This window comes from Papaver somniferum, unplaced genomic scaffold (genome assembly GCF_003573695.1).
Source record: "Papaver somniferum cultivar HN1 unplaced genomic scaffold, ASM357369v1 unplaced-scaffold_18, whole genome shotgun sequence".
Classification (NCBI taxonomy): domain Eukaryota; kingdom Viridiplantae; phylum Streptophyta; class Magnoliopsida; order Ranunculales; family Papaveraceae; genus Papaver; species Papaver somniferum.
This window is the reverse complement of record NW_020627707.1, coordinates 7,882,029-7,954,117: the sequence shown is the minus strand read 5'-3', so window position 1 is coordinate 7,954,117 and position 72,089 is coordinate 7,882,029. Positions and strand designations below refer to the sequence as shown.

At 36.2% G+C, this 72,089-nt stretch overlaps 6 protein-coding genes across 8 annotated transcripts; 3 read left to right on the top strand and 3 right to left on the bottom strand.

Moving 5' to 3' along the window:
• Positions 1–24,553: 24,553 nt before the first annotated feature.
• Positions 24,554–26,407, bottom strand: LOC113337839 (proteasome assembly chaperone 3-like). The gene is made up of 7 exons (XM_026583415.1): positions 26,286–26,407; positions 25,698–25,745; positions 25,568–25,614; positions 25,408–25,474; positions 25,281–25,324; positions 24,894–24,951; positions 24,554–24,797 (listed from the first exon to the last, which is right to left on the bottom strand). Exons 1-7 carry the CDS (start codon positions 26,352–26,354, stop codon positions 24,645–24,647), a joined length of 486 nt encoding a protein of 161 aa, XP_026439200.1. The 5' UTR covers positions 26,355–26,407; the 3' UTR covers positions 24,554–24,644.
• Positions 26,408–26,776: 369 nt separating this feature from the next.
• On the top strand, positions 26,777–27,411 carry LOC113338000 (mulatexin-like). Its single transcript, XM_026583526.1, has 2 exons — positions 26,777–26,896; positions 27,020–27,411. The coding sequence occupies exons 1-2, from the start codon at positions 26,800–26,802 to the stop codon at positions 27,409–27,411; spliced, it is 489 nt and encodes a 162-aa protein (XP_026439311.1). The 5' UTR covers positions 26,777–26,799.
• A 12,594-nt stretch (positions 27,412–40,005) lies between these two features.
• On the top strand, positions 40,006–44,962 carry LOC113337921 (TOM1-like protein 9). 2 transcript variants are annotated; one of them, XM_026583460.1, is made up of 11 exons: positions 40,356–40,480; positions 41,235–41,301; positions 41,718–41,796; positions 41,921–42,019; positions 42,106–42,219; positions 42,417–42,574; positions 42,742–42,823; positions 42,908–42,993; positions 43,089–43,295; positions 43,493–43,935; positions 44,049–44,962. In XM_026583460.1, the coding sequence occupies exons 4-11, from the start codon at positions 41,963–41,965 to the stop codon at positions 44,723–44,725; spliced, it is 1,824 nt and encodes a 607-aa protein (XP_026439245.1). In that variant the 5' UTR covers positions 40,356–40,480; positions 41,235–41,301; positions 41,718–41,796; positions 41,921–41,962; the 3' UTR covers positions 44,726–44,962. The 2 variants fall into 2 exon arrangements, with proteins under 2 accessions (XP_026439244.1, XP_026439245.1); XM_026583459.1 differs by lacking the exon at positions 41,235–41,301 and having other exon boundaries at positions 40,006–40,480.
• Positions 44,963–52,480: 7,518 nt separating this feature from the next.
• Positions 52,481–57,790, bottom strand: LOC113337757. 2 transcript variants are annotated; one of them, XM_026583353.1, is made up of 3 exons: positions 57,582–57,787; positions 57,381–57,496; positions 52,481–52,744 (listed from the first exon to the last, which is right to left on the bottom strand). In XM_026583353.1, exons 1-3 carry the CDS (start codon positions 57,749–57,751, stop codon positions 52,725–52,727), a joined length of 306 nt encoding a protein of 101 aa, XP_026439138.1. In that variant the 5' UTR covers positions 57,752–57,787; the 3' UTR covers positions 52,481–52,724. The 2 variants fall into 2 exon arrangements, with proteins under 2 accessions (XP_026439138.1, XP_026439137.1); XM_026583352.1 differs by lacking the exon at positions 52,481–52,744 and adding an exon at positions 53,710–53,930 and having other exon boundaries at positions 57,582–57,790.
• Positions 57,791–57,994: 204 nt separating this feature from the next.
• Positions 57,995–59,137, top strand: LOC113337999 (F-box protein At5g07610-like). Its single transcript, XM_026583525.1, has one exon. The coding sequence runs from the start codon at positions 57,995–57,997 to the stop codon at positions 59,135–59,137; it is 1,143 nt and encodes a 380-aa protein (XP_026439310.1).
• A 201-nt stretch (positions 59,138–59,338) lies between these two features.
• On the bottom strand, positions 59,339–68,865 carry LOC113337997 (histone H2A.Z-specific chaperone CHZ1-like). Its single transcript, XM_026583524.1, has 3 exons — positions 68,275–68,865; positions 59,543–59,556; positions 59,339–59,438 (listed from the first exon to the last, which is right to left on the bottom strand). The coding sequence occupies exons 1-3, from the start codon at positions 68,863–68,865 to the stop codon at positions 59,339–59,341; spliced, it is 705 nt and encodes a 234-aa protein (XP_026439309.1).
• Between the last annotated feature and the right edge of the window lie 3,224 nt (positions 68,866–72,089).

Sequence of the window (72,089 nt, the reverse complement as noted above, 5' to 3'; positions counted from 1 at the left end):
GTTTGCAATGGGTACAAGTCAAACCTTCATTGTCACTAGACTTCCCTTATTATTTGCTCCTTTCACCTCCTTTTATAGTGGTACCTCCAGATTTCACCTTAGTATTTCCCTCTGAATCAGATTTCTTAAGTCTGCCTTCAATAGCATTAGCTTTTATACTTGCTTCAGAGATAGTATCCACCGAAAACATCTTCAAATCCTTCCTTATATACTCATGGAACCCGGAAATATACTTCATATATATAGCATGATCTTCCAAGTCTAAATCCAAAACTATTAGAGCATTGCTCGGTCGAACTCGCATGCGTTGCTATCTCAAGCATGTTTGTCAATGTTAGTGATCAAAACTATAAGTCTTGATTTCTAGTCTATTATAGCTAAGTCTCGGACAAGGATAGAAAGTGTAGTTGAGCTCAAGGTCTTCATGGCGATTCATCATACAAGTAGAAGAACTACTCAAGGAACCGGTGGAACTTCTCGACAAAAAGGTATGTGAAGACTTGAACTTATCTGTCACTCAAAAGTCTATCTACTCTATCTCTTACTTCTTGAGACAAAAAGTCGTATGGTATATATATAGACTTAGATTATACGCATTTGGTATTTTGAGCCGAGCATACCTCGCCTATCTATATCTCGAAATATGTGTTGGTAAGCTTTTCGCTTCGACCATGTTTATCTTTACCTAGTGACGAAAGTCATGATATGTTTCAATCATCTTGAAAATTGCTTTGACGAGAAATGGTGTAACAACTGTATAACGTCCTCTAAGAATGTTTCAATGATTGAAATGAGAGTTTAGATTACATAACCAATGATGGACATAAGCACTGTTGTGGAAACACATTTATGTATAAGTCCTATTCCTTGACCAAAGTTTGCGAACTTTGTTGATCAAGAGAAACGGGAGAATGGATTGTTGCCAAGTCCGTGAACTCAGTCCGCGAACTTCCAAACTTCTCATCCCGAAAAATTCTGCTAGAGTTGACAAACTAGTTGCGTGAGAACCAGTACGCGAACCCAGTCCGCGAACCGGCGGAAGGTCTCTTGCCGAGATTTTCTGCTGGAGTTTGTAAACTCTATCCGGTTGCTTAAGTCCGCGAACCTAGTGTGCGAACTTAAGAAGGTTATATATCTGAAGATGATTTCTGAACTTAAACTTTAAAAAGATTAAGGAATGCAGTTTGCAAACCTTGGCTATAAAAGTTCATGAACCGATTCAAGTGAATCAAATCATCTTTGGTTCAATTGTGTCTTGTGTAGTTACATAAGATTTCCTTGCAATTGAACAACTCTCTATCTAGTTCATTTGAGTCATTTGAACTAGTTATGGTGAAGAAGAACATGGTTGATATGAAATGCTCATATAGCTAACCTTTTGGTTAACTATTGTTGAACCAACAATGTACACGTTTGGGTACGGTTAACAAACCTGGAAGCGTGCAGTTCATTTGTGTATAACAAGCTAAGTTTTCGATCTAATGGTTGAGAAATATTAGCTTGAATCTAAATCAGGTTTTCATCTAACGGTGAATATTGATTGCTTTGTTACCAAGGAAAAACCTTGATTTGAAAGACTATATAAAGGAGACATCTAGTATTGTGCAAAACTAATCCCCATACCTCACGTGTGATACTAGTTTGCGTACTAGAGTCGGTTCTCCTTACCGTTTGTTTTGTTCTTCTAAAACCAGGTTAACGACTTAAAGAATTCATTGGGATTGTGAAACCAGACCGATACTGCTTTTATCGTAGTTGCGTGATCTGATCTTGCATCTTCTATCGTACGAGTACAATCAGATTGATTGGCTTGAGATTTGATATCTCCGATAAGCAAGATATAAAAAGTAATCACAAACATATTCGTCTCATTGTTTGTGATTCCACGACATCTTGTTTCGCTACCATACGATTAAGATTGTTGTGAGGTGATTGATTAATCTAGGCTGTTCTTCGGGAATATAAGACCGGATTATCAATTGGTTCATGTTCACCTTGATTATTATCAAAAGACAGAACAAAAACTTTAGGGTTTTTCTGTGGGAGACAGATTGATCCTTTGATAGACTTGTCTGTGTGAGACAGATTTGTTGATTGTCAAAGCCTGCGATTTTGGGTCGTAGAAACTCTTAGTTGTGGGTGATATCAGCTAAGGGAATCAAGTGCGCAGTATCCTGCTGGGATCAGAGGCGTAGGGAGTACAATTGTACCTTGGATCAGTGGGAGACTGATTGGGGTTCAACTACATTCCAGTCTGAAGTTAGCTTGGAGTAGGCTAGTGTCTGTAACGGCTTAATACAGTGTGTATTCAATCTGGAATAGGTACCGGGGTTTTTCTGCATTTGCGGTTCCTCGTTAACAAAATTTCTGGTGTCTGTGTTATTTCTATTTCGCATTATATTTGTTTATATAATTGAAATAATACAGGTTGTGCATTTGAATCAATCAATTGGAAATCCGACCTTTGGTTGTTGATTGATCCTTGGATATTGGTCTTTGGTACCATCCAAGTTTATCTCTCTTTGATAAAGACTCGCAGATTTCTATTTGCTTGAGTAAATATCAAATCGAGAGATTGAGATATTAACTCTTTGATATACTTTTTATCTAGATTGAGTCTGATTGTCTAGTTGATTCTGTAGAAAGTATATTGGAGTTAGTCCATACATATTGCTAATCGAATTATTGGGTGTGGTTGTTATACCCCCACTTTTTTAATTGTTATCAGAGTAGGCAAACACGTTAAAGACGTTATAAGTCTGTGTTTGTAGTGATCTGATTATGGACGAGTCTATCTCTAATAACGTACCAGTTCAGAAATAACCAGATGATTCTAAAAGCTTGGATTCACCTGAGAGAACTATCACATCTAAGTCAATATCTAAACATTCTCTTGATGTAAAAATTGTTGATTGGAAAACTCTCCTAGAAGAAAAATTGGATGAACTTTCTGATGAAGGTGATTCAGATGTTGATAGAGATGTTGATGAGGAAGTCTCAGAGTATGTTAAGTTTTTGGATTCATGGAAGAAGAAGAAGATTACAACTGCTCATGTCTCACCTCTTCTGACTCCTCTCTGTCGAGAAAACAAGAAATTGAGAAGATGTTACGTAGGTGTTTATTTTTCGAATCGTTCTAACGAATCGTTCCTCAAGGATTCTGAGAAAACCCTACGTATAAAGTCACTTGAATGTGATAATCTTTATCAAAAGTACTTTTTGTTGGAAGAGAAACTTGCAGAATTTGAAGCAAGGTTTAACTCTCAACAAATTAGTTTTGATGACAGAGAAAGTGTTTGTCTCGCTCGAGAAAAACGCCTTGAGGCTGATTTAGCTGCTGCTCTTGATAAAATCAAGATGTTGGAAGATGACTTGAAAAAGTTCAATACTAGTTCAAGCAAATTAACCACTATGGTAGGAGCAAGTGAAAAACATCGTGATACACGAGGATTGGTCTATAAGGGAATAAATGCTCCAAGTATTAGTAAAGAGGTAAAATTTGTCAAGGCTAGTGATTCTTCTCAACAAAAGGTTTCCACTGATGGCAAAAGTGAAATACCTTCACCGACAATTAAGGTTCGAAAGAGCAAAGAATATCAACCTCCAAAGTCAGCACATACAGATCGAGGTAAGAACATTCCTTATGTTTTCCACTATTGAGGAAATAAAGGTCACCTGGAAAGGAGATATCGTTTTCGTATAAGGAATAAGAAACTTCATGATGTTCTTGTTTGGGCATCACAAGAAGTTGTGAAACCAAGATAATATGTTAACGCTAATCCCCTTAACATTACAGGTTGTAACTTTCCAACCTTTAGGCAAAGGAATAGTTGTTGTGATAAACCTAGATTTTCCAATAAACGTTATACGAAGCCTTTTCACAATCGTAATGGTTATCAAAAGGATAACTTCGTAAAGACGAAGATAAGATCCGATGCTCCCAATTGGAGAAATACTAACTTGCAAAAGAATAGTCAATCCAATTCTCTTCCTAGAAATCTTGAAAAGAGTAATGGGAAGAAGGTTCTGATTGTTCCTAAACGCACTCAGAAGTGGGTACCAAAGAAAGCTAATGATTCTTTGAGTGTGAAAAGGAATGATCTTCCAGAAAATTCCATGACTATGGAGAAGGAAGTATCCATGATGTTGGAACTTAACAAGTTTTTTGGAAAAATGGAATTGGATGTGAAAGGCTCTAAAAGTGATCCCTTTCATGATAATCTAAAGGTCAATTGTGGAGAATAAGACATTGTTCACCCCAACACAACTTGATTGTGTTGTAAGTGCATCCTCACCAAGAAATGCCATGCTATGTATACGGTGAGGGAAACACGAAAATTGGGGCGCACAGATTATATTCGGTAAGGCTTTATAATTCAATTGGACTTTTCTAAAAAGGTATGTCTATAAACTTGAGCAAGTTTTATGTCTGAGTACTTATAATGATCCATGTACCTTGCTTAACGTTTATTTCTACCTAACTTGATCTGTGTTTAAGGTTCTTAAATGTTTAGGTTTGAAAAAATTAGTTCAGTATGTTTGGACTTCATGGTACACATACCAAGTATGCATAACATCATTTAAAACCAAAATCTAGGGGTTTAAGTTCGCAAACCCCGTCTGCATACTGCTCCAGGATACGAAAATTCGTTTGCAAACCCGTATGCATACTTGACGTCGATATTCGGTAAACTTGTTTTGGCCGTAACTTCTCCATACGAACTCGGATTGACCTGATTCTTTTTGCGCTCTCTTCCTCTTTGGAATCTCTTCAAACTGGAGATGAGAAACCTTGAATTTGGATGAGTTAAGATTGGTATTTGTCCTGTCTCTTGTTTTTGAGTATTTTGCTCCGTTTCGTTGCACTTGTTCCACTGCTCTTGAACTTGGGAAATTGGATTCTTGGGGTAATACTCTCATAATCTAATTTGTAGATTTTACAATAATGTTGTTGGTGAATCACAAAGAAGGAAGTTCAAGAATGGAAAGTAGTATGTAGTGCTATGGAATTCTTGAATATTCACAATCATCCTTTGTGAACTATGGTGCATAGTCGTTATTGACGTTGTATGCTCTTCTTTGTTAAGAAAATCTTTTTATACGCCTTTGGTAGCTATTATTGGTGTAAATCCATGCGAAAAAGATTGATTCTATCATATAAGGACAAATCATCTTGTATGTGCATTACGAGTTTGTCTTGTTGCCTAGGAAACTTCTTATGAGAATTTATTCTTATTTCTGAGAAGGATTACTAGAGTTTGGAATAGCCATTATTGTGATTTCACATTGCTATGTCCAACGGTTTCATCTTCATGTTCTTAGATTTATTGGTTTAAATTCTAAAAATATTTGGAGGATGATGTTTTTGCAGTATTTGATCTTTATGATTTGTTATAATGCAACTTGTTATGGGATATTGGTGTTTACGTCCGTGAACTATGTTTTACCCATACCTTGTCAAAAGTAAAGTCGTTTGTGATCGATATTCATGTATTGGTTAAAGAATGAATGGACTTTTGACAAATACAAAAGTTAAGCCTATATTGTCAATCCTTGACAGAAGATAGGTTAAAATCTTTTGTTTGCAAGGATTATGTCTATTGAATGTCGTTATGCGAATAGTGATGGAAGATAGAATGAATCCTTGTGTATTCCACAATATTGATCTTTACTGATCCATATTTTATGTAATACTGTGAGCCTCCGTAATGTGTCTTATGTTGAGCACTAAACAACCAAGTTGATTATTTTTGATTGGATTTGTTGTTGCTCCGTAAGGTACTATATGTCGAGCATTATGAACTAAATTAATCATCGTGTTTGGTTATTTAGTTATTACTCCATAAGTTTTTCTTGTGTTGAATATATGAATGGTTAATCTAATCATTCCTTATGGTTAAACTTAGTCGTAGGTCCGTAAGTTTACTTATGTTGAGCATAATTAATTAATCACTTTTTGTGTTTAATTTGGTTGTGTATTCCGATTAAATTAATCATGGGTTTACTTGTGATTAATTTGATTGAGTTTTTGGATATAAAAATCATTCTTATGGTTTTAGTGTCCAATAAAAATCCTTCTTTTCTTTTGAAGTTAAGGTCGCTCGTTGTTGTTCTCTCGGGAATGACATCAAATGGTGGAGAGTTCTTTTGACCTTGTGCTTAATGGTCATATCTTGAGGGGTGTGCGGTTGTGGAATTTTAGAGGGGTTATCTTGTATCTATAAACTCCTTGATGAATGTTATTAGCTTCGGCTATATGATTGCATCTAAATAAGATGATGTGTGTTCTTTCTTTTTAGTCATGAAATGTCTCTTACGAAAATTTCATTATAATCCCGTTCTTGTACCTTTGCCAATTTTATTGACAAAAATGGGGAGAATTAATATGTAGTTCACACTACAAATACATATGGTCTTCGGGTCATTATGTAAGGGGGAATGGTTTCCATGTAAGATGGAGTATTGACTAAGCGGGAATGATACATATCACCATAATATTATTGTTGAAGTTGTGATACAATTGAACTTTGATGTTGTGTAATAATACTATGACATTGTATAACAATGATCGAGACCGATGCTTTCTCATTGTTATAGCTACGGATCTTCAACAACGGTGATGCTAAACTTACAACCTTTGGGATCATTGGAGTACTTGGAAGTGACGAAGATTTCGAGGAATGTTGAAGATTAGACATGTGGAATAGGAGCTACTTAAGTTTCTTTATCTTTTTTGTATTCCATATGTATTGATAGTTTTGTCACTAAAATTGACAAAGGGGGAGATTGTTAGAGCATTGCTCGGTCGAAATCGCATGCGTTGCTATCTCAAGCATGTTTGTCAATGTTGGTGATCAAAACTATAAGTCTTGATTTCTAGTCTATTATAGCTAAGTCTCGGACTAGGATAAAAAGTGTAGTTAAGCTCAAGCACTTCATGGGGATTCATCATACAAGTAGAAGAACTACTCAAGGAACCGGTGGAACTTCTCGACAAAAATGTATGTGAAGACTTGAACTTATCTGTCACTCAAAAGTCTATCTACTTTATCTCCTACTTCTTGAGACAAAAAGTCGTATGCTATATATATACTTAGATTATACACATTTGGTATTTCGAGCCGAGTATACCTCGCCTATATATATATCTCGAAATATGTGTTGGTAAGATTTTCGCTTCGACCAAGTTTATCTTTACCTAGTGACGAAAGTCATGATATGTTTCAATCATCTTGAAAATTGCTTTGACGAGAAATGGTGTAACAACTGTATAACGTCCTCTAAAAATGTTTCAATGATTGAAATGAGAGGTTAGATTACATAACCAATGATGGACATAAACATTGTTGTGGAAACACATTTATGTATAAGTCATATTCCTTGAACCAAAGTTTGCGAACTTTGTTGATCAAGAGAAACCGGAAGAATGGCTTGTTGCCAAGTCCGCGAACTCAGTCCGCGAGCTGCCGAACTTCTCATCCCGAGAAATTCTGCTGGAGTTGACAAACTAGTTGCGTGAGCACCAGTCCGCGAACCCAGTCCGCGAACCGGCGGAAGGTCTCTTGCCGAGATTTGCTGCTGGAGTTTGTAAACTTTATCCGGTTGCTTAAGTCCGCGAACCTAGTGTGCGAACTTAAGAAGGTTATATATCTGAAGATGATTTCTGAATTTAAACTTTAAAAAGACTAAGGAATGCAGTTTGCAAACCGTGGATATAAAAGTTCATGAACCGATCAAGTGAATCAAATCATCTTTGCTTCAATTGTGTATTGTGTAGTTACATAAGATTTCCTTGCAATTGAACAACTCTCTAACTAGTTCATTTGAGTCATTTGAACTATTTATGGTGAAGAAGAACATGTTTGAATGAAATGCTCATATGTCTATCCTTTTGGTTAACTATTGTTAAACCAACAATGTACACGTTTGGGTACGGTTAACAAACTTAGAGGCGTGCAGTTCATTTGTGCATAACAAACTAAGTTTTCGATCTAACGGTTAAGAAATATTAGCTTGAATCTAAATCAGGTTTTCATCTAACGACGAATATTCATTGCTTTGTTACCAAGGAAAAACCCTGATTTGAAAGACTATATAAAGGAGACATCTAGTATTGTGCAAAACTAATCCCCACACCTCACGTGTGATACTAGTTTGCGGTTTGCGGTTTCATCGTTAACAAAATTTCTGGTGTCTGTGTTATTTCTATTCCGCATTAAATTTGTTTATATAATTGAAATAATACAGGTTGTGCATTTGAATCAATCAATTGGAAATCCGACCTTTGGTTGTTGATTGATATTGATTGATCCTTGGATATTGGTCTTTAATACCATCCAAATTTATCTCTCTTCGATAAAGACTCGCAGATTTCTATTTGCTTGAGTAAAGATCAAATCGAGAGATTGAGATATAAACTCTTTGATATACTTTTTATCTAGATTGAGTCTGACTGTCTAGTTGATTCTCTAGAAAGTATATTGGAGTTAGTCCATACAGATTGCTAATCGAATTATTGGGTGTGTTTGTTGTACCCCCACTTTTTCAAAAACCATAGCTTGATTCTGAAATTCCGAAGTATATTCTTGCACGGTTTGGTTGTAAGTCTGCTTCAAGTTATACCACTTGAACCATCTCTCCTCAAGGTAGCCAACCGGATAAAACAGTTTCCTTACAACTGCCTTGAATCTTTTCCACGACAGTACTCCTTTTCCTAGGTTTTGTCTTTGATAAGCTTTCCACCAGGTTAGAGCATGCTTTTGTAACTTCAATGCCGCGAAAGCAATCTTTTCCTTTGAACCATGTTCAAAGAAAGAAAAATACGTCTCTAGACGTTCAATCCATTCATCCAATTTTTCTACATCGACACTCCCATCATAAAGTGGAATATCAACACGAAAATCAATTTTCAGACTCTTACAATGAGGTTTAGTTGATGTAGGACTTTTAAGAAAATCACTTTTCTTCTTCTCATCCTCATCTTCTTCCTCTTCTTCTTCTTCTTCTGAATCGTCTTCTTCCGATTCATCTTTTTCTGAAGCTAAAGGTGAAGGTGTAATCTTTTTCTTCATCTTCGGCTTGGGTTACATTCTCTCAGTTCCTTAAGGGTAACTTGAATTGACTTCATGTCTATCTGCAGCGTAGCCACCTTTTCTTCCATAGTTTGTGGTTCGCCTTCCTTAGGATCATCATCTGACTTTGTCATCCTTGATCCCCTTGTTTTCTTAAGGTCTTTTAGCTTCTCGAGCACCCCACCAAGCTATATGTAGAGAGATCTAGTGAAAACCATAAACCACAGGGATTTACCCTAAAAACTAACCTCGCTCTGATGCCAACTTGATACGTAAGATCTCTGTACCTTGGTAGCTATTACTATAAAGGCGGAATTCATAATAATAATAGACGAGAAACTTATAAAACAGAACACAAGTAGTAATTTCGAAGAAAATATCTTCTCTAGATTATGAACAAGAAAACGATTACAATTCTCTCTTTGTTACGCTCACAATCTTCTCTAACAGTGAATTAACCTTAAACTGTTTGCTAAGCTTGCACAAGTAATGTTCCAAGCTTTATCTAGGTTTTTCTGTGCCTAGTATTCAGTGTCCTTGGCTATTAGCCAAAGACCTCTATTTATAGCCTTCATCGTACTCAGTCGACCAAGGACTTCTATTAGGAATCTATTTCTTAAACTAAGAGTATTGCCTAAAACAAAACTCTTCCCTAACTAGGAATTCTTCCTAGAATAGGATTCTTCCCTCAACTTAGCTTGAGGTTAACTAAGTCCCCTAAAGGAGTACAGATACACCTGTATCAGTGTCCCAACATTATCTTAGCCAATAACGGTTTAAACTGAATAAAAATTGCAAAATCCACCATTTTTTTTGTTTTTGATTGCATGATTAGGTTAGATTTGATGAAACTAGGGATTTAGAAATTAGTTTATAATTTAATACCGTTGGATTTCCCAACCTTAAACCAATCCTACAAATTGGAATATATGAAATTCCAAACCGTAAAAAAATTGTAAGGTTGGGAAAACATGAACTCCCAACCGTATTTATGATTTATGGTTAGGAAACCCAACCGTATTTTAAATATTCAAAAAATTTCCGGGATGTGTGTACGGTTGGGGAAACATGCCGTGTATTTCATATTTTCACAAAAAAATTCAAAATTTTCCAACCGAAAGTTGCCTTGGATTTGTTTACGGTTGGGAAAATATGAACTCCCAGTCGTATATTGTACTTACGGTTAGGCTTCCCAACCGTAAGTTCAATTTTCAGAAAAAAAATAATCAAAACTTTTTGATCTTTGATCTTTCTTTTTTTATGTAATCTCTAATATTAAAATATCTCTTTTATTTAATTAATCAATCATTAGTTAGTTAATCAGTCATTAGCACTAATTAATTGATGGTATATATTCTAGACACTAGCAAAAGTAGTAGGATAAGTGGTTTTATTGATTGCTATTTGATGACACGATTTTGTCATCTTGTGAGCTCTCAAAACCAAATGTTTGAAGCCTGTATAATAGCTTCTTTTGTAATCAGTTGTGGTGGTGTCGGTGAATTTAATGAATTTTGTTTCGCTAGGTACCTCGTACTAGCACTAGTCTATGTATCGACTGTGGTGGTAATATATACGTTTTTGCATGCGGTAAGCTGCTGCTTTATCCGATTTAATGTTGCATAGTGAACCATGAAACTTATTGAATGATCTAGTTGATTATATAAAGGTCCAACTTTTGTATGTGTAAACCGATGTCCTAAAAGTACACCTTAGTTGGTCAAACTCCTCATGAATCATGATGTACTCTTGTCTCAATTGTTTCCAAATTTTCGACTTAGATGTTTTGTAAGCTTTATTCTTTGACGTAATTGTCCGAGGATAAGTAATAGTACACCTTAGTTGCAATTTTGGAACCAAATTTTCAATTTTCACTTCAGGTCTTCGAGAAATAGCAACAACTGCTAGCGTTATTAGTCTGAATATTCTCCATTGAGTCAAGAAGATCTTGAAATCATAAAACTACTTTCCTTAGATCTTGAAATCATAAAACTACTTTCCTTCTCGTCGTGACTAAAATAATTATTCAGTACTAGTACGCTCTTCGTCTACCGCATGCCTATCACCCGAAAGCAAATCTTCGTAGCTGCAGTCAAGCTCACATGCTTGGTATTGTGGTCAAGATGAACTTGAGGCAGTGTCATTTACTTTTTCTGAATTTCGCAATATGAAATCGATAATAATGCTATTCCCCTCACTTTTCACCACTTTATTCACCATTCAAATGACGTGGCAATACAATTATAGTCCAAAACATGGGAGAGAAGTGTATTTGGTCAATTCAAACATGTCTGCACTTTAATTTAAATTTTTTTCTCTCTCTCTCTGATTTGTCATGAAAATTGGGCGGGAATATTAAATTTGGGGATTTTGAAAACACAATTGAAATGTGTTTTGAACAAACTTTCGGTGAACCTCTTCACCAAAATATTCTTTTTTAACCTAAAAGGTTGGGAAATACGCACTGAACTTTTAAGAAGATGCACATTCAAGAAGTGGGAGAATCTTCGGATATCAAGGACACTGTTGGTGAAAGCAATCTAAAACCCGTAATTCTTCTTTTATTTGAAAAATAAATTAAATGTGGTTTTGAAGATTTTTATGCACAAGTTTTAGTATTGGGGTTGTGGATTTTTATACTCAAGTTTTAGTGTCATAAAACAATGTCATTTCCTACTAGCTAATATGAAACAAATCATGCATGAAAGTTGTTTGATAAAAGGTCTCAGTTACTAAAAGAACTTTTGTTTATGTTATATGGTATTGATATCTTTGTTGTTGCAGGAGGAAACTTTTGAAAAGTCAGATTGTATTGATATTAATAGAATCAAACCTAATATACAGTCTGCTCATGGTATGTTGTTTGAATCTATAGATGATGCATAGAGTTTTACAAGACATATGGGAAAGTGATTGGATTCCCTGTAGTGAAAAGCACATCTATGAAGAATGTTGCGGGGTATATAAGCTACAAGTTTACTTGTGCTCGAGCAGGTAAATGTAATTCCGTCTCTGAAAGTCCATTAAGGCCTCAAGCGACAATAAAATGTGGTTTTCCAGCCAAGCTAGTATTATGGTTATATCGCTTAGTTGGTTAGGTAATCATCCAACTCAATTTGGAGCATAATCATGAACTGAAACCGGAAAATGCTAGACATTTTCATTGTAATCGCTTCATTAATTCACGAGTAAAAAATAAAATTGATCTTCTTGATCAATCTGGTGTAAGGTTGTGTAAGAGTTATGATATTTTTGTAAATGAAGCCGACGGTCATGAGAATATAACGTGTTCTCAAAAATATTGTAGAAATCTAATTGATAAGTTACGAAGTTCACGGCTAGGATAAGGAGATGCAGTTTCCATTTTAAAGTATTTTACAAAGATGGGTTCACAAGAGGTTGAGGATTTTATTCAAGTGTTGATGTAGATGAGGCCGGTCATTTGAGAAGCATGTTTTTGGGAAGATGGTAGGTCAATAGAAGACTATAAAGAGTTTGGTGAGGTTATTTCTTTTGACACCACATACTTGATGAACCGGTATGATATGCCATTTGCTCCATTATCTGCGGTAAATCGCCACGGAGAATCAATATTGTTTGGATGCGCGTTAGTAGTACATGAAGGTACAGATTCTTTTGTATGGTTAATTACAAAGTAGCTTGATTGTATGTCCGGATGTGCTCCTCCTTCAATAATAACTGACCAAGCCAAGGCTATGCAAAATGCCATAGAAATAATCTTCTCCAACAGTAGATATAGATGGTGCTTATGGCATGTGATGAAAAATTGCCAGAGAAGTTTAAATGTCATAATAATTATTTGTGCATTACGTATACAATGAAAAAGATTGTCTATAATTCTCAATACCCATCAGAGTTTGAAACGAAATAGATGGGAATGTTACAGAAGTATGAATTGTGTGACAATGAATGACTTTAAAGTATTATACAAAGAAAGGAGTCGTTGGATACCTTGTTTTTTAAATGACTATTTTTGGGATATAATGTAATCTACACAAAGAAGGGAGGGTATGAACTCATTTTTTGATGGTTACCTTGGTCCAAAGACAACTTTGAAACAATTCATAGAGCAATTTGAACGTGCAAAGAGGGATAAGGAGGAAAAAGAGACTATAGTGATGAAGAATCGTGTTCCAAATTGATTCCTACTACTACATTTTTTGAAATGGAAAAACAGATGCAGAGGCGGTATACTTTGTCGAAGTTTAAAGACTTTCAAAATGAACTGACCTCGAAAATGTATTGTGAACTTATCAAACAAGAAGAGGATCCTCTCAGAATATTTAAGTATGTTACTCGCGCAAGTATATGGATCGAACAAACTAAAATGCTTTCTTCACAACAAATTATCGAACACTTCATGTGGACTTACATATTTCAAATTTTCACATAAAAATATAGAATTGATTCAATTGAATATTTACTTTCAAATTATCACTACAAATCAGAATTACAACAAACCCATCACTTTACAAAATCAAACTCATAAAAAAACACCAAACCATCTCATAGAAATCAAAGTAGAAAAATATATTAATAAACAGAGAACTGAATAACATTACCTTATGAGATTAACCCTTAAGTAAGTTAAAGAAACCAAACTCTTATTTCTCAAATCCCATGATGAAAAAATTAACAAACGAAACCTAACTTCTTCTATATTATATATATATGGACTACACAATACAAATTCAAATTGTAAATCAAATACAAGATATGAATCTTAGAATATCGGTAATCGGCAGAATCACTTACTAGATTTCAAGTATTCTTAAATAAATAAAGAAAAAAAATCGTCAAAGGTTTACTCTTTTCTACTATTTTCTCTCTTGGCTCAGATATAGAATTATAAGTGAGATCTAGATTTTCTTCCGAGACTTCGATGTTTATTTTTATCTCTCTAACAACTGTAATAAATAGGGAGAAAAATATAAATTTGAAATTGAAGTTACAAAAATATTTTGACACAGTACGCTTTCTTTCTCCCACGTTTTTTACATGTGTTGCGACACGTCAGGCAAGTGGTGAATAGAGTGGTAAAAGGAGAGGGGAATAGAATTATTGATAAGAATGGTGGAAAAAATGGTGTTGGCGTGGTTTCATTTTATTACTCAAGGTTGAAAAGTGACAATTTCACCCCACAAAAAAGCTCCCTTGGGAATGGGATAATGATACTACAACTTTTGCTTTTCCACCATGATAACAACGATAAAAAAGGAGATACTAAATATCTCCAAGAAAAAAACCGTCCTGGCAATTGCAAGACCAGCGACAATCAGTTTTCTTCGATGTTGAGATAGGAGTGTTTCCTCCAAACAATCCAACACCACCACCAAGGATTGTACCAAAAGGGCTTTTAAAGTCTATCAGTCCTAAGCAAGTTGACCTTGGAAGTGACCCTAAGGTCTTAATTAGGTCTTAATTATTATATACATCTCGATACTTCCTGGTTATTTGCATTTACAGAGTAAAACTTGATAGCTAGTGACATTTTTTTGTTGTTTGTTTTTCTATATAAATGGTTGCTAAGAATCATACAAGTCTAAGTCTAACTAACGGTTCTAGGCCCACTTATGATTCTATATCTTTTTTATAATTTATCTTTAACATATCTAAGAGTTACTAATTCATTTGGATTGATTAATTCTATAGTCCAATAGCTAACTCTTATGATTATCTAAAACACTAATTGAGAATTCTGGTCAAAAGCCCAAGTCCACTAAGTCAGTCCTTAAACTAAGGCTTGGTCATCTAGTCAACTAACAGTCACTAACGGTCAAAAAGGTCAACTAACAGTCAACGTCAATAGTCAAGGTCCTGGTCAAATGGTCAACTGAGACAAACCGATTCAACTCAGTTTAACAGGGTCAACTCGACTCAGTCAGATAATCCGAGTCAGGTAAATCATCTATACTGACTGGGCCAAAAGCCTAAGATAAACTTCTACTATAGATTTCATTTCAATAACAATTTATTCATTCAAAACAAACTTTGAATTTCAAATACAATTAAGAATTCTTATTACCTGCAATTGCAGCTTTAAGCTTTTCACAGCCATCACTTAACTATAATTCTACAACTATTATCTCAGTTACACATTCCGTGCTTGCAAACTCTCAACACACAAACAACACCACGACCTATGGTTTCTAAACCTCCACCAACCACAGATATCCCCTGCAACCTCCAAAGCACCACCACAACTTATAACTCAGTATAATCATCTACACATGCAAAAACCAATCCATTTAACATCATCTCTTCTTCACCTGCAGTTTCATCCTCAATACCAACAACACTTCTAACTTCACATTCAGTTCTCCTTACACAGATCACTTTATGGCTGTAATATCCACTCAACATTCACTCATTCCTAATCTATTCATCCAACTCTCCTGCATGTCTGAGCAGACCCAGCTATAATTCACTAGACAACCACCAACAAACTCAATTACAACCACCTGATGCAGTATCTCATGACTCAATATCACCTCAGCTTGCCTCACAGCTCATTTAACCCACCAACATCCACAACAACCATTAACCTCTTTATTACAATTGAAAATTCAACTTCTTATATTCAATTCATACACCATTTATAACTCCATCAACTCAGACATCTTAAATTGTTAACATCACCAATATCATATTCAATCCATAACTAAAATAAGAATTACTTCAATTGATAACACATACTCATGAAATTCTACTTACCGCATGAGAATTACCTTGGACGGAAATCACAATTCTGTATAACTTCTCATCCTCCATCTCAATCAGATCCAGTCACTTGAATCAATCACTTTTATGAACCCTAATACTAATTTGGGGAAGAACTTGAAACCCTAATTTCAGTTCACCACCATACATCGCCAAAACATCCAATTAACCCCAATTCATTCAACTACAATTCTATTAAGGACAAACCCATCAGTAATTCAATCCCCTTAACATCAATTTCACCTTCTAATCTTCCTTGAATTCTTTATGAAACCCTAGCTTCAATCAATGCATCTCCAAAACAAGTTCAGAACTTCAATTGAACCTAAACCCATGATTCTTCATCCCACCACAGTTCTAATTTCATCTCTTAAAACTTCAAAACCTAAATTAACTCTATAACCCTAATTCAGTTCATCTTTCCTTCATCTTCCAGCACTAAATCAACATCCTCCTAAACTCAAACAGCAACAATACTTCCACCATCACTTGATTCATGATCAGACTCATTATCTTGATCTCAGAACTATATTTCATCTCCCAAAAACTAACAGAAGAAGAAACAGAGGAGGAGCATAAGAAGAACGAAGAAGAAAGAGAAAGAAGAAAAGGGAAACTGAATTCTCGAACGATTCAGCAGGGGATAAGGCCGACCGAAATGTTAAAGGCACCCGAGAAACGGATAAGGTCGGTCAGGCGACTCTTTTGCCCTTCACACGAATCTGATAAATTCTTCTTCATCCGGTATTCAAATGACACGTTCGAGTAGTCCATTGCGCATAACTTTTCGTGATCTATCCAACGGTATTAGTTTTATATCTAGATCGTTGTTAGATTAATTTCTAATAATTAAAATTATATTAACTAATCGAGTCATTATCGTCTAATTCGTCATTTGACTGTTCTCATAACGTTGACGAGCTTGAGGATCTTTACCGTACCTTGACTTGTTAACGACTGTTAAGTCAAACCGTTGACTTAATAAAAAATAATTAATTTTAATTGTGAATTTGTTTCCATTTTCTGGATTTTTGCAGTCAAACTACAGTGTATGGTTGAAATTTGAATGGCTTTCTGTATGGGTGGGGATTTTCTTGGTTAAACTTTTTTAAAACCGACGACTATGATTATCTTTCTTTGGTATATAGCACAAGGCTTGGTCATGGCACTCATGACTCATTAACTGGGTTGCACCAATACGCCCATTGGGTCGCCGTATCGTGTGTCCGGCCGTATGGACACAGCCACATACGGCAATACTCCAAAAATACGGCAGGATCTATTTGTTGTAACGATCACCTACTTTCAAGGGAGGTAAAACTTGGTAAAAAGTGTATGTTAGCCCATATTACAGCTGTGTGGTTGTCATCGTCGGCACATATTAGCAATCGATGGTTCCAAAGATAATAAATATCTTTGACTGAGATGAAATCTGAAAAACCAGATCTATTTGTTGTGTTTCATAAAAAATCAATCTCTATTCTTCAGGTTTTTTTGTAACACTTTTTTGTAAGTACCACTACCACTGGTATACATGATCACTTCATGCTTTTTTTATAAGCTTTTTGCAAGTATAAGATCAAAACTGAAAATTTAATTGAACTTTTGTTATATATTTTGAATCGACATTAAAATTATGCCCTGTTTATATGTTTACATATCTTTAAAAATTAACGATATTTATGCCTACCGGTGTGGCGCCGTATCATGGTTTTTTAAATTTGCCGTATTGGACACACGGAAACACGGGTGTGACGGACACCCGTGGCGGTATTGGTGCAACCCAGCTCATTAAGTTGTGGGTGATCGATTAGTGCTTTTAAACATGTCAGCCTAGTAACTAGTAAGTAACAGGTCCTGTTGTTTGGTTTGTATGTAGTTTTATTTGTGAAAGCACTTCAAACCCCAACCCAAATAAAGTTGTAACTCCAAACAGAGTACTCTGTTTTAAAAACAGAGATTACACCGTAGAGATCATTTTTGGTCACTGTAAATATGATAGGTACATATAACATGATCCGAAATAAATTAATAAAGCAATACTCACACAATTGCAAATGTCCTTGTTAATTTTTCGGAAACCCGTTGACTTAATAAAACAAATTTGTTATTTTTAATAAACTCGAGCATCACTTTATCACTGCCATTAATGGCAGCAACAACACTGTCAAGCTCTTTTGAATTCCACGTATAATCCAGGTCTTCAAACAGCCTCAACAACCATTATTTCAATCAAATTTGAATCCTCTGAGAAAATTAACCACCATCAAGATAATGATCATCAGCAATCAATCACGATTGCACATCTTCCATGTTTTGTTGTCGTGAAATCAAAGAAGAAGATGATGGTGGCCCAAATCCAAAGTTTGGGATATAATTGTAAAACTACTTTTTTAAAAAATTAAAATTACTGAAATTTAATAACTGTTAGGTCAAAGTTTGACTTTGACGGTCATCGGTTAGTCTAGGTACCAACCGCTAATATTTCAAATGTTGGTAACAAAGCTAGGTGTTGGACATTTCTTGGGTACCAAACGTTAAATATTTCTTATAATTTTCATCATTAACACAATCCTAAGTTCCCACCCACAAAACGTCAATACCAAACCAACGATGACAACCATATCAATGACATACCCAATCAAATACACCTCTTAAAACGATAATATTAGACTGGGTCTTATGGAGCTTCTCAGCCCCTTCCCAGCTCCAAAAACCGTAGTATATTCCCCTTCTTTCCACTCACGTTCTCTATTGAGTGGGAATTCCTGTGCGAAGAAAGTTTAAACAGGAAATGGTTTCCCGTTGAAAAAGTGATAAACGTTAATCATTGCCCGTTCTTAACCATGAAAACGGATAATGGTTAACCGTTTCCTTAGAATGAGTAGTCATTAACTGTTTTGGAGTTTTATAGAACAACTATCCATTGTTCGTTCCTGGACCTTTTTGGTTTACATTCCGTTAACACCTTTTTTAATGTTTACACTTTAATAACCAAACATTGTTAACACTCTTTTTACACCGATTACATTTCCGAAGCTCTTTGATCACAGATTTTGTTTTGGAATGTTGGGGGTGAACACGTTTAGGGTACAAGGTGCTTTTCTAAACTTGGTAATTTGGTAAACAAGGTTCTGCTGAAACCTTGTACTGATAACTCGTATTTTGATCGTTATTTGTAAATTTGTAGGAGAATAACTAGTTTCATTTTACTCATGTAAGATGCATAAATAATTTCATTAATTTTAGAAACCGCACAACATAGTATACTGATTAATAACTGAAGTCTAAGCCTAGATCACTTTAGCAGCTACCGTGACTGCACTTAGCTGGTGCAGCAAGCCTTTAAACCGCAAGGCGTCCCTAACGTCCGAGTATAGTCTCGGGAGGGTAGGGTTTAACATAGGTTTACCCACAAAATATTTACTTCCGGTGCAGTGATACTAATCTTCATTATCATCTTGAGGAGGATTACGTGATGGTTGTACCGTGTTGAGTTCTGGGAATGCATTTTTCATGACTATGCAGCATTCATAAAACTTGAAATCATTGCCGATGTCCCTAGCGTACATAATGTTTGCATATTGCTCTTAAAATGTAAATCCAAAAATAAGTTAGTGAAAAACACGACTAAGAGTTAGATTTACCAAAAACGGAAAACATTTATAAGTTTTTCAACTGTCTATAAAGGAGATCTATTATGTTTCATATAAAGATTTTTTTTTTGGATGCTTACGTATTGTCTCACTCGTTTTTTTATTACACCAACCTTACTCTTTATACTTGCTTTTGCTCTTCGATAAATATTTATAAACCAGCAGGTGATCCTGATTAACGAGTATTGTCTCGTGAGGGTTTACAAAAAGGTGTGCTCACAAAAGCTATCACTAACAAGTATGTGGAATGAATTCATGTATCACTAGAATTTTTTTTAATCTTTGTTAAGAAATCAGGGAACTTGGTCTTAATAAATCGAAATACTTCCCGTTGGAGAAACTCCACCCCCTTTACCTCACGGTACTTCAACTCGGTCATCCTTTCCTGCAATATTGAAATATTATAAACAACGTTTGTTAATTCCTACATATTTATTTTCATTATAAAATAAACATTCACCATTGTTTCAGTTGTTATTGATTGAGGATCTCGGCAGCTAACAACAGCGTATGCTTCGAAGGCATAATATAATTGCATTTCTTCTTGAATTACATCATATCTTTCCTTGATGTTTTTTCGGGGTTTTTTGACGAGCACTTTCGAATTCTAATTTGTAATACTGCCATACCCTGGCCCAGAAGGTCAATATAAATTAACCATCTTCATCAATAATTCACTAGAACAAATGAGGTTCTACAAATTAAACAAACACAAAGCAGTAACTAATAGTTATTGAATTCAATTTATGTTATTCATGGACAAACTCAAAGAAAATCGTACCAATTGAACCAAAAAATCAAAATTAAGGTTTATGTTTATATTAGATTACCTTTGATTATTGAGTTGATAAAACTCCTTAAAACCACTTGCAACCACCAATTAAAACCCTCATGAACAAACCCAATTAAAGAATCGAGATGAGAGATTGGGATGGTGAAGATTATGGGATGAAGTACATTGGTTTTTCTCTCATAAACCATCAAAAGAGGATGTAAAACTAAAGGCTAGTCGAGTTTTCTGGAGGTTTATAGGAGAAATTCTAAAACGAACAATGATTAATCGGTTCAATTCGTGTTGACTGGTCAAGATAAAAAAAACGGATAACATATATTTGTTCTATAAGAAACAGTTAACGGGTGTTCGTTCTGGGAGAAATGGTCGATGACTAACCGTTTTTTGGTACAGAACAACTAAAGATTTCCCGTCCTTAACTAGAATTGGGAATTTCCGCTGGGCTTAAGCTCTTCCCAGCTGACGTGTAAAGACATTTGGAAAGTGGTTGGGAAGAGCTATAAGACTCAGTCTTACACAAAGTGGAAGTGCCTGAAGACACTGCACGGTTCCGAAATAGGTATTCAACTTCTAAGCTATCCAAGAACTTGATTCATGAGATTGACTTGAGTCTCAAACTCTCTCAGTCTAGAGATCTAAAAGATTTGTATAGGCAAAGTTGGGCTTGCCCCCGATAGAAAAGCCCAACAAGCTGACGACAGAACAAAGACAGACCGAATTAAATCTGAAAGGGAAAATTAAGGGGAGACCCCAAAAAAATAATATTCTCATTGTCAGGCTCACAATTAATTTTGGGTACCGTGACACCCATAATTATTTCCGTGACACCCATAGTTATATGAAATTATTAAAAATGTCTGCATGACGGATTATGCATCCCCATGACGTGTTATGCATCAGGGGTATAATTGGCAACGCAACTTGGATATAACATATCTTAAAATCCGTGCCTTGGAAATTTACAAATTTTATATCGTTGGAAATCTTTTAAAGAGAGCTACGCAACGAGTACAAACAACAATATCAAATTTTTGTTTTTCACGAAAAAAACGGAGGTGATCATCGTTTTAGGGAAAATTTTCGAAAACTGACTGCATATTCATTATGCAGCTTCCAAAAAAGATGCATAACACATTATGCAGATGCATAACGAATTATGCAACCATTTTTTCGACTGCATAACAAGTTATGCATTTGCATAACAAAGTTATGCATCTATAACAAATTATGTAGCCATTGTTTTGGTTGATTTTAGTTCGTACAGAAAAAATTGATGCATAATGCGTTATGCAACCATAATTAAATGATGCATATCAGGTTATGCATCCATTTTCTTGATGCAAAAAATATTATGCAACAATTTTCTCGATGCATAATGCATTATGCATTCATATTTTCGGATGCATAACAGGTTATGCATACACTTTCATGACTGCATAACATGTTACGTAGATATTATTGTAGGTGCATAACAAGTTATGCAACTTTGTTTTTTGTTGGTTTCAATACTAAGAAAAAAGTATATGCATAACGTAGATATTATTGCCTTAATCAAACCACTCATCTTTACTCTTTTAATAGTTTGTAAGCATTCATCCTTAAAAGTGCGTGGCAACCATTTACAGTCCCTGCAAATTTAACACCAAATTCAACAAACAAGTACTACACTGTAAAAAAAAATCAGAAAACAACACTTCACATATATAGTGTTGTTTCAAATCGATTACCTTGTGTATTTATACTCCTTATAAGATCTAACAACATCCATTCTAAGAACGCCAACGACGCTTTCATTAAATTTACGAACTCGACAAATAGACAGTAAAACAACAACAGTGAAATGATTACAAGCTCTTAAATCATTTTTCACTAATCCTAATATCTCCTGACCTAATGATGGATCTTGTTTCACAGCAAAATTGAAATGCAATAATACAGTTCCTTCAACTTGTCTAACAATTGAACTCACTTTACTTAATCCTCAAAGAAATCCAATAATTCCATCAATCACTTCTCGTTTGCTAAAATCATTCGAAGCTAAAATCAAAAGTTGGTAAATCAATGAAGGCAATTCATGTAAATCAACTTCTCTCATTCTAATAAAAACTTTATCTAGAAATTCTCTCGACCTAATCTTATAGAGAACTGTAAAATCTGAATCAATTTTCTCGACCTAATTCTCTGGACCCTAATTTTCTTCTTCGATTCTTCCATCAATTCATCACAAAATCTGAATCAAACTTGAGTGATAACCAATACCCACTCTTCTTAATTGACCATAACTCATTGGGAATTCACGGTAGAGTGGAGAGGAAGAAGAAAATGAATTGAAGATGAAGAAGAAGAAAAAAGAACGAAACAGAATTTTATAAAATATGAGTTTGAGAATAATTTTTTCCTAGAAAATGGGTGCGCGCCTTCAGATTTCTGGGCATGTGTTTCACAGTGGGAAAGATCCGAAGAATGGATCTGGATCTCCATGTAGTTTTCACAACCTGAAACCTGCCCCAGTTGTCGTAAGCTGCTCTTTGTGGCCGAAGAAAGTATAGGAAAATAAGCACTGTAACGAAGGAGAATAAGCACCGTACAGGCCATGAGCATTGCATATTTGCATCTTGGACTATCAGGATAGACTGAGATCTATTTCAGTTGTGTTTTAGCTCCGAAGTTACGAAAAGTAAGAAGTATTGCAATACAAATATACAATTATTACCAGGATAAATGCGTTTCCCCTTGATTATTTCCCATTGACATTCGCCGAAAGATAGTTCCAAATGCACCGAGGTTTGCAGGGAACACACTAATTCCTGGTTTCGCTCGTTCGAACATTAACAGGATTAAAGCCGAAAACTTTTGGCTCTTGTTGCTGAAATTCACGAAGGGTTGAGAGAGAGTTGATGATGAATATGTAAAGCCTAATATTAATTGCTTAAAAATGAATCGAGGAGTACCATGTAGAGAAAACAGCTTCTCTGTGGATTTGAAGGGGTGTAGTTCGGCTGGGGTCAAGTTACAAATGTTGTTCCAACTGAGATTAAGCCTGCTTTAGTTATTGTTTTGCCTGGTGATAATGGGAGGTGGGATTTACATTTGCCTCGAGTTTCCCTCGGAACATATGGAAGAGTTCTATAAATTGATGATGGGTCGGTTGGTTATGCTCCAACAACTAGTTTAATCATATTTCTACAGAGATTTTCATCCTATAATGTCAACAGCAATCTACTGATTACACTTTAAATTTAACAGGTTACTGCTCTATCAATCAAATATTCGAGAACTATGGTACCAACTTAGCAAAACTGGCAAATTTAATGGGAATCAAATGCTATCAAACAGTGAAAACGCCCCTGTAATTTAGATACTGAATTCACCAAAGTACAAGCAAATGACCAACTCTATAATTGTACTTTCTGCAAGAAGCCAGTACTAGAACTAAGCAGAAACCGAAACCCGTTCCAGTGGGTATGAACAAAGTAAATCAACATTGTTAAACATGACAGCTAACATCTTAATTAGAGATTAATTGCATACCGAATAAACACAAATCCGCAAATTATATCTTTGTAAAACTTCGCTATCATTGTCACTAGCACAAATTCTAACTGATCCAAAAATTTACATGTCTCGATCATGAACCTATGTGGAAATGAACTTCCTTCTTATTCCCACCAAATAACAGGTTCCTTGATGTATTATAGATGAAAGTAGAAACAGGCGTGCTATTTGGGAAATATTATAACTACCAGAGGTAGGGCTGTTCATGGTCGGTTTTGGTTCGGTTTCTAGCCAAACCAAAACCGAAACCAATACTATTGGTTTCTAAAAATCTAAACCAAACCAATCCATTAACCATTAGTTCGGTTTCCAAATGGTTCCAGTTGGTTTCGGTTTGTCCCAGTGGTTTTTGGTTAACCAATAATTATGTAAAACAAAAAAAAAAAGAAACACAAATTTACAGATATAAAAATCATAGTTGCCGATAGTACTGGTTTACACAAATTTACAGACAAAAAAAAATAAAAAAAATATCAAGAATAGTTAAAGCTTACTCTAATTCTAGAGATCAAAAGAAGATATATAATATATCTTAATTTAGTTATTGACAAATAAAAAAAAGAAGACGGGAAGAAAAAAGTCGAGTAGTAGCGGCTGTAGTTGGCGGTGGAGAAGGGAGGCGACTTAGAGAAGGAGAAAGAGGGAGAATATCATAATGAAATATTAGATTTAGGGTTTCTATTTATCCTCTAAATCAATGGGTAGAATCTAATACTTGTAAATCAACGGTAGAAATTAAGTTTAATAATTAATCGGTTTTCCAATGGTTTTTGGTTCGGTTTTAGAGGTCAAACCAAACCAAAACCAACACTATCGGTTTTTCACTTTCTACACCGTAACCAATCCATTAGGAAATGGTTCGGCTTGGTTTCTTTCTAATTGGTCTGGTTTGGTCCGGTTCCAGCGGAAAACCGAAACCATGTTCAGCCCTAACCAGAGGCGATTCTCAATTACAGAGGAAACTATGGTTTTCAATGTATCCTGCAGAAGAGAGTAATCTTAATGTTTATCACTGCCTACTATTAGTTTCTTTGAGATACATATATGAAAGAAAAATGTAAATGTTCAAGGTCGTACCAGTGAGTGGTCTTTGAGACCGAGAGACAGCAGTAATGTCTTGGGAGACCCAGAGCTACTGCAACACAAAATAAGCATGACAGCATTTAGCATGTTCAGTAATAGCGTCTCCACAGAAAACACGTGTCTAATCTTGGAATTTATTGGTGTGTGATTTAGTACATCTTGGTCTCATCTCATGTGAAGGTAACACAACAGAATAGTTAACCGTGAATTGATGTTTACAAGATTGGAAGAACCAGAATAGAAAAGTCCCTGATGTTTACTAATGGTGGTTGTCTAGTAAAGGATCACCCTCACAATAAATTGAACTCCTTTTCTCTTCTTTTGGGGTGTCATCACCATAAGTACTTCACCAATAATTTACATAGTGGAAAAGCAACATACCTTATCTGTTCAATCAGCTGACGTATACACGCCACTAGCATTGGCTGCAAAGATGGTACTTTAGAAGACTTTAAGCAATAATCTACATATATAGAAGTTACAGGAGCTGATAGAGTGAATTGCTTACCTCATCTCGTTTACCGAAAATTACTGACACACTGAAAGTTGGATGAATGGCCATTCCTTCCTCTTTCCTAGAAGAGGAAACAAAGGTTATAACACCATACTATCTACTCAACAGAAAAAGGCACGCAATCTTTAAGGAGATGTAGAAAGCATGTATTAACCTGGCATTCAGCATCGTTCCCATAGCTCCAATCTGAGTCGCCATCACCTAACAACAATGTATCAATTAGAACGATTCTTCTGGAGTAACTAATTTTTCAAAACTCAAAAAAAACTAATTTTAATACTCACTAGAATATGATCCTCATAGCTGGATATTATTATATCCGTCTGAATTCCCTGCAATATACAAAACATACCCAGCTAAATATTCAGTGACAAAATGTTCAGAGAAAAAACTGTAAGAATTCCCGATTCCTTAATGGCTAGCAAGCCATTAGTTATATTACTCTTAGCCACAGTGCATAAACCAACGTTCAAAAACGAAAACCCGGAATTGAGAAAAAATATTAACTTCGAAAAGATCAAACTAGAACTTAAATAAAACACTGATGACATTGTTTATATGTTTTTTTTGCAGTTTCAAAAATAGGTATTCTCCATTGTGTATATAAGCATTGCATCAAACATATTGTGTGCATTAAAAGTAGTTTCTATGATCAAATTTCGTGACACTTACAACTGCCAAATATTGAATTTCTCATCTTGATTTTGAGTTGATATTTGTCACATGGATTTCTTAGGATTAAAGAGTAAGACAATTAGACAATCAAGAACATTCATTCATGTTAAAAACCTAGATATTTTGGTGGTTTCTTCGAAATATTTTCAATACACACAATCGAGAACTGAAAATATAAGAGAATATACATATATTACCTTGATATCTACACAGATCTTTTTGTGCGGAACTGGAAAATTACTACTGGTATGACATTGACGATCCATTGTTTTTTTTTTCCTAGCAGGTGTTACAGAAAGAAAGGCAGCCCTAATAGAAAATCTTGAAGAAAAAGAAAAAGAAAAAGAGACGAAATTAAGGTTACCCCTATATCCAAACTGAGGTTTCCTTTTAACAAAAAGAAAAGAGGACAAATCCGTCAAAGAGGAATTTTTCTTACACCCTTGTTACACTGAAGTTTGCGCTGCATTTACTCTATACTCTCGTGAATGTCGTGCATGTATAATCATATATGTATGTGGTGCTCCGGAAACCCAAATCATTACTTTCTTCAGTGAAATATCTTCTTTGTTTCTATTCACCGTATCATGACTCACATGTGAAAATGTATGTGGTGCTAGACTGCTAGTAAGCAACTGCTTTTTTTAATTCTTGTCTATATAACGAGAGCCTGCAACTTTAGATTGATAAAACGATTTCCTGTAAACAGAAATGGGTAGTACGAAAGAAATCAAAATGGCCAAAAATAGTTGCTCTGATTTTGTTCTTGTAGCTCTTCTGTTTTTTATGGTTGTCCTCATGTGTTCGGGTAAGTACATTTAACGGTTTTCTGATTTGGATATAGAAATTTGTACCTGAAATTTAGCAGATTGATATATAATGCCATGGTCTACGTCTAATTTTGATGTTGTTTAATTTTCATACTGTGCAGGTACTGCTAGTGCTATTCAATGCAAGTCCGGTGAGAGATCTGCGTCTACAGTCACTCCTGTTTGCCTCACTTGTATACCTCAATGTGCACTTGCATGTCCCTTCGGCAGCTCAATTACCAGCACCAACTGTCGTTATCAGCTTTTTGCGTTGCCTTTATGTGAGTGTTGCTGTAAGATGCCAATGCCATCTCCTCCCCCACCATCTCCATCACCCCCACCCCCATCTCCACCACCACCATCCCCACCCCCACCATCGCCTCCACCACCGTCCCCATCTCCACCCCCACCATCACCGCCACCGCCACCTCCTAGCTGCACGCAAGAATGTCCATATGAGATGGAGTACTCAGTGTCACCTGACCAGCAGCCCTGCAGATATGTGCTAGCTTAGCTAGTTAACGATCATCAAATCAAGATTGGGTAAGAGGAGTAATCTTCGCTAGCTAGCTAGCTTAGTGCGCAATCAGGTCAATGGATTTTATTATGTATGAAATAAATCATTTATTAATTATGATTAAGCAAACTCTTTAACCAAAATCATTGGGAATAGCTTTCCAAGTCTTGTCAGTAAAACAATGCCATTAAAGATGAACATCATGCTTGTTTTTTTTTTTTTATCTGGCTCGTAACTTGTCCGAGTCTAACTCATCTAAATTTTACTAAAATCACCTGATTCAATATGCTTGTTTTTTAGTTAGATCTGAGTCAACTGAACCAAAATCTGAACCAGCGATCTGATCACATGAATCTAGGATATTCTCTTATGTGATTTAAATGGATCTGAGACAGACAGAGGTTAGGTCTTTTTATATCACCACTGTTGTTTGACACTTCTTGGACCACCAAATAATTGTTGCCACAGTGATGTGAAATGTGTGATGTGGCTCGAGTCGTAGAGTAACGACATGTACTTACGTACAAAAGATTTTCTTCTATTTTCTAATAACAAAACAAACCTAATCCGATTATGTACCATGTCCATCAGCCACTTGTCATTCTATTTAGCATGCAAGATCACTACCATTTATACATACAAAATACTTAGTGATTATCTACTTGATAAGGTTTTATTAGACTGAGATAATGTAAATTATCAATGGGAGATTTTTGTTGTTTGGCCAAGAAGCACATTCTCAAGGCCCACATTTTAGCTAAGAAACTGTGATATGATAACTATTGGCTACTGCCCGACACCTATGGCAACCTTGGTGGTCAGAAAAGACGACTCCCTATTCAATAATGCAACTAACTACGTAATGCAGAATATGGTGCAAAAAAAAATCATAGCTATTAGAGGCTGATCAAATTAGACAGGTAGACGCAATCTAAATCCTAAATCTATAACCGATAAATTCTTTTGGAATGATGAATCTTACAGGAAAACTATGTCGATTGTGTTTGTGTTCCACGTTGGATTGGACTGGATTTTGCCGTCCTCTCATGTACATTTTATAAGCCTTCGTACCATAAAGTTGATGACAAGCTGGTTAAATACTGTAGTTGGAAATATTGTGCAACTATGGACTGGTTCAACAATCCACATGATGTACTTTCAGAACAACTGGAAGAGGATAAATGTTGTGTAACAGTTGAATCCTTTTGATTGAATTTTCCTTCGCGTCAAAGAAACAAAAACGCAACTAGTCAGCAAGGCGAACACCCCTAAAAAGAAATTACCTTAAACACAAGTCAATGGGTAAGTTAATGTAAATTTCACTTTAGTAGCCGTCCATCTAAACTTTGTCAGCATTGCCACTTTTCATTCTGTTTAGAAGCCTAAAGGAAGCAAGACCACTAGTCATAGCGGAAAAAAAGATAAAATTCACTGTATGACCATGAAGTCATGAACAGAGTCATAACTGCAACTTTTCACTACTTGCCCATTAGGGACCGTATATGGACAGACTGAGCAGAGTCGGTTAGTAACGTTGTACACTTGTATTTACCTCAGTATGACATCGTAACACATTTTTTTTTCTTTTTTTCCCGTAGTTAAATACTGGGTTAAATAGTGTACAAATTTCTCTCAAATTTTCCAATTGGCTTCAAAAGTTATATACCGCCAAGCTTTCACTGCAATGATCACATATGGTGCCTTGTTATCACGGGATTTTCTTCCATGAGTCTACCTAGCCTAGTTATTGTTATTTTTAATGGTTTTTAAAAATCATTTTCCACTCTGATGTCATTACGATATGATCCTAAATTTATTAGGTGATACCGGCAAGGTAGTGAAAGCGTGAAGCGGAGCGTGAAGCGTTTTTCATTTTTATGAAGCGATGCGTGTGTCGAAGCCTGAAGCGTCGTTTTAAGGTTAATGTTTGAAACGGATATTTTTTTATAAATAAATTAGGCGTAACTAGTAATTATAAATTTATTAGGAAGATAATATATATATATATATATATATATATATATATATATATATATATAAGTCTAATTTTTATCAAAAGCAAAGCGTGTGTACACCAGTTCAACCTACTCCAGACAAGTGGGAGATGGGTATTTAATTCCCCCTTAAAACATTCATATTTTTCTTTTAAAAGCTTTAAAAATTAGGTGAAATTTTTAAAGCTTCATGAAAGATGCGCTTCACATAACCGCTTCGAAGCGAAATGCTGAAATTTGAAGCGAAGCGTACGCTTCATGAAAGATGCGCTTTTTTTTTTCCCGAAGAAAATGTTATATTAAAAAGAGAAAAAGAGAATACAATTACAAGTAGTAATCACTCACTCATGAGAGCTTCCCAATTGCTCCAGATGAGATTAGGGGGAACAAATCTAAAGGAATCGGTACCACAAGACCACAAAACTACACGTTGTATAACAAGATCAATATTTTCCGCAACACTCTTCTGGCGGCCACCAAAAACTCTCCCATTTCGTTCCTTCCATAAGGTCCAACAAATGGCATAGTGAATAATCTTCCACACCTTCTTTCCCCTTCCTTGAAGAACATTAGTAGACCAAGCTTCAAACAATTGAAACAAATTTCTTGGCATCGGCCAAGATATCTTGAACGCCTTGATAAAATAATCCCATATCGCAAATGAATACGGACAATGTAGAAACATGTGATCAGATGTTTGTTTCTCGTCGTTACACAAGACACACAAGTCACTTTGAATGCTCATACCACGACGAACTAACATGTCTCTAGTAGGGATCGAGACATGAAAACTTGTCCAGAGAATAAAGCTTACCTTATTTGGAATATTGTACTTCCATAAGTGAGAATCAAAGTTGCAAGGAGTATAGGTTCCTGTCAAAACCTCGTAGCACTTATTAGCACTAAAATTATCCATAATATCCACTTCCACTAACACCGGTATTGGGTAACAATCACGTCTAAGCAAGTCCCATTCTAACTTCTCATTTGCGTTCAACGCCCTCCTGAATTCACAATTCCAACTATTGTTCACAATCATATCAGCTATTGACGCATCCTTCGCCTTGACAACCTTGAAAATGACCGGGAATAAATCTTGAAGTCTCCCTCTATCTAGCCATTTGTCCCTCCAAAACCTTATCCTTTTATCATTTCTAACTGTAAACTTAGCCATTTCTTGAATAACCGGATCCATATTTACTACATTCTTCCACAAACTCCTATATTGAGTCTTACTATCAACATATGACATTAACAAATTCGGGCTTCTCTTGAACTTCTGATTCACTATTTTCCTCCAAAGGCTAATTTTGTTCTTTGAAAATCTCCAAATCCATTTTATCAACAGAGATTGATTAGTAGTTTTTAGGATCTTCACTCCCAAACCACCATTTTCTTTCGGCATACAAATTTTTGACCAAGCTACCCAAACTAGCTTCCTCCTGCCTTCTACTTCCCCCCACAAAAACTTCCGCACAATCCGCACCATCCTCTTTTCCACACTTACCAGAAGATAAAATAACGACAAGTAATAAATAGGTAAACTAGCAAGACAACTTTTTATAAGAACAAGTCTACCTGCTGTGTTTAGTTTCCTCTTTTTCCACGTCGCCAGTTTCTGCTCCATCCTGGTTAAAACATACTCCCAGACAGAAGTACTACATGCGCTCCTATCGGCATATCAAGATAAGTGAAAGGAAGCTTCTCCGTCTTACAACCAAGTTCCTTAGAAATGGCCTCAATTACCGCATCCGCACCAATACTGATCATTGTGCTTTTTTCTAAATTCAGTTTCAGCCCATTTATAGTTCAAAAGCCGTCAAAATGATAAGTAGTCTTCTAACTTCTTCCACATTTGCATCAATGAAAATTAATGTATCATCCGCAAATTGTAAATGAGAAATTATTGTACCATGCTCCATCACCTAAAACCCAGAAATTTGCCCTCTCTCCACTGCATCATTTATGAGCTTGGAAAGCACCTCTACCACCAATAAAAATAAATACGGCGATAAAGAGTCTCCTTGTCGTAACCCCTTATTTGGTTTAAACTTCTCTGTAGAACTGCCATTCACTAAAACTGACAAATAAGAAGAAGTAACACACCATCTAATCCAAGAAATCCATTTGTTGCCAAAATCATGCTTCTGCAAAATAGTAAATAGGGAATGCCAATTAACATTATCGAAAGCTTTCTCCATATCAATCTTACAAAGAATACCAGGTTTCTTATCCTTCAATCTACTATCCACACATTCATTAGCTATGAGAACTCCATCAAGAATTTGCTTGTCGTGAATAAATGCACCCTGAAAATATAAAATAAGAACTGGCATAACATTCTTCAACCTCACTACGAGCAACTTGGATAAAATCTTGTAGACACTGCCTATAAGACTTAGCGGTCTAAAGTCTTTAGGCATACAAGAATCCTCCTTCTTCGGAATTAAAGTTATAAAATAAAAATTGAATCTCCAATCAAGAGATCCATATCTATGAAAGTCTTTAATAAGACTCATAAAATCATCCTTAATAACACCCCAACACCTCTTGATAAATTCAGCCGTAAACCCATCTGGCCCTGGCGCCTTATTACTTCCCATCTTCTTAACAACGCCGTAAACATCCTCCTCCGTGAAATCACGCTCAAGCCAAACTTTATCGTCCTCGTTGATTTTAGGAAAAAAAAAATTCTCCATAGAAGAATTCACCTCATCTCCCTGAGTGAAAAGATTGATGTAGAAACTTCTTAATTCTTCCTTAATAATATTTGGATCAAAACAATCTGAACCGCCTACTCGTAGCTTTGCAATGGTGTTACGCTTCTTTCTTGCACTTGCAATACTGTGAAAATAACTTGTATTTGAGTCTCCCCACCGAAAATCATTCTGCTTCGCCCTTAAATGCCATTTTCTTGCCTCAATTGATTCAATATTACGCAACTTAATCTTGCATTGAATTCTCTCTTCAAGTTGCTGGTGTTGTAAAGCACCGGACTCCTCCATAATATTTAGATCATGTATTCTTTCCGTAAGTGCCGCTTTATCCCTAGACACATTACCGAACTCCTGAAGTCTCCATGGTTTTATGAGATGCTTCAAATTTTGGAGCTTTAGAAAGAATTTGGTACTTGCACTACCACTATAATCCATAGCTCCCCACCACTGTGCAACCTTGTCCATGAAGTCTTTATGTTCCACCCACATCCTATCCAATTTAAAATATGGTTTCGAAGGCATTATCGGCTCTATGATCACAAGAATTGGATTATGAGACGATATCGTCCTCGTCAATACCACCTGAAGAGCGTTAGGGAACGCTTCCTCAAAGTCATGACTAAACAAGAAATGATCCAATCTACATAAAAGAGGAATAACCTGATTGTTCGACCATGTATACGACCCACCTATCAGCGGCTGATCAATTAGTTCGAGAACCCAAATAAAATTGTTTAACAATGTTGTGTTTCTTCTGTCCCCCTCTCCTCGATTACGCTCTTCGTTCGACCTCACCGCGTTCAAGTCTCCCGCTATGCATATCGGTCCAGCGCACCATATTCTTGCTTCTTCCATGTCTTCCCAAAACTCCGTTCTAGGATCAAACTCGCAAGGACTGTAAGCATTCACAACATCCCATTGTAACCCATTTAGTCTTGTCGAAAAGACTGTATTAATGTTATTGAAACCCAGTCTCTCGTCAATCTTTTCCAGCCTAGAACTATCCCATATAGTCAACAATCCACCACTGCTGCCTATCGACGGAATATACGACCAACCAAAGTTATCATCATACCACATGTGACGAACAAACCAATCAGAAATGTTTTGAATTTTAGTCTCATGTATCATACAAATAGAACATCTCTGATATGCAACCAAATTCTTTACTGAAACCTATTTGTCGTAGTCGTTCATGCCTCTAATATTCCAACACAAGATTTTAAAATCCATTTACAAAAGTTTCTTCTCTTGCTGCTCGAACTCCTTCTGAAATGCGTGTATCTTCACCTCCACTGACGCCATTCACCCTTTCTTCCATTCTATTCAGGACATCCTCTCCTTCCTCTTCACCATCGTTCCTCGTCACCTCATTATTAACAACTTCGTTTTGAAATCTTTGCCTGTACCTCAACACCAAACTTGTCATATTCTTTTTTAGTGTATCTTTATGGACCTGACTTATACTTCCATAACTGCATGCTACCTGTACAAGTGAATCCACGGTTTTTTATATTAGTCGTTCATTTTCCTCACTATCGTGTTGCACTTCTTCTAGGTTCTGCACTACATTATCCTCCAATTCCTTCCTATCTGATTTCCCTGATGAAAAACTATTTTTGAGTCCTCACCTGATCCCTCCTCCTCCATAATTAGATTAAATCTAGAGCCGAAAGGTGAACCTGACTTCTAATGGCAACTGCAAGATCAAACTTAGCTTGTATAAAGACTACTCTCTTTATTGATGTTTAGAAAATCACTCAAAACTAAACACAAGCTCTAATCTTGCTCTTATGATCAATCACAACTTTGGTGATCATATATATATAGAACTATGAATTCCTTTTCCTAGTCCTATTACCTTATTACATGTCTTTCCTTTTCTTAGAACTAGATGACTTCTAATTCCCTTAGGATTACATCAATTTCCTAATCTTGTCCTTTACTACATGTATTTCCTATTCTTAGAACTAGTTGGAACCTAATTCCCTTTAGGAATACATGCTAGGCTTTCCTTATTCTAACCAAACATGTTAGAGACTATCTTAGCCTCAATGTTGAAGTTAATCCAACATTCTCCCCCTTAATCTTCAACTGCACTTGTGACATGTCTTGTACTCCAATCAGTTTTCTCATTTCTTCAAACTTGATCCGAGCTAATGCCTTTGTCAGTATATCTGCTTTCTGCTCAGTTCCTGGTATGTGTTCAACGTTGATGATCTCCTTCTCGATACATTCTCGTATGAAATGATACCTTTTGTGAATGTGTTTCGTCTTCCCATGAAACACTGGATTTTTAGTGAGTGCAATTGCAGACTTATTATCAATCTTGATGAGAACTTTTTCAGGTTCTCTTCCTTTGATTTCACCCAACAATTCTTGAAGCCATATTGATTGTTTAGCTGCTTCTGTTGCGTCCATGAACTCAGCTTCGCATGATGACAGAGTTACTGTGTCTTGCTTCTGTGAACACCATGTAATAGGTGCTTCACCTAGATAAAATATATGACTAGTTGTACCTTTTCCATCATCTTGGTCAATATTATGACTGTTGTCACTATACCCAACAATTCCTTTTGGTCCTCCTCGACCATACTTCAATCCATACGTGATTGTTCCTTTTAGGTATCTTAATATTTGCTTCATGATGTCATCATGAGACTTGCGTGGACTTTGCATATAACGACTAGCTACTCCCACTGAGAAAGCCAAGTCTGGTCTTGTGTGTAACAAGTACCTAAGACACACAACATTTCTTCTATAACACGTTGAATCAATCTCTGCTTCTTCTTGTTCCTTTGAAACTTTAAGTCCAAACTCCATTGGTATCTTAGTTGGATTACAAGTTTCAAGTCCTGCTTCTTTCAGAATTCTCCTTGCATAAGCTTCTTGTTTAATCTGAATCCCATCTAGCTTATCAACTAGAAACCAAGTCTTGTTTCTGTTGATTGAAATAATTTCTTCTCTACATGCTTGTGTCCATTTAGTCGAGACCTTTGCTTCCTGAAAATTCCTTGGTTCATCATTAACAGAAAGTAGCATAATCTCACATTCTTCTGCAGCTTGAAGAACATAATCCTCTAGATATTGTGGCTTTTGTATCTGTCTTGTTGATTTTCGCGGTGGAATGGGTTGAGTTATTTCATCGATCTCCTCTTCTTCTTCTTCTTCTTATTCTTCTTCTTCTTCTTCTTCTTCTTCTACTACTACTTCTTCGTTATTCTCAGTGTTTTCATTATTCTCTTCTTCTTCTTGATTAACATCATTGTTTCCATTGGTATTGTTGATTATGGGTCCTTCGCCTTCATCAATTACTTGACCCCATCTCATGTGAAACATTCCTGGATCCCTACTTGGTCCATCATTAGTTTCTTTCCAGTTCCAGTTTGTTTTTTCATCGAATACCACATCTCGACTCACTATTACTCTTTTCGTTGTTGGATTGAATAATCTGTAAGCTTTGGATCCAGGCTCAATTCCTAGATGCACAAGAGTCTGAGATCGATCATCCAATTTCTTAAGAGTTGCAGAATCAACTTTTGCGTATGCTTTGCAACCAAACACTCTTAAATGATCTATGTTTGGTTTTCTCTTCCGCAAACTTTCATATGGAGTCATGCCTTTCAGAGCTTTCCTAGGTATCCTGTTTATTAGGTATGTGGAGTGTCGTACAACTTCTCCCCATAGATAATTAGGTACCTGCATAGCTTTTAATGAACTTCTCGTCATCTCCATTAGAGTTCGGTTTCTTCTCTCCACCACTCCGTTTTGTTGTGGTGTAATAGGACCACATAAATCAGCATGAAGAAGCTCTAATGGCTTTGAGGCTCTGAATGTTGTTGCTTTTGGAAAGCCTTGACGCGTTTGTTTCCCAACTAAACATGCTTCACAAATCCTTGATTCATCGTTTATCTGTGGTAGCCCTCGAACCATCTTGTTCTGAGACATTGCCTTTAAAGTTCTAAAGCTTATGTGTCCTAATCTTGCATGCCACTTCCATGTCTGATCTTCCAGTCTCATATTCAGACACAATGGCCTTCCAATCATGAGACTTATCTTGTAGAGTCTATTTTGTGAGCGTGAGACTCTAACTAAAAGTCTTCCACTTGGGTCATAATCTTGTCGCATTCTAACATCACATCCAACTTCTGTAGCTTGTCCTAAACTTAGAATGTTGCTTTGTAAGCTTGGGATGAAGTAGATGTTTGTGACAAGCTTCTGTTCTCCGGTCTTGCTCTAAAATAGAATTGATCCTTTCCCTTCAATTTCTACAGAAGATGCATCCCCAAACTTTACTTTTCCTTTGATTTTCTCGTTGAGTTCAGAGAAATAATGTTTCTTACCAGTCATGTGGTTGCTGGCTCCGTTATCTAAATACCAGATTCCTTCTTCTCCATCCTTTGATTCGTAGTTCTTTGGTATTAGTTTCTCTTCGTTTAAGAATACAACTTCGTGCATGAAAAGAGTTGTATCTGCTTCCCTTGTTTCATTCTTATTTGCTTCTTCCATCTTTGTATTCTTTCAGGGCATACAAAGGAGAAGTGTCCTGGTTTATCACATCTGTAACAAATAATGTTTGATCTATCCTTCTTTTCTTTCCCTTGGTTTTGATCATTCTGACTTGTTGTTCTATCTTGTGAGTTAAACCTTCCTCCCCTTCCTTGGCCTCTGTTTACTCTACCACCTCTTCCACGACCTCTTCCTCTTGTCGCAGAGTTTTGTTGGTAAGAGTTTGTGTACAAGTGTTTTCCTTGAGTTTCTCCATTGTTTTCTTCATCAAGGATTCTCTCTTCATATGCTTTCAATCTTCCAATTATATTTTCATAGCTAGTCTTCTTTAAATCTAAGACTTGTTCGAGAGAAGCTATGATATGAATATACTTGGATCTTGGTAAACTATTGAGAAACTTCTTTACCAGTTTATCTTCATCAATGGATTGTCCAAGTGACGCAGCTTTTGAGGCTATCTCTGATAGCTTTCCTGCAAATCTATCAATAGTATCAGTGTATTTCATCTTCATTCTTTCAAATTCAGACATTAAGGTTTGCAGACGGGCTTCTTTAACTCGATCAGCTCCGAGATTACGTGCCTTTATTGCATCCCAAATTTTCTTTGAAGTTTCCTGTTCACCAACTTGTAGAACAAGACATTCTGGTATTGCTTGAAAGAGTAATCCAATGGCAACATTGTTTTTGTCTGGGTCCAATGTACCAGGATCAATTGTTTCCCAAACTTTGTAGATTTTCATCAGTACCTTCATTCTCATGGCCCATACTGTGTAGTTTGTGGCGTTGAGGATTGGAACTTGTATTGATGGTGGCGTGAACTGCTTTGCACCTACAATGGTGGTTTCGTTTTCCATGGCTCAGAAACAAGCTCTGATACCAATTAATGGCAACTGCAAGATCAAACTTAGCTTGTATAAAGACTTCTCTCTTTATTGATGTTTAGAAAATCACTCAAAACTAAACACAAGCTCTAATCTTGCTCTTATGATCAACCACAACTTTGGTGATCATATATATATAGAACTATGAATTCCTTTTCCTAGTCCTATTACCTTATTACATGTCTTTCCTTTTCTTAGAACTAGATGACTTCTAATTCCCTTAGGATTACATCAATTTCCTAATCTTGTCCTTTACTACATGTATTTCCTATTCTTAGAACTAGTTGGAACCTAATTCCCTTTAGGAATACATGCTAGGCTTTCCATATTCTAACCAAACATGTTAGAGACTATCTTAGCCTCAATGTTGAAGTTAATCCAACAACTTCGAGTTCGAGTCCGAGTGTGTTAATGAATGAGTCCGAGTATCATTATGTTGGGATTCCACACGCCTGCTCCTTGGGACAAAAACCCAGCTTCCGTCTGCCTCTTCAATCACTCTTCGTTCGGATTCCATGTAACTTCCCCCATTTACTCCTTCTTGAAATAGACGTCCGTACGACTGTCTTGTGCTCTCAACATCAGCCCCGCTCACAGCTTCCACCTCCATAGATTTTTTAAACTCAGAACTCTAGCTTGAAAAGCCTCCATTGCCTGTGAATAGTCTTGAGTTGCTAAAGCCTCTACAGGTTCGTAACTTGGCTCCCATTGTACTGTCATCACTACCTTCTCGCCATCTATCTCTTTAACTATCACCACATGAATGGTTTGAACAGCACCTTCAACTGAAATTCGAAAAAAGTGAGATTTGGTGTCCAACTTAATGTCCAAAGTCTCACGGGAAATCACAACCAAACCCCGCATTTCCTCCCCAATGCATTTAAAGTTATCCATATTCCACATTCACAGTGGCAGTCCCCTAATCTTGAACCATTTTTCCGGTTTATTCACCTGATCAATAGTAAATAATAAGTCTTCCTTCAACGCCGGTTTGCTCACTGCACTCTTCTTAGCTTTTTCCCCATCTATTTTCTGTATGCTTGCTGGTAAACTACCAAAGGTCTCTCCTTGCCATTTGTATATTTTCACAATCACGCCTTTTTCCTCCCATAGTTCTGGTTTCCATAACCTCCTCCAATCTGAAGCGTTCGACTGCACCAACGCTGTTAACTTGTTAACTTCATCCATCCTAAGATAACTATCCCATCCAAACCGTTGTTTGATCATAACTGCAATTCTCCCCCAGCCTATGTTCTTTGAGATCTTTACAACTCCCTTTGTGACCTGAGAAGCAATATTAGGATAGTCCTCGAAGGAACGTAAACTTCCTATTGATCCCCTGTGTGTTTGATCTCTTCTCAATTCAAACAAGCTCAAAACATGAGATAAGACTGACCAACATTGGTGGCTTTCTCCACAAGGAAAACAAATGCTGTAAGCTTTGTCTTCTGCCCCTCTTTTAAACCTTGAAACTCTTAGGTATGTCCCCTCCTTATTATGCTGAACCTGTGCAAAATACACGTTTTCCCCTACCCTCTCTTTCCAGGTATTGTCCTCCAATTCATCCTCCAGAATACTATCAACTACAGACTTCAACCATGTCATCATATGTGGGTGAAAAGCCAGCCAAGCTTGATATCCTCTTCTTCCTCTTTCCGTAATCTTCACTGTTCGAGTGTTTCCGAAATACTGTATCCCAATTGAGAATGTTTTCCTTTCCAGCTGAAAGGTTCTTCCTTCTGGATCTTTTAAGCCTTCAGATCCCTCACCGTGTTGCGATTGAGAATAATTCCCCACCGTCCCAGCATTCAATTGCCTACTCCTCATTCTCAATTCTCTAGCTTTGGACCTTCCCGTAATCATAGAAAATGAAAACCCTAAAAAAATATAAAAAGATTATGAAATAGCGATTCTAACAATCTCCACTAACCAATAAATCCCGGCCCTAAGGGGAAGGATCGAAGATCCGTCCTTAGACGGCGGAGAAGTTCAGTTAGCACGCTGTCAAACTGGATCAATCAAGATTGAAACGATTGAGAGGCTGAGCTTGCGAAAAGTGAAAAAAATCGCCAGGAAAGAGAGGCTCCATATTTTTCGGAAACAGTTCCTAAGCATCCATGAAAGATGCGCTTCACATTACCGCTTCGGAGCGAAATGCTGAAATTTTAAGCGAAGAGTACGCTCCGAAACGTGAAGCGTACGCTTTTAAATACCATGGATACCAGTAACCTGAATATCTTTACCGATAAAGAAAATCATTTTCTATAAAGCTTAAAAATGCATGTCCACTGTGCATTCAAGTAGCTCTAGTAAAAAATAACCATTACAGTTGCGACCTAGGCCTGGCCATTCTTTTTTTGTGGTCGGTGCCATCGACAGCGACATCAATGCCGAAACCACACATGTACAGCACACGAGTGCGTCACTCCAATACCACGTAATTTAGTTTTTATTTTCTCAGGGTCCAGTTTTAAAGGAGAGCAAGAAGAGTCCATTAAAGAAAAAAACGGAGAGAGAGAAACAGCGAAGAAAGCTAGAAGAAGAAGATAATAAATGAGACGATCATCTACGAGGATTTCGGTCGAAAGTTGAAATCCAACTAAATCAAATCCGCCCCTCTTTCTCTCTCTCTCCCTCTAGAATTTAGCCAATCTTTATTCTCTCTTTCTAAAATTTGACCTAATTCTTTTCTTCTACTTCTTCTTCTCACTTACCACCTGAAGAAATTTCCTAAAGATTTACTGGAAATTTCTGTCGAAATTCATTGTGATTTTTTATCAGTTTTGATCAGATTAAGAATTTTTTGAGGGAATTTTTTTTTTTTCAGAATTTGAACTACTGTAGTGATATAGTTGGGAATAATGGTGAGTTCATCGTTGGTGGATAGAGCTACGAGTGATCAGTTAATTGGTCCTGATTGGGCTATGAATATTGAGATCTGTGATATTCTTAATCATGATCCCGGGTAATTTTCATCTTTATCCCCCTTTTCCTGTTTCAATTTCTTGTTATTAGTTAGTTTTTTTTTTCGATCTGTTTGTTTGTGGATCGGAATGATGATTGAATAGTATTGGATCTGTTATTGAAATACAACTCAAATTCTCTTGACTTTTCTTGTTTTTTTTTTGTTTCGTTGTATCCAAAGTGTGTTTGTTTTTTAGTTGTTGAATTTTAGTTATTTGTTTATACTGTTTAGTTCACGTCATAGGTTTACAGTTAACCTAATTCACATATTACGAACTAATTTGTACAAGAAACTGAATTCTACAGTTCATCGACTAATCCAACAGTTGATGGACTGATTCTGTATAGTGGTAGTAGTAGTAGTGGACCCGAGTCTTTAAAAATGGGAGGCTCTTAAGTTCTTAGGATTGAAGTATGAAGGGTGAAGTGATTTACGATCTAGTTTCGTAAGATAGTCTCGTTTGGCAGATTCTGTAAAACGTAAGAAATGACATGGAACTAGGATTTAGAATCTGCTTGTAGTCGGTTTCATCTGTACTCTTGCCATACTTCTGATAGGCAATAACTCACCTGGACTTCTAGGATAATACTAAAATAGGCAATGAATTCCATAACAAATCACACTTCGTTGTGCACGTGATGAATTCCATTAAAAGCACAACTTGTTCTGCTCTGCTCTTGCAACAGGGAAATGCATCTCGATTAAAAGGTTGATTTCTGCTCTGTGTTTGACACCTTACTATCAACCTAAACAGTGAATATTCATATTGGTTTGGCAACTGGAGAAATGAAGTAACAAGAAGGAAGAGTCTTCTCGTAATGGTGAATTGCTTTTTCATCTAAGCATGTTTGTGATATCCGACTTGCTCATTTATCTTCACTGCATCTGATCAGAATATGTGGCGACCAGGCATCTCTTATTGGCTGGTCTTTTGTAATACAACTACTTATATGCTTGCTCCCTTCTTTGTATCCGTAAGAGGATTTAACAAGAGATAACTTATAAGGAAAAATATGATAAAATGGGACAGTTACTTGCAAAACTTGAGGACATCTATATGTTCAGGAACATGGCATAGTAGATGGTCTATGGTCTGTTCGTAATCTGCACACTGTCATGATATACATCCGCTTCAGTTACATGCTTTGTTCCATGTTGTGTTTGTCTGATATCTGCTGCCTTATTAGATACTTTTTTCACTTAAATTTTATAATTATCAAACTGGTTTCTTAATCAGGCAAGCAAGAGATGTTGTTAAAGGTCTTAAGAAGCGCATTGGAAGTCGAAATTCAAAAGTTCAACTTCTTGCTCTCACAGTAAGCACCGGAAGAAACTAAAATTTCTGTTGTTTAGCTTGTTCCTGTTCTCACATTGTTATGAACACCTTGTTCATTACTATGAAGTGCTAACTTCTTCATCAATTTCTGCTTCCTCATTTAGTTGTTGGAGACTGTAATCAAGAATTGTGGGGATATTGTTCATATGCATGTTGCAGAAAAAGACATTCTTCATGAGATGGTTAGGATAGTAAAGAAGAAGGTATGTCATGCTTTCGTTGTTGCATTGGTGTCTCAATTATTGACTGGTGACACAGTTATATAATCTTGTTCCATGTGCTCCTGCAGCCTGATTTTCGTGTCAAGGAAAAGATTTTGATTCTAATAGATACCTGGCAAGAAGCGTTCGGAGGACCAAGGGCAAGATATCCTCAATACTACGCTGCTTACCAAGAGTTGCTGGTATGCTTTGAATTTGGTACTCATGATTCTTGGACATAAACGAAAATTTAAGAATATGCTACTAATGCTACTCATCCTAAAACAACATTGGATTATAACTTATAACGTTGACTGTGATTTAAGTAATTGTTACTAGTTTCTAACGTTATTTAAATATTATTTTGTACTGTTTGAGCTGATTTACTCATCGTTGTCAGCGTGCTGGAGCAGTATTTCCTCAGAGATCTGAGAGGGCACCAATTTTCACTCCACCACAGACACAACCTCTGTCCTCTTATCCTCAAAATATACGCAATGCCGATCACCAGCCAGATGCGCCCGAGTCCTCTGGGGTTTCTGATCTTCCAACTTTGAGGTATACCTTACTATTGTTACTTCTTTCGCTAATTTCTCCTAACACAAGTTGTGGTTACAGAACTTTATTTTCTGTGGACTGTTCTGCTCAGTGTATTTGTAAATGCTATCCTGTGTAGCAGTAATTTGGTTGCCCTCCCGTGTATTTGATCTATATCTGCTTTTCAGTGTGACAGAGGTTCAGAATGCGCGTGGTATCATGGATGTCCTTGCTGAAATGCTAAGTGCTCTTGATCCAGGGAACAGAGAGGTATAAGGTCCACTCTAGCATATTGTATTTTATTAAATAAAATATATGTATATTTTACTGAATCATCATAATGCCATTTGGCAGGGTCTTAGACAAGAGGTGATCGTTGACCTAGTTGATCAGTGCCGCACATACAAGCAGAGGGTGGTACACCTTGTTAACACGACTTCGTAAGACCTTCTCTACATTCATTTTTAAACTAGAATTTGGGGATCTTCTTTTCTCTTTGAATTGTACAGTTATGCAATGCTGAACTTTTTATTAGGGATGAAGAGCTTCTCTGTCAAGGTCTAGCACTGAATGATGATTTGCAGCGTGTACTTGCCAAACATGAATCAATCGCATCAGGTTCTGCTGGCCTTGAGAAATCCAGAACCTCTGTTACCGTAGAGAAACCAAAAATTCTTCAGTCATTAGTGGATATCGATGATGCTGTTGGGACTAAAGATGATACCGCACATCCTGATGGGAGGTAAAGAGATTTTCTCATTCTTCTTTGTTTTCTATAGCGTCTGTGCATTTTGTTATAGCTACTGGAATGGTTGCGACTTATTTCTGGAACAGACCACATTTGCTGTTTACATTTGTTATATGCATTAGCAAACTAAAAGCATGCGACACATATATTGCTGCAGTAAGGACCAAGTATAATTTGGTTTTCCAATGCAGGGCCAGTTCAGGTGCAAGTACAAGCCAGCCTGTTCCGTTACTGGTACCTGTACCTCCATCCAATGGTTCGATCACTCCCCCTTCAGTAAAGGTTGATCCAAAAATGGACCTCCTCAGCGGTGAAGATTTTGACAATTCACTAGCTCTTGTTCCTGTTGATGCACCACAGCCCACCACACCTGTATCATCTCAGCAGAACAACATCCTTGCTCTTACCGATATGTTTTCACAGAGTAACATAAACTCAGGTTCTCAGCCAACCTATGGAGCTGGACAAACTTACCCTCCAACATCGCAATTTCAGCCACAGCAACAACAAACATTTTATACAAATGGCAGTGCCCCACCTTCATATGAATCACCATTCGGCCAACCACCTAATCCTTCGTGGAATGGCCAAGTTGCTCAGGGCTTGAATCAACAGCAGCCCCAGTCTCTTTACAGTATGTATCCACCTTGTTCTCTATTAATTCATATTTTCCAGTGTAATATTGAACAGTTATCTTTCTTGGTTTTTCGGATCCGTCAATGACTATAGATCTTTTACTGTTGTTAGGTCCTCAAAGCAGCAGTGAGGCCTTCCCACCACCACCCTGGGAGGTTCAGGCAACAAACAATAACATAGTCACAAATCCTCAACAACCACCAATGCAGATGACTCAGGTAGTGGTCCCACACACCCAACCAGCACAAAATGGCCCATATGGACAGCCAATGGGGAACGAACAAGTTGTGGGTATGTACGTTCAACCAATCACAAGTGGCCAGCTAACATCACTACAAAACCATCCAATCCAGAGCAATATGGGTATGCCTAATCAGCAGCAAATGCACGGAGGTCAAATGATGGGGGGAATGGTTCCTCCTCAGTCGATGTACGGTGGAGGTCAGATGATGGGGGGAATGGTTCCTCAGACAAGGCATGGAGGAGGTCAAATGATGGGGGGAATGGTCCCTCCTCAGACGATGCACGGTTATGGAGGTGGCAATTTTAGTTCTGTGAATAATCCTCATATGATGCAACAGAGCGGTCAGCACATGACTCAGCTCTATGAACAACAAAGGGCAATGATGTATGGAGGTGGTGGTGCGCAAGATAACAGTTCACTGAGGAGCTCTGCTACTTCCTATTCTTCGTATAAATCACCCATGAAACAGTCCAAGCCAGAAGATAAGTTGTTTGGAGATCTAGTGGACATGTCAAAATTCAAAGCTAAGAATTCCAGTAGTTGAGTAGATTGACACTTTTTCCCCTTTCTTACCTAATCTTTTTTTCATGGAGGTTTCCCCCTTTTTTTCCTCTTATTTTAACACTGTTTCTATATATATTTTTACCCTTTCTTTTAGTCTTTGTTTTGGCATTCATATTTGTGTACATTCCCTGTAGAGAGAAGGAAAAAAGAAAAAGAAAAAAAAAAGTGAGTAGGCTGGAATTTGTTTTGATACTACGATAATTGATCTTTGTGGAAAGTGTTTCTTTTTTTTTTTACTTGTACAAATAACCTTCCTTTCCTTGCAGAGGTTTTGACAAGAAAAAATTGGATTTGTTTTGTTTTCCAATAATTTGCCCTTCTGACCCAAAATGTACCTTTTCTTGTAAAACGAGAAGGAAACAAAACAAACAAAAATAGGGGGATTCTATGAAGAATCTACTTGTATGTATTCCCTTCGTTGCTTTTTAATAAGCCAGTTTCTATAAATAATTATTTCAAAAAAATAGACCAGTCTTTTGATGACAAGTGTTATGTGGACCATTTCACTTATTTCTTTGGTTGACAAGTGTTATGGGGACAATTACTTCACTTCTTTTATTGACAAGTCTTGAAGACCACTTTCAATAATTAGTTCTCTTAATTTTCTTAATTTTCTCAAAAAAAATAACGGAGGGAGTATATATTTACATTTTTTTTTGTCAGGAAAAGAGAACTCAGTGATAGAGGTTTAGGCCGATTCACAGGCCCAACCCATTCACTGATCAAAGATTAATAGGCTTAACCTATTCATTAATTAAATGGGTTAAGTAGGGCTGTCAACGGTACTTAAAACGTAACAAATAATGGTTATGCCGCTACCGTTGCCATTAAAATTAGCGGTTAACCGATATCCGGTAAGTGCCGACGGAATTATGAAATTCAAAACCATTACCGTTATGTTGGACTTATCGGATAACGGATAATTTTCCGATAATTTCCGTTAAAAAAACCCAACAGCTACACCACCATCTTCACTGAGTACCAGTGTCATCTCAGATCATCAACACTTCCATTAGAACTACATCTGCAATCAACACCAACAATACCACATAATCATTCATCTCACATCACCAGACCCATTTGAATCATCCTTGCTATTAATTAACCACAACAACAGAACCATCCTCTCTGTGAAATTGATCCATGTTTGATTCCAACATAAACTCATCCATCCAATTTATTGTCTTTTCTTGGCTCAATTTCTTATTGTAAAATCAAATTGGATACAAACCTATCCCTAATTTCTACTCAACCTCGTCATATATTCATCAATCAAATCCATATGAACAGCAACAATAGCAGCTTGTTCTTATTGCTTTGTTCAAAATCAATTTCAATAATTCAAAATCTGTATTCCCGTAAACAAAATCAAACCAAATTCTTCACTAAATCAAACTACACTCTCCATCAAATTCTAATTTTACAAATCACTTCTGAAACCCTAAATCAAATTTTAGAATCAAAATTGAACTCAAAATATAATTTAAGAAAAACCCTAGAAAAGATATGAAGAGATGATGTTGGTAACTAAGAGTCTCGGACGAACTAATGAGCAGAAGAATAAGATTCATAAGAGATGAGGAGAAGAAGACATGAACGAGGACTGGATAGGTAAGGTGTTTTCTTAGTTTCTCTTCGATGTGAATGAAAATATGTATGGGCTAAAGGCTAAATGGATGAATGGGTATATATGTTAGCGGGTACAAAAACGGAAATAAGGCTAACGGAAACTCCTAAACCGATGTCGTTACGTTAACACAAAAATATCCGTTAAGTTATCGGTTACGGCTAACGGATATAGCGGAACTAAACCTAACGAAAACCGGGTAATCGGATACGACTAACGGATAACGGATATACATTGACAGGCCTAGGGTTAAGCCTATTAATCCGTGTATAATTATAATGGGCCGTTAAGGTTCTATTTATATAGATAAAATACTTATTAGGTTCTCAAGATATGTAAACCCTAATATTAGATACGAAGGGCATATTAGTAAATAAATTTGGTTTATAACACTCTCCCTGATGACCACTGTGGTTAAGTAATTACAAATATAGCAGGAAAACCCAAAAGAGAAAAACCTGAAATTGCATAAGCCTATAAAGACTCAAACATTGCTGGACATGCATATGTTTCCTCATTGAAACCTTGACAAGAAAAACCCAGTTGGACAAAACCTTGACGATGGAAAAAGAGCACAACGCGATATATCCAGTAAATGCACCTTTGATGATGGCACTCCCCCTAATAAGTACTGAAAACACACGGGATACCAAATACACCCAACTTTTTCGTTCGGTAACATGTATAGACAAAACTTAATACAATCGCAAGTAGACGAACTTAATGATCCTTGACAATATGTATATAGAGTTAATATCTCAACCTCCACTCAATCAGTTTGTATATAGACACAAGGTCCATGAACCTGATTGTTCAGAGTACCTGGACAATCTCAAAAATCAATATCCAAGATAAATCTAGTCGTATCCAAATAATTCAATTTGAATTCTTCCAAGTGATTAAACTTGTTATCTATCTTTCAAGATACGAATTTCACAAGAAACTAGTCTCGTAATCGATTACAATTAAGCAGACGTATCTAGTTAGATTGAATATGTACAAACCTGTGTAAATCTAATTATAAAGATTATCAATATAATGCAGCAAAGGAAAAACACAAGACACCATAATTTTGTAAACGAGGAAACCATAATAGTAGAAAAACCCCGAGACCTCGTCCAGATTGAACACCACTGTATTAAACCGCTACAAACACTATCCTAATATCATACTTCGGACTGGAATGTAGTTGAGACCGGATTCAGCCTCCAAGCGATTCAGTTACAGTTGCGCTCCTTACGTCTCTTGAACCTTGCAAGGTTATACGCACTTGATTCCCTTAGCTGACTTCCTTTACAGCCTATGAGTTTCTTCAGACGAAGTGAAGAATTTTGATACCAATCAGCCTCTAACAGATAAGCCTATTTAATTTCCGTTTAGATCAAATATCAAGGTGTAAAAATCTGTTTGCAATTGACAATCTAGCAAACCTCACAAATCCAGAACTTACGACTCCCAAAGAGCACCCTAGATTCTTAACCACCTCTCAAGAACAAGCGTCGAAAGATCTACTAAGATCAGTCTTTAGATATCTATCTTGAGGAATCATAAAGTCTGAGACGAGAAATCACAAAGAAGTTAAAAATAGCGATCTTAATGTTAGAGGCACTAAGATACAATTTTTTCGTGATAAAAATCATCAACACAAACTATTCTCTATGCCAATTACGAATAAGAGAACAATTAGTGCGATATGACTCAACATAAGAATTATAACTTCTCCATCCATGTACGAACATAGAGATATAAGTTCACTACTTATTCCTTGGTAGTGACACAATCAAGAAGATAAGGCGATCCCTAAAGAACATCTTACGGAATCTTGTAGCAGTTTATTCACAAAAAGTGTAACCATGAAGATCAAAACTGTCATTCTCAAAATAGTGTACTCCTCTTTTGAAAGAGTGAAAGAGTTTAACCTATGAGAAAATATGAGATATATGTTCCAATCACCAATAATGATAGCATAGAACAAATTTCACAAAATAAGCAATACAAGCAATACATATATATAACCATGAAAATTAGGTATTGCAAGTCATCTTCCAAAATAAAATTTAATTAGTAAACTTTAAGTATGCAAGATGATAATATTTGGAATAGCTAATGTGACACATAAAACTACTCCAAAAACTAGTGTTCCTCCTTAAACAACAAAATTTATACAAGGAGTTAACTAGTGAAAAGGTGGATCATCTCTAATATTGTGCTGAGAACTCCTTGTCACTGTTAAAGAAGCTATTGATGATTGAATCATTCAATTCTCTCGCATCTCTAGAGATATCAGTTAACTCGCTTTTTTTCATAATGAGTTACCTCTTTCAAAGAGTGATTGATCTTGAATAGTAGATCGTATGTTCTACTCAAGAACACTTTCACTTTGGCTCTGAAATGATTGTCACGATAACAGATAGACAATAAACATGTAGTTAAGTAAGAAACTGCAACTTCTGAAGGCTTCATTTTCTTGGTTCTTGATAATGTGACTCCTTCATACAAAAAAACATTGGCAACTTCTATTGCATCCTTATTTGTAACACCTCTAGTAATAGGAGCCATTGTATCTATACTTTCCTTGGGATTTGAATGACATGTTTATTCATATAAAGGAGAAATATCATAAATTCAAGAATTTTAAGAAAATAAGGAAACTGGTAAATTAAAATGAACATTCCATAGGAAGCTTATGACCCAGTATACCATAGGTTAAGGAACCTCGTAATATGCCCTTAATACTTAAAAAAAACACCGACAGTCTTTGTAGTTATAAACACAAAAGATTATTACAAACTCGAGTAACCTTGACATCATAAAAACATAGTTCTCATGATGTTAATTAGTGAAAACCCCATATTCTCAAGATAATATTGTGAGGTTGCACTCATCACTATAATTAAGTAATGATGGGGTGAGTAGAAAATTCACCGCTCATGTCAGTTGAACGAAAAAGGTTTGTTATATTTTTATTACTGTTTCTGGGATTCCTCTTTCTTTTCTCTCGCTGAGGCACTGAAGAATCGGTAAGATTTTTCAAAGAAAGGCTCGTTCTTTTCAAAGAAAAAGGTTTGTTATATTAATGATTGTAGACCACAGAGTGAGTTTGCAATTATATTTGGAATGCTCACTTATGAATTGAAACAATCATATGGATTTGGTATACCTGTTTAAGTGACTGTTTGATTGGAAAAGGATAAACAAGTAAGGAATTTCTCCCTGCATACTCACAAAGAAAGTTCCTGATTTGGAATTGTAGCTATCTATGTCGATGGTATGTACATGGATATACTCTTAAGAAAATAAGAGATTTTACAAGCCGCTTGAAATTCAAATTTTAGATGAAAGTCCGGGAAAAGCTCGATCGAACACCGAGCTTGTGGTATATTACCAGTTTGCATATGTCCAAAATTTTCAGGCAATTTAACGAAGACATGCACCCTGCTAGCACTTCTATGATTAGTTAAGGTTCAAATGTAAGTAAATAACTATTTCGTCTAAAGGAAGATGCCGAAGATGTTAGGAGATGAAATTCCCCCATCTAAGTACAACAGAAGCATTATTGTACTTAGCATAATGTACTCAACTAAATATTTCATCCCACTGAACTTATTAGATGGATATAGCTTAGCGCCGCCGCAGCGTCTTTGGAACGATATGATAAATGTAATCATATACTTAAAAGGAACCACTGACATGAGTTTTTTTTTAATATCTGTAAGTACATAAAGAGGACTGTTAAAGAAAGTGCAAAATAAAATTGTTGATTATGAATGTACAATAATATGTTACCCATGAAAGGAATCAGTAGGACACGTGACCGACTTATTTACTAAGTCATTACTTATACTCACTTTCTACATGAGTAAAGGAACTTTCTGGAAACTCCTTTGAATGGAATCAGGGGGGATGACAACATCAGGGGGAGAATCCAAGGATATGACGTCGACATATTTTAGTTCGAAATGTGAAGTTATGTTGTACACTTTTTTTCCTTCGATCAAGATCAGTTTTTCCCACAGGGGTTTTGTTACTTACAAGGTTTTTAGCGAGACAACAACATATGCACTAGGAACACGCCGAATGTTGAAGAACTGGAGAGATCACATTGATATTACTGAACAATATCAGAGTCGAAAAAAATGAAATACAATAGTTTGTCGAGCGAAACCAATTTCAGAATCAGCACAATAAAGTAAGGAGTATCGCAACAGTTTTCAGCACAAGTCAACTAGTAGTACTGATATTACTATTACACATCAATACTGGGTCTTCAATAATCACCCACGGGATGTAGAAAGGATATTATGTATGGGTAATCGAAAAAGGCATACTTATGGGCTATTGCGTTGTACTATTTTCCCTTCATCAAGTTTTTATGTCATTGGGCTTCCCTTGTCAAGGCTTTAACGAGCTAACATATGCGAGTCCAATTCTATTATAAGTTTTCTTAATATTGTACTCCTTTTCCTTAGTTCAGGTTTTGTCCCTCTGGATATTCCAAGCGAAGTTTTAATGAGGCAATAGACTTAGATACGGTGGTCATCGAGGAGAGAACTACATTTGAAAAACTACTTCTGAAGCACTATATGAGCACAAGGAAAACTGTTATAGCGCCTTGGGCCCATGTATATGCAGCCCATATGAATGTAACCGGGGTTTACCTTATAGCTAAGCCTATATAAAGAGGCTTAAACCTAACATTTAACTTATGTGAAAACTACAGGGAGACCCATTCTACATATTTTCTACACCGTGAAACCCACGTGCGGAAAAGTTCACGCGCGCACCCAATTTTCGTGAGAAAATTTCTCCCAAACCCACAATTTATAAAATTTGGTTTCTTCGTATCTTTTCTTCTTCTTCAATTATTTTTCTTTTCTTCCTCCCAACCGTGACTTATGATCAATAATATTGATAGACAATATAATCACATGAAGATTGTAAACAATAGATGAATGAAATCGAAAATTAGGGTTTGAGGTGATGTTATGAGATGAATCGAGATCTTGCTGTTTGTTATTTCCGAAAGATGTATGAATGGGTTTTTTTTATGATTAAGAAGATGGATCTGAGATGTGTTCTGAGATGGAGATAGGGTTTTGTAATTGTTTCAATCAAGTAGAACAGGAAAAAAAGTTAATTAGAGATTTAGAAAATACAAGGAATAATAATAAAGCTTATTTGAGCTTGGATGATGAACAGCGACGAAGAAGAAGAAGATGCTGCTGTTATGAGTGCATAACATGTCATGCAGTCAAAAAATGGATGCATAACACATTATCCGGCATCTTTGTTATTTTTTGTGAAATTGAAAATGGATGCATAATGCATTATGCATCGAGAAAATTGTTGCATAATCTTTTATGCATTGAGAAAACGGATGCATAACCTGATATGCATCCTTAAATATGGCTGCATAACCAATTATGCATCAATTTTTTTATGTACGGACTAAAATCAACCAAAACAATGGCTACATAACTCGTTATAGATGCATAATTTTGTTATGCAGTCGAGAAAATGATTGCATAATTCGTTATGCGTCTGCATAATATGTTATGCATCTGTTTTGGAGGCTGCATAATGAATATGTAGTCAATTTTCGAAACTTTTCCCTAAAACGATGATCACCTCCGACTTTTTCGTGAAAAACAAAAATTTGTATTGTTGTTTGTACTCGTTGTGTAGCTCTCTTAAACAGATTTCCAACGATATAAAATTTGTAAAATTCCAAGGAGCGGATTTTTAGATATGTTATATCCAAGTTGTGTTGCCAATTATATCCCTGAAAAATTAGGCTGCATAACAAGTTATACCTGAAAAAATAGTATGCATAACAAGTTATGTATTGATTCTTAATAATTTCGGATAATTTTGGGTATCACAGTATCTAAAATTAATTATGGGCCTGACAATAAGAATATTTTTTTTTTTGGACCTACGCCTAATTTTCCCTTAACTTATCTCTATTCCATAAGGGTTTTCCTTCTCCTGTTCTTTTATATTTTATTTCTACTTCGACATTTATTTAATTGTTAATAATTGTCGATGCAGCAAAAAAATTCTAAACTAGTGCACCACTGCACCACTTTAAATTCAAAAGTGCGGACTTCAAACTGGCCAAAAAAAAAAAAACTTTATCCAATAGAACCTCTTGTCACTGGCAGATTCAAAACAAATACTTGGAAGGAATCACAGACTCCCAATAAAAATTTATGAAAACTTTGCATTCAAAAGTATTAAAAAACATCCACCAATGAAGTATCAAGACAAAAGTGCAAGGGTCCTAAACTGAAAGTCTTCCGCGGAAACAAAAAAGTCTGTAAGGTTCGAGACCAATAGATACGTAATGCCGTCATAAAGGCATTGAGTTGCCTGCAACATGGTAAAGAGACATAGGTTAGAAGATATGACTAATGTAAGCTTAAAATTATAGCAATAGAGAGCTCATACACAACTAATCACCTTTTTGGGGTTTGCTCATATGTTTTAAATGCAATAGCCAATAAGAACAATATGATATCTGCCAAAATCAACAGCCTACAACAAAATAAACCAGTTTTTACTAAGCATGTTATGACTCTGATGAGAAACGGTATACAGGCCCTCATTTTATGGATACAGGATCGGTTTCTCTTCATGAACAGTACCACACTGCCATCTATTACTAATGATCTAAAATGTCAAGAAAATTCCACTAATTACTAATTCACGAGAACATGTAGCAGTAGTGCATATATTCCAGAAAAATATTGAATATCCATATACAACATGTCTTAAAAAAGTCAAGACCAGGGTATTGCTTACCACGAACGTCTCGAAGAAAGCTTTGTAATCTAGATAGTGTCTTTCTAGAGTAGGCAGCATTGTTAGTGAGCAAGTTTGTTTGTTGTCTAGGAGCTCGCAAGCTATTCTACTTGACACAAATATGCAATAGATATTAATATTATTTTTCACAAGTTTTCGCAATTACAGGGTAGATCATTGAAGTGATGAATGTTTAGGAAGTTCTTAAGTTTCCACAGACACTTCTCAAGGAATAGCTATATCGGCTCTCTACATGTAAGAATTAAAAAGCCAAAACCCACTCAGCTTCAGGTCTACCATCCACAAACATTTCCAAGAGATTCAATAGATTGGTTACTTATCCCTTGTAGAGAGTCAATAAGGAAAAATGGATCTCCAAGAGACCCTCTACCGTGGCCGGATGGAATAGTCAGTAGGACTTGTCTCTCCACATATGGAGAGTCAATCTCAGTAATTATTTTTTATTTCTTGAATATATATTTGGAAGGTGAAAACCTTCGTAAACAATCATCCAATTGATTATCAGGATTTTATTATAAAAAAAAGTCAAAATGGCTAATTATCATTTAATGGATAAAGCTCTTGGACCTAAATAGTCTCCAGGACCTAAAAATAAATAAAGCTCTTGAGACACAAAGATACTTTAGAAAAGAGCTCTCATGGCGATGCTTTAAGAAGGTATCCAAGTAATCGATACAAACAAATTCGAAGTTCTTTTCAGCCACCAGCTAATGTATTGAAGTTTGCATTGAGCCTACAAATACAAGTCACGGTAAGATAGGTGCAACATGTTTCATTTGCTCATGGAATGCAAAAGCACCCAAAATGAGAACTGCAATCAAAGCTTAGCTTACTAGTTCCTACAACATTAAGCTATTTGTCTCCGTTTACAAGTTTGTTTGTTGTCTAAGAGCCCGCTAACTATTCTACTTGATACAAATATGCATTAGACACTCTCATTGTTCTTTGGAAATTTTCGTAGTTACGGGATAAATCATTAAAGTGTATTTAGAAAAATTCTCAACTTTTCACGCACGCTTCTCAAGGAATGCTAGTGAGGTCCCTTCTCTACATGTACAAAACCCACTCGCTATTCAATTGAGCCATAGTGGGAAATCTCTAGGAAATCAACTTCAGATTTGCCATCCCACAAACATTTCCAAGAGATTCAATACATAGATTACTTAACAGTTGTAGAGAGTCAACAGGGGAAAATGGATCTCCAAGAGAGCCTTTATTGTGGCTCAATAGAATAGCCAGTAGGACTTGTCTCTCCATATATAAAGAGTCAATCTCAGTAATGTGATGTTGTCAGCATTGAGTCAACAAATACAAAGGCAAAATGGGTGCAACATATTTCATTTGCTCATGCAATGCAAAAGCACCCAAAATGAAAATTGCAATCAGAGCTGTGCGTTAACTTCCTAGTTTCTACAACATTAAGGTATTTTTCCTCGTTCCCATTTTGCAAAATATCGCAAATCAGATGTCTAGGTTGATTATTGATGTCCAAAAAACACCTCTAAACTATCGAGTTTGCAACAAATTAAAGACGAAAAAACCAGAGGGATATACTGTTAAACTAGTTTGAACTCTGAACTAAACATAACCTATAACCCGCATTTGATTACTGATATACTGGTAGAAAAACCCTTGAAAGAAGCATTTCAGGTTTCTACTTGTCCTTGATTACGGAAAAGGTCAACCATTCATACAGTTTTGAACCTAAGGTATGTAATGTTTGCTGCCTGCTGGTCAACGAGATCCCTGAAAATGCATTACAGGCTTTCCTTACTTGCTGCAGCTCCCTTTCCTCGTACCTATGTTGCTGAAGCAAGCAGCATGTTTGCCACTGACATTCATCTATTATAGAAAATCAACTCGGGTTTACCATCCACAAACATTTCCAAGAGATTAAATAGATTGGTTACTTACCCCCTTGTAGATAGTCAACAAGGAAAAATGGATCTTCAAGAGACCCTCTACCATGGCTGAATGGAATAGACAGTAGGACTTGTCTCTCCACATATGGAGAGTCAATCTCATGTACTATTTTTTATTTCTTGAGTATATATTTGGAAGGTGAAAACCTTCATAATCAATCATCCAAGGGATTATCAGGATTTTATTATAGAAAAAAGTCAGAAATGGCAAGTTACCTTTATGGAAAAAGCTCTTGGACCTAAATAGTCTCCTGGACCTAAAATAGAAATAAAGCTCTTGAGACACAAAGATACTCTAGAAAAGACCTATCATGGCGATGCTTTTAGAAGGCAGTATCCAAGTAATCGATACAAACACATCAAAGTTCTTTTTACCCACCAGCTAATGTAGCTAGAAAAGACCTATCATGGCGATGCTTTTAGAAGGCAGTATCCAAGTAATCGATACAAACACATCAAAGTTCTTGTTACCCACCAGCTAATGTAGTAGGCAAGGCAAGACAAGACAGATGCTATATGTTTCATTTGTTCATGGAATGCAAAAGCACCCAAAATGAGAACTGCAATCAAAGCTTAGCTTACTAGTTCATACAATGTTAAGCTATTTGTCTCCGTTTACAAGTTTGTTTGTTGTCTAAGAGCCCACTAACTATTCTAATTGACACAAATATGCATTAGACACCTCTATTGTTCTTTGGAAATTTTTGTAGTTACGAGATAAATCATTAAAGTGTACTGGGAAAAACTTCGTAACTTTTCACACACGCTTCTCAAGGAATGCTAGTGAGGTCCGCTCTCTACATGTAAAAAACCCACTCACTATTCAACTGAGCCATAGTAGAAAATCTCTAGGAAATCAACTTCAGGTTTGACATCCCACAAACATTTCCAAGAGATTCAATACATAGGTTACTTAACAGTTGTAGAGAGTCAACAGGGGAAAATGGATCTCCTAGAGAGCCTTTACTGTGGCTCAATAGAATAGCCAGCAGACTTGTCTCTCCACATTTAAAGAGTCAATCTCGCTAACAATTTTTCCACTCTGTAATTCTATATGAACAGGGGTTTTGGACCACCCCAAAACCGCCCACTCACTAAGAGTGGGCCCCGCTTCCCAGGATTTGTAAGGGGGGTCTTTGAGGCCCACTCTTTGTGAATGGGCGGTTTTGGGGTAGTCCAAAGCACACAGTTCATATAGAATTTTTTGAAATATATTTGGAAGGTGACATCCTTCGAAAACAATGATCCATATGTTTATCTTTATCAACACTTAATTATAAAAAAGTACAAAAATGGCCAATTAGCGTTTAACGGGATAACTTGATAGTCTGCTGGACATCAGATAATGAACAAAGCTCTTTAAACACAAAGATTCTCTAGAAAAGAGCTATCATGGAGATGCTTTAAAAAGGCAGTATCCGAGTAATCAACCAAGCAATACAAACACATCAAAGCTGTTTTTAGCCACCAACTAATGTAATGTTGTTTGTGTTGAACCTACACAAGGCAAATTGGGTGCAACACAGTTCATCTGTTTATGCAATTTAAAAGCACCCAAAATGATAATTGCAATCAAATCTTAGCTTAGCTTCCTAATCCTACGACAGTAGGGTATTTGTCTTCATTTCGCATTTTGTAACCTTTCATGCAAATCAAATGTCCAGGTCGATTACTGATACCCAAAAACCACCTCTAACTATAGAGTTTTGCAACAAACTAAAGACGAAAAAAATGCAGAGGCATTACATTGTTAAAACTAGTCTGAACTACAAATAACCTATTATCTACATTTGATTACTGATATGAAATTACAACACTGTCAATGAGCTTAAATATTATATGCAGGAGGAAAGGTAGATAAACTTTTCAAAGAAGCATTTCAGGTTTGCTACTTGTCCTTGATTACGAAAAATAAGTCAACAATTCATACAGTTCCGAACCTAATGTGCTACAGGGCTTCCCTTACTTGCTGCAGCTCCGTTTCCTTGTACCTACCTATGTTGCTGAAGTATGCAGCATGCCACTGACATTCACTTATTATAGTATCATTTTTCAGACCTCGGGACTTGGGAGCAATGATGAACATCACATAGTGCAATTAGCTTACTAGGCCTCTTTTTCTCGATGTCAAGGTGCGTGTGTCATTGTGCTTTAAGCTAAACCCAACAAACATATCCCCATCCCACTTAAACCCATAACCCACATTTATGAATCAACCAATAAAATCACACAAAAATTCAAGAAAATAAGATAAAGCATACCTTGAGGAATCAACCCCCAGCTCTGAGATTCACTTGAAAGTATTGACTGTAATCTAGCTGAAGCAATAGCACTATGCAATGGCATCATTGACATTAAACTCCCCAATACTGGTAATCTATACATATAATAAAAATTCAAGTAAATTTCACAGCCCCCCAAAAGAAAAGAAGAAAAAAAATAATTATAAACACAAATCTGACCTTGAATTTCTAGAGATGCGATTCATGGAATCAGAAATTCGAGACTTAGAAGCAGAAGAAAAATCCGTTTTCAGTGGTGATGATGGAATTGAAGGTTTAGTTTGGAGTTTGGATGAGAGTGACGGAGATCGAAGTGATAATCTCGAGAGAAAAATCCTTGAAGCAGCCATTTTTATTTTCTTCCGTTGTTTCAAAAAAGGGTTTAAGAGACGAAGAAGAATTAAAACCCCAAATCATTTAAGAGGACTAGAAACTAATAAGTATATTTATATCAGGGTGTAATTGACCTTATATGACTCGGGTGAAGACTACTGAGTTGACTTACTTGACTTTCTTCCGTATACGGTATACATATATATTCTCCAAAATGAAACCGGGGTTAAAACCCTAAAACAGAGCTGCATAATTTCACGATGGATTCAATATCTCGTTCATCATCATCATCGGATATTATAGGTAACAATGCTGATCTCTTTACTCAGATTCTGTTGTGTTTACCAGTAAAACCTTTGCTCGTGTTTAAATCCGTATCGAAACAATGGTTTTCGGCTATATCTGATCCACTTTTCATCAAACAACATACTCAAAAACAGAATTTACGTTCATTAATGGTGCAGACAGCATCAAAAAAACCAACATTCGATTTCATATCTCTGGATGGATCATCATCGTCATCTGTCTCTTTTGAAACCCTAGATTTTCTTAGAGCAAGGATTAAGCAATCTTGCAATGGCCTCTTGTGTTGCAGTAGCCATAATAAAGATAACGAAATCTTCACCTATTACATCTGCAATCCATCGACGAAGCAATATCGCAGAATTGTTGATTTTACAGTTGATATGGCCAAAGAAAAAGGTTTCGAAATGCTTGTGAGTGTCAGTTTGGCTTATGATCCGCTCAAATCACCTCATTACAAAGCTATTTGTGTTTGGAAGATGTCACCTGAACAATGTATTCGTTGGTCGTACCGAATTAAGATATACTCTTCTGAGACTGATTCTTGGAAGCTCTGTGTAGATGTTTTTTTCCTACTTCCTTGTATTATCAATACAAGTGGAGTATATTGGAATGGTTCATTGCATTGGGTCGACACTTGGGATCACGAGAATCATATTTGTTTCAATGTTGATCAAGAATTAAGAAGTGGAATGCCGCCGTGTAGTTCTCTTGTATACTCAACGGCGTATTCGGTTGTCGAATACTTCGGGGAGTGTAGAGGTCGGTTACATCATATTTCAAGGTATGGGCATCCGCAGGTTGCATGTATTATTGACATCTTAGAGATGAAGACTGACTACACGGGATGGATAAAGAACTTTCGTGTTAATACCCCAGAATTCCCATATCCAGTGCTGCTAAGTGGATTTTGTGTATTGCATATGGAAGAAGTTGGAGACTCATTTAGGTTGGTATTGAAGATACAAGATCAAGTTATCTCTTATGATCCACATGAAAGGAGCTTCGCGGATCTTTATAAATTTGCATCAAAGACTTGGGAAAAGATTCCTCGGCGGGATAGTTCTTATCATTACATTGAGACACTCGCTTCTGTTTGATTATGTTATTTTTGTTCCCCACCATTACTTTGAACAAAGTATGAACCCTGATGACTTCTAACATTTCATTATTAAAAATCTAGTTTAAAACTTCAAATTGTGTTGGGGTAAGTCACAGTAGGCATGGTTGTGCAGATTTGATTAGTTGGTAGAGATGGGTTGCGTAAGCCTAGTTTAATTTGCTTATACTAAGAACAACCATTACAATTTATAAAGAGAGTTATCAACCTCTTTACAGTAAATTTCTGGTAACTTTTCAAGTTTTTTGGGTGGTAATGAAATGATATTCCAATAAGAACTCCTGCATGCATAATAACATAATAAGCCATCAGTCATGGCCATCATATTTATTTATATGTATATAATTACTACTACCTGGCTATTCGGATCACTGGTTATTCTCACCAGTGTATATTAAGCTGAAAAACAACATTAAAATTCTTAAAAGAATCTGAAACCGATTGACAACGTTTTTAGATGAGATGAGAATGTTAGCTGTATTTGCTCGTGTATTGCTCCATGCAAACCGTGTTTTTAGCTCAGGTTGACGTTCTTTGCTCAATTTTCTCCAGCTCAATTTGATGTTTTAAAAGCTCAATTTGACGTTCTGCCTGCTCCCGTTGACGTTTTAACAGCTCAGTTTGATGTTCTGTGCCAGCTCCATTTGACGTTTTAACAGCTCAGTTTGGCGTCCAAGTTCAGTGATCTTTGCCTTTGCAATCCCACACTTCTTCTTCAAAAGCATTCTTCTGATTGGCGGTTTCGCTTAAGCTGTCGTTTCAGATGGAATGCCATCTTTATTTGTAAGCAGAGATTACACAATGTAGAAGATAGATGAAATATCTACCGCCATCACTATATTTATATAGACATCCATAATATTATTGAGCTTGAGAGAGGGAGAGTAAGTACAAATACGAAAGTTCCTACTCTTTTGGATTATAAATGAAAGAGACTCTTTCACAAAAGTCTAAAAGCTGTGGTTTTCATATTAATACTCAATAATTGGATTACTTTTGGGTAAATTATTGCAAGATTGCTAGTGGGGTGTACCAAAATACTTGGGAGTGTACCAAATTTTGAATAAGACAAAACATATCTTACCTTATGGATGGTACTCCCCCGAACAGATTGGTATTCCCTATTAACAGCCATGAATTATTGCTCTCATTTATTAGTTCATTTGCTGAAAGGGAAAGCTTATTTGGTTCTTAGGTTAAGCATTATTTTACGAATCCTACTACATGAACCGCTTATAATAATAGCTGATTGCCCGCAAGGTGATGTGTCATTCTTGTGGCATAGAGAATGGAAAATATTCACAATACGTGGCCACTTAATGCATTTCAGAAAAAACACAAATTTCTTTCTAGCTGATTATCTTCTCATCTCCGGATGTACCTGTCACAATCTAGTATGAATTTTTTTCATTTCTTTTTTGAGACAGGGCAAGAATTATCAAAGAGAAGTAGCACTAAATTCCCTACTGGATTCTAGTATAAATGTTGGTGGAAGTGATCAGTTATGCCCTATTATTGATTCACAACACCTGCTTACCTACCCTTTTTAAGGAACGCGCAATTGGGAGATATTAAGATTAATTGGGATAGAGAAAAAAGATAACGACGAGATTTAAATAGTAAAAGCAAGGTCACCCTCCATCCATGTATTTTAACTAATTCATAATCTGTCCTTCACTAATCATATTTAATGGTTAATTATAATTGGTTAAGTTAATAGGTTCGTTTGATGATGATGAGTATAAATCATTAACGTTGAATTTGTTGATGCAACAATATTAAATCAAAATATTTACGATCATGAAGCTTTAGGTGAAGAACCAACCCAGGAAAGTAAACAAGCTGAACATACAAGTACTCCAATTACCCATGTATATGTATTAATGTATTGAAAGTTGATTTTTTTTTAATTGAATCCACCATTGTTACGCCTGAAAAACTCAGTGTCGTCATGGTAAAAGTATTATCGAGTATGCCGGTAGTGGTGCCGACATGGTCGATTCCCAAATGAACCATGCCGGTTTGAGGACAAAAACATACAGGAAAAATTTGTCTGAAATAGCAAGTATTGGCATGGTATTCATCCTGAATAACCATGCCGGAACTCAGTATCGGCATGGTCTTCATCCTGAATAACCATGCTGGAACTCACTATCGGCATGGTCTTCATCCTACATAACCATGCCGGCACTCAATACCGATATGGTCTTCATCCTAAATAACCATGCTGGCACTCAGTATCGGCATGGTCTTCATCCCTACCGAATGTAAAAAAAAAAAAATTCAAAGTGAGGAGTCGGCAGAGAAGGAGAAGGAAATTTGAAAGGGAGTGAGAAATGTTTCGAATTTAAAAGGGAGTATGATATTTTTATGTTTGATTTAGCTTTTATTATTTTAAATGATAGTTCCGTATTTTCGCCTTCAAAAAATACCCCTTAACAAACATTATTGGTTGGGGGAAGTAATTTATAACCCCCAATTAATTTTCGTATCCCAATCCCGCGTTGTTCTTAATATCTTTGTTTTTTTTAGTTTATTTTATTTTTGATGAGTAAGTACGGCGGTTAGTTATGGCCCCTAAATACAACTAGTAACGCCTGCCCACCCACCCATCTTAAGCATACTGGATATTATTATTCACTGATAAAGCTCACCCTTCAAAAAGCTAGACAACTATACAGGTGACTAAACCATAGATCTAGAGGTAGTTCCAGCCTCAAGCAGCATCATGATTATAAGTTCATAGAATATAGAGACACATAAAAAATGTTTGGAGATTAAGAAACACAAAATTTTACATCATGGTCCACCGTGCATCAATCAGAGGGGAACCATAAAACTTTTACAGGGTATTTTTTTTCTTCTACCAAGATAAAAGCCGAAAATATTTGACGCCGCTCGAATCCCTTCCCCACTTTTCCCCCTCACTCATATCACTTAAAAAGCCTGTCTAAATTGAAGTTTATGACACTTAATTGGGCCTATATCAACATGACAAAAAAGTGTTATTAAGAAGTAATTTCTAGAAATCCCTTATCCACCATTTATGTTAATGCCTAACTAATATGCCTTGTTAAATTAATGTTAATTTGGATAATTAAATAATGTTTAATCAAGTTAATTCTGAAATTAAATAACATTAATGCATAATCAAAACTTGTATAATTTTTTTTTTAAAATACTAGATCTAGAATCGGTTGATGTTAGTGAATTTATAAACCGATTCCGGGTTCAGTTTATGCCGAATGACGATAGAAACCCAGAATCGGAGTTTAATCTATACCCACATAAACCGATTCCTCCAGTCGATGTTTATATATGTCCACATAATCCAATTACACCTTACTTTCAGAAACATAATATTCATTACATAGTTTAGGAAATTAGCGCACTACATATATAGGATTCAGTATGGGAATTCTAGAATTTGACACATCAAATGCTCGTTAATGAACTTCTGAGCACGTCAGTGCAACGTTGTATATTCTTTGTGGTGAATGAACTTAGTTTCCCATTACGAATTCTCCATAGCCCGTTGAAACGTTTCAGTTGAAATTCAATGAATTCTTAAATGTTAGTATGCGAACTTTTGACGGCGACATAGGTATAAAATGATTGGATTACTCACTTTTTTCCTAAGAGGAGCTCGTGGATGATAGTGCTACACCATATTTTTAACTTTTACGTACTCTCGAATTCCGCTTTTTATGTAGTTGAATCGAAAAGCCAAGTATCTCCATTTATGGTTGTTGGAATTCGCGGTATGCCCGTAAAAGAACTCTGTAACTCTCTTCCAAAACATTGAATAGATTTCATTCGGACGTTCACGGAACGTATTAGCAAAGGATTTAACGAGACAAAAATCTTCATACGGTTCCCTTTCCATTTTCTAATCTAAGTGTGTTATGTGGGAGTGGCTCAAAGAGGTTATCCGTATATAGATCAAAGCTCAACGACTATTTTTTTCGAATTCAATTCACACAATCGGATTTTAATATTGCACATATAATCCGATTCTTGGCAAAAAAAGATACAGAAGAGGTGTCATTTTTCCTTTGCAGAAACGGATTACATGGAGTGCCAACATAGACCGACTAGGAAAGTTTTCAAAATATGCCTTTCAACAATCGTACTTTAGTAAAGCACATGTAATCCGATTCTTGGCAAAAAAAGTTACAGAATTTTTCATCAGAGGAATCAGATTACATGGACTGCCACATAGACCGATTCTAAAACTGAACCTCTGAGGAACTGTCAGAATCATATTACATATAGGTAAATGTAAACCTATTATGACTCAAAGAATGCCAGAATCCTGCATTTTTTGCACACACATTGTTTTGACTCAAAAGAAACCAGATTAAGTCATTCATAAACTAGGAATATAACAAAAATAATTCGACAATAAGTTTAAGACATAAATTTTGACTCCATAATTATCCACAGTTAAAGACATAAACATGAATATAACCATTTATTCATGAACATCCCCACCACGACCACGTCCACCTCGTCCTTGTTTAACAGTTTGAGGGCTGCTCGATGTACCTTCAGACTTTTTTTTGTGGGCACTGCTCGATACTCACATATTGGAGAAATCGAAATATGTGAGTATGAAATTGATTTAAGAACTTCTGTTTTTGGTATAAAATTGATCTTGATTCTTGATTGGCAGTCTTTCATTTACCATTCAACGTCTAAGAGTGTAAATCAACTAGATATAAACTGGGCTCATCTACCGTGTTTAGATGCATCAAAACATAAACTGCATCAATTATCATTCGACATCTAAGAGTGGCAATCAACACCATCAGTAATTTCGCTTTTGCGACCCTTTGATATGCAACTTTGACATGGTATAAACTTAGTATAAACATTTCGACTATGAGGGTGGCGATAAATACAGTTGCGGGTATGGTCCCCACAAGAACTTCACTTACACATGGTACCCTGTGGATGTGTAATTTTGTGTTTTATAATAATTTATAGTTGTAGTGTTTGTAGGGCTCAGCTACTATGTTTCGAACCATGTGTAAGTGAAGTTCTTATGGGGACCGTACCCGCAACGGTCTTTATCGCCACCCTCATAATTTGAATGTTTCTACTAAGTTTATTATGTTTACTTACGAGTACTCTCATCTATCAATTTGTTTAATTTTCCCATAAACACACTTCAACTGTAAATGGAAGGATCTGGGTATTTAACTATTTATAGACTTTTACGGTGTTTGATAATGATAGTTTCCTAGTATTATATATTTTATATCGTCTATTAGGTATATGAAAATCTATCATTACTAGTGATCTAAAACCACTTTAGTTCGAACTTGACCACTCACTGCTACGACTGACATCTGTTCGCCATTACATTCAGACAGTCGTAAACTTTTCCATAAAGAAGCTCTGAATGTTTCTTTACTTTTGTGATCAATTATAAAACCATGGTCTCGATCCAGCTTAGCAATACTCTGTGTGATATACATCTCAAATAATTTGATTAAATCGATCTGAAAGTAAGTTTCTTAGAGATTCTGGGATAGATCCCAAGCCAATAAGCTGAATGATAATTCAACGACTCCCATAATGATGGTTTCCTAATATTGTACAGTCTATTTTATATTGTTTTATTAGGTATATGAAAAATTATCATTACTAGTGATCTAGAACCACTTTAGTTCGAACTTGACCACTCACTGCTATGATTGACGTCAGTTCATCATTACATTCAGACAGTCGTAAACTTACTATAACTTAAGTAAAGAAGCATTCAGAGCTTCTTTCTTTATGGAAAAGTTTACGACCCATTTATATGCAACTTGGACATGATATAAACTTGCGGGTAAATACACCAAGTTCCTTATGTTATTCACGTACTCAAAATAGGTGTTCAAAGCTCAAAAGGATGAAAAACAAGAGAAAACTAACAAAGCAGCGAGTTTTTAACAGATATAATACCTCCGTCCCTAATTAGATGACCTACTTAAAACTTACTAGTAAATTTAGAATGATTTATCTCTCAAACTATACAACGGATTTTCGTAAACTTTATATCATTGGAAAGCATTTTAAAACACCTACCTAATGAATATAAATATGGCTATCAAATTTTACATATTTCTTATAATAATACTAATCTATTACTCCACTTATTTATGGTATAGGTCATCTAATTAGGGACGGAGGGAGTTGTTACAGAACTCACTATTATAGAGCTTACTGCTAAAAAGAAAACCTTACAGATATATTTGTTGGAAAACTGTTACACATCCAAAAGCAAAGGTGACGGTTTTTCTGGCCTTCTTCTTCCTCTCGACTATGTTTTCTCTGCAGCTTTAGCTTCTTCTCTGTTGATAATAGAAACGTCTCTGCTACTCTCGTTAACTCCGCTATAATTCATCCTGGATGTTTGCTTCCGTTGGTAATCTTACCACAGCCGGAATTAGGGATTGGATGAGAGATTTTTGTGAGATTAGAAATGTGGCCAAGTATGCTGCCAAATTGGGCCAATCTTTTGGCTCCTCGACAGAAACCTTGAATGTTTACAGCCATGAAGTGGAAATCATTATTGATATAGAGATTGAAAGCAATGAAACTTAAAGTGTGAGATTGCCAATACGAACAAACAAAGGGGCACATTCGTGGAATCTCATAAATAAATTTGGGTACTAAACTTTTATCACAGAGGAGGCCCATGATAGGTCATTCAACAGATGCATAAAGGTTAGAGGCGAGATGGAACCCCTTCCTTCATGAGATAATAACTTACACAATCTTGGTTCATTAGCATACAATAGGAGATAGGCCAGTCATCCAAAACTCGGACATGCTTGCTTATTCCTTGCACTGGTAAGTTTTTATATGATATCTTACATTTGGGACCATTCTAGACACTCATGTGAAATAAAGATTACTGGTTCCTTGGCTTGTTTATGTACCTAACCTAATTGTTGCCGAATCTCTTACTTTTCAGGTCAGTGTAGTTCTAATGCTTGATTTTCATATCATAAAAAAGAAATTATATCATTTGGTATTTATTAGACATCTTTTTTTAAGAGATTTAAAATGGAAACAATGCAAAAATAGAAACTGTTTTACAATATGGTTTTGCAGTGCAAAACTCTCACCGTAGTAATTTTGCACAAATTGTTCCCGTCAGTGCGCGAGGACGACCGAAGATTGTTAGTAGTGATTGGGAATTATCTCATGTGAAAAGTATATTCCTTGTTCGAAGAATGTCAACACACTTCAACACTACAAGGTCTTACATTGTGACATAAATTCTACATTTTATTTTATTTTATTTCTATCATCTATATATTCATTTGCAGCCAAGCGACATCCTACCTAAAAAATTTGGAGGAGGTGTGCACAAGCATCTTCAGTAAACATGACCTAGAGTACGCAGGCAATGTAAGTGCACTTGTCCTTCCATAAACTTGTTGGAGGTTGCGCTTCCAACTCTTCTACACAAATGCGCTTATATGTTTTGATCCTTGCTGACAATATTGATATTACTTGTGAAACTCTTATCAGATTCCATATATCAAGATATGTATGAATGGTGTTGATTTTATGTTATATTATTTGACATAATGTAATGTTGAAAGATTTCATTTATTTTATTTGTTAATAGTCACACGTATCTCATTATTTTAAAGCGCAAAACTGTGCTAATCATCCGAAGATATCTCCGGAAACTACCTGCATAAACAAACTTACTGTAAAAAATCCAAAAAACCCATTAACTTGAAATGTCTATTAAGATAATAATCATTGTGACGAGATGATGATTTTTGTTCATCTAGATTCTAGATAGTATTGAACCCTTATCCTCTATTAATATTGTATTAGAGATCCTTAATCTATTTAATTCCTACAAATCCTTCATCAAGTAGAAAATGATATTTAATAGATTGAAACTTATAAAACATTTATTCTTTATATATTAACCATTTGAAAATTTCCATGCACATTTAATTCTAACTTAACCTACTTATTTAATATGATACATTTAAAAATATTTATTAATTGACGTTATCTTAAGTTCTCTATTTTATAAATAGACGATGTTTTAGTTTCTATAATCAATAAAGAAAATAATTTTTTGGTAATTTAGGACTATGTATAGTTGAGGATTCGTAAACAACGAAGAGTATTTCTAAGATGGTTGTGGAAAACATAATTGTAAGTTTTTCTTCTTCATGTTATGATACTTATTTTAGTTCGCACGCTGCATCACCTATGCATCTCTTTGGTTGGTTTTCTTCTTCTTTTTTTTTGGTTTGAAGGTCTATCTAAACTATGGACTATTCGGCACAAGGAAATAAAAGCATCACAAAAACATGTTAACTTCTCTCCTGAAAAAATAGGGATGTCAATGGGATACCGAATTCCGAATTCTGTAACCGATAATCTGAGTCCCTAGAACAATGAAGGACTCGAGGTATCATGCATCATTCACGTTTTTTTTTGGTACAAGCTTGTATCCCCACTTACATGGTTGGAGATAATTTCGATGAACTTCCTATAACCAAGGGAAAACTCATGACATATCAGCAGATGATCTTTTCTTTGCACATCCGAATATTGAGGACACGGATGTCCCGTCAGAGATGCTCTTATGCACCACTTGCCTACCGGTAATAGTATTCAAACAGGAGAGAAATATAGATGGGATAAAGCTTACATCCTTATTCTGCGCAGGTATCAAACATCATACTTACAAGAAATTAGTGAAAAATAAGAAAATATGAACATTTGAAGACAACATCAAGTGGACGCGCAAGTATCAAACATCATACTTACAAGAAATTAGTGACAAATAAGAAAATAGGAACATTTGAAGACAGCATCAAATGGACAAACGTAGACAGTCTGGAGAAGCTAACCACATAAATTGGAGCCAAGTAGATTACTGCGCCTAAGAAATTAAAGACAAGAAAGATAACCTGTAACTAATTCCATCCTCAAGTAGCCAAACTTGAGATGCATAACAATGACAATAGCAAGAAAGATAGCTTTCACGCTCCCAAGTAGATTACTGCGCATAAGAAATTAAAGACAAAAAAGATAACCTGCACCATTTAATTTTCTCCATCTTGTCCCTGGCATCAATACCTTAGGCACTATTTTTTCTTTTGCTTCTTTACGCGAGACTTGTTTAGTGTTGGGTGTTAGACCTTTAGGTAGACCCAATGAGCGTTTACAATGTAATATATAGCCTCCATGATAATATCCTTCGTCTTCACTTTCATCTTCACTTTCATCACTTTCATCTTCACTTTCATCTTCATCTCCGCCTTGCGCCTCTTTCCCACCAGCATGTTCGGCATTATCGTCTTCAATTTCATCTGCATCTTCATCTTGAGCCGCTTTCCCACCAGCAGGTTCGGCATTACCGTCTTCACTTTCACCTGCATCTTTGCCTTGCACCGCTTGCCCACCAGTGGGTTTGACATTATCGTCTTCATCGTCATATGTATCTCCAACTTGCACCACTAGCTCATCAAAGGGTTCCTTATCTGTGACTCCATCTTCATATGCATCTTTGGAAGGAAACACTGGATCATCAACAAGTTCCATATCAATGTCTCTAACTTCATCTGCATATTTGGAAGGAAACACTGGCTCATCAACAAGTTCCATATCAATATCTCTACCTTCACCAATGGGCACCGCTTGCCGACCAACATTGGGAAAAAATTCCATACTCAATGTATCATTATCTTAGACGTCGAATGATAATTGATACAATCTGTGCTACTGGTCACACAATATTGGGAAAATTTTTACTAGTAGATCGATTGTAAAAAAGAGCCGTGCTACTTATAAACTGGTGTTGGATCTGTGGGGTAAATTGCCGCAACCAAAAGATCAACCTTCTGTGTCGCCATCGGAAGATCGACCTTTGTTGTCTGAACTTGTTAGTCAACCTGGGTTGCTTCTACCCATTTATGATCTAGTGTTGCCTTCCAAAGATGCAGATGGAGACGAAGTCACCGATAAGGAACCCTTTTGATGAGCTAGTGGTGAAAGATGGAAATGCAGATGACGATGAAGTCGATAATGTCGAACCCACTGGTCGGAAAGTGGTGCCCATTGGTGAAGATAGAGACATTGATATGGAACTTTTTGATGAGCCAGTGTTGCCTTCCAAAGATGCATATGAAGGTAGAGACATTGATATGGAACTTGTTGATGATTCAGTGTTGCCTTCCAAAGATGCATATGAAGGTGGAGTCACTGATAAGGAACCCTTTGATGAGCTAGTGGTGCAAGCTGGAGATACATATGACGATGAAGACGATAACGTCAAACCCACTGGTGGGCAAGTAGTGCAAGGAAAAGATGCAGGTGAAAGTGAAGACGGTAATGCCGAACCCGCTGGTGGGAAAGCGGCGCAAGGCGAATATGCAGATGAAATTGAAGACGATAATGGCGAACACGCTGGTGGGCAAGAGGCGCAAGGCGGAGATGAAGATGAAAGTGAAGACGAAGGATATTATCATGGAGGTTATATATTACATTCTAAACGCTTATTGGGTCTACCTAAAGGTCTAACACCCAACACTAAACAAGTCTCGCGTAAAAATGTAAAAGCAAAAATAGTGCCGAAGGTATTGATGCCAGGGACAAGACGGAGAAAATTAAATGGTGCAGGTTATCTTTCTTGTCTTTAATTTCTTAGGCGCAGTAATCTACTTGGGAGTGTGAAAGCTATCTTTATTTCTATTGTCATTGTTGTGCATCTCAAGTTTGGCTAGTTGAGGATGGAATTAGTTACATGTTATCTTTCCTGTCTTTAATTTCTCAGGCGCAGTAATCTACTTGGGTCTAATTTATGTGGCTGGCTTCTCCAGACTGTCTACGTTTGTCCATTTGATGTTGTTTTCAAATGTTCCTATTTTCTTATTTGTCACTAGTTTCTTGTAAGTATGATGTTTGATACTTGCGCGTCCACTTGATGCATTCTTTGAATGTTCCTATTTTCTTATTTATCACTAATTTCTTGTAAGTATGATGTTTGATACTTGCGCAGAATAAGGATGTAAGCTTTATCCCATCTCTACTTCTCTCCTGTTTGAATACTATTACCGGTACGGCAACTGGTGCATAAGTGCATCTCCAACGGGACATCCGTTTCCTCAATATTCGGATGTGCAAAGAAAAGATCATCTGCTGATATGTCATGAGTTTTCCCTTGGTTATAGGAAGTTCATCGAAATCATCTCCAACCGTGTAAGTGGGGATACAAGCTTGTACCAAAAAAAAAAAACGTGAATGATGTACGATACCTCGAGTCCTTCATTGTTTTAGGAACTCGGATTATCGGTAAATAAGTCATCTTCAAGTAACAATGATCAATTTAAAATTGAATGATTGACATATTTTAATCTCTATCCACTGTAACAAAGCCCTAGTAATGAAAACTCCAAAATTTCTTCCAAAGTCTCCAACTTTTACCTGTATCACCTCCACCACCACTCATTCTCATAGCAAATCCAGGGATTATATCACAAGCACTAAGAAAATGAGGCACCACCCCCAACTAAACCCAAAAATATGCATCACTAACCACATAAATTAAAAGGAAACCGTACTTTAAAACTCCATCAAATACTTAAACAAAAATAAAAATTACAAAATTTGTACAGAATATTACCAACAAAAATTTGCAGTTCATAGAATTAGGTCAAGCTGACGAATAAACATAAACAAATAAGAATATTAGGTTTGTACCTGCAGGATCCATTCATGTGCTATGGAAAGAGTTGCATCCAAAGACAACATACAAAATGATTTGACTTTAGAGAAGATATCGATTTCGAGGGTTTGAGTAATTGAAAGATTGGCCTTTCCTGATTCCACTTAGTTCAAATAAAAACCCAATCCCATCTCCCCTTCTTGTCAGATTTCTCAGCAATACCAAACTTAATTCAACCAAATCCATACATCATCAACCTTAATTTCAAACTTTGTACCACCTTCTACATCTTCGAGGCTGTTCAATTCACCAATCAGCTTTTCATTAGCCTTAACATTTTTCCCTTCCCTGATTTCTAGCTTTTCTTGGGTTATCAGTGCCCGACTCGTCTTCTCTGTTTCAATTTCAAAGAACAAACATTCAATAAATAATGCTAAAATCATTAACAAAACCGTAATTGAGTAACAATACGCACCAGGTATTCGAGATCCGTATCTTTTTCCTCTATCTTGGGACCCTCATCTACTCGTATCACTCGAGTATGCGAAACATTGAGCTACCGCGACATATAACCCGAAATTGCATCATCATATGCTCGCGATCGACTATCCATAGCAATTATGTTGTACCAGTTGTCTTCCCAATAATCACATGATGGTAAAGGCTCGTGAACAATGTCAATATCATTATCGTATGACGCCGTTTTTTTCTCATTGATTGTAAACTCCTTGTGCTCCTTTGGAATTTTTTGTACGTAACCGCATTGTCTTGCGACTCTCGTCGGGTTGTACATTACATATCCTCTTGGATGAAACAAAGGCCCAAAATAATGACATTGCTCATCGCACCCATCCATCTTTCCTTTTTCTTTAGTCAAATCATTCTTGTAAGGATCAAAGACAACATCATTCGTCGTCAAGTTTTCTAACTGTCTTCGTAACTTCAGATAATCCTTTTTTTTGGACTTCAACTTACTTTTGTAGGTGTACATGTATGCATAATACCGATGGTCCCATTCCTTGTTCTCAAAATCCCTTTGAGAAAATATTGGGAAGTGCAAATATATTCACGCCTGTAGAAAAGCCATATTCCCTCCGATTTGGTTCCTTTGATCCCTAGAAGCCTTTCTCAATTCGTTCAACGAGTGTGCAAGCATGGTAGCGCCCCAAGAGTATTCGTGAATCTTGTCGCGCTTACATGGGCACCAGAAACATCTGGGAAGATAACA

Coding starts and splice junctions, on each gene's coding strand:
- LOC113337839 (XM_026583415.1), bottom strand. CDS start 26,354: ATGGATCGTCAATGTCATACCAGTAGTAATTTTCCAGTTCCGCACAAA. Junction 25,615..25,697: donor GCTATGAGGATCATATTCTA/GTGAGTATTAAA, acceptor CATTGTTGTTAG/GTGATGGCGACTCAGATTGG. Junction 25,475..25,567: donor GGAACGATGCTGAATGCCAG/GTTAATACATGC, acceptor TTCCTCTTCTAG/GAAAGAGGAAGGAATGGCCA.
- LOC113338000 (XM_026583526.1), top strand. CDS start 26,800: ATGGGTAGTACGAAAGAAATCAAAATGGCCAAAAATAGTTGCTCTGAT. Junction 26,897..27,019: donor GGTTGTCCTCATGTGTTCGG/GTAAGTACATTT, acceptor CATACTGTGCAG/GTACTGCTAGTGCTATTCAA.
- LOC113337997 (XM_026583524.1), bottom strand. CDS start 68,865: ATGGAATTTTTTCCCAATGTTGGTCGGCAAGCGGTGCCCATTGGTGAA.
- LOC113337921 (XM_026583459.1), top strand. CDS start 40,377: ATGGTGAGTTCATCGTTGGTGGATAGAGCTACGAGTGATCAGTTAATT. Junction 42,575..42,741: donor TCTGATCTTCCAACTTTGAG/GTATACCTTACT, acceptor TCTGCTTTTCAG/TGTGACAGAGGTTCAGAATG. Junction 42,824..42,907: donor TTGATCCAGGGAACAGAGAG/GTATAAGGTCCA, acceptor GCCATTTGGCAG/GGTCTTAGACAAGAGGTGAT.
- LOC113337999 (XM_026583525.1), top strand. CDS start 57,995: ATGGATTCAATATCTCGTTCATCATCATCATCGGATATTATAGGTAAC.
- LOC113337757 (XM_026583352.1), bottom strand. CDS start 57,751: ATGGCTGCTTCAAGGATTTTTCTCTCGAGATTATCACTTCGATCTCCG. Junction 57,497..57,581: donor CGCATCTCTAGAAATTCAAG/GTCAGATTTGTG, acceptor TTATATGTATAG/ATTACCAGTATTGGGGAGTT. Junction 53,931..57,380: donor CTGGGGGTTGATTCCTCAAG/GTATGCTTTATC, acceptor TTGTATTTGTAG/GCTCAATGCAAACTTCAATA.